At 41.6% G+C, this 56743-nt stretch overlaps 4 protein-coding genes and 1 long non-coding RNA gene across 6 annotated transcripts; 1 reads left to right on the forward strand and 4 right to left on the reverse strand.

The window, feature by feature from the left end:
- Nucleotides 1–8899: 8899 nt before the first annotated feature.
- LOC117851493 (polyadenylate-binding protein-interacting protein 4) lies at nt 8900–17312 on the reverse strand. Of its 2 annotated transcripts, none has more exons than XM_034733319.2 (15): nt 17110–17312; nt 15679–15828; nt 15446–15598; nt 15210–15340; nt 14864–15048; nt 14087–14264; nt 13749–13940; nt 13214–13338; nt 11858–11927; nt 11742–11778; nt 11048–11319; nt 10619–10765; nt 9929–10018; nt 9396–9449; nt 8900–9308 (listed from the first exon to the last, which is right to left on the reverse strand). In XM_034733319.2, the coding sequence occupies exons 2-15, from the start codon at nt 15824–15826 to the stop codon at nt 9276–9278; spliced, it is 1815 nt and encodes a 604-aa protein (XP_034589210.1). In that variant the 5' UTR covers nt 15827–15828; nt 17110–17312; the 3' UTR covers nt 8900–9275. The 2 variants fall into 2 exon arrangements, with proteins under 2 accessions (XP_034589210.1, XP_034589215.1); XM_034733324.2 differs by having other exon boundaries at nt 11742–11775; nt 17110–17311.
- Nucleotides 17313–20757: 3445 nt separating this feature from the next.
- LOC117851515 (uncharacterized) lies at nt 20758–23627 on the reverse strand. Its single transcript, XM_034733344.2, has 3 exons — nt 23150–23627; nt 23004–23046; nt 20758–21141 (listed from the first exon to the last, which is right to left on the reverse strand). The coding sequence occupies exons 1-3, from the start codon at nt 23423–23425 to the stop codon at nt 21017–21019; spliced, it is 444 nt and encodes a 147-aa protein (XP_034589235.1). The 5' UTR covers nt 23426–23627; the 3' UTR covers nt 20758–21016.
- Nucleotides 23628–24710: 1083 nt separating this feature from the next.
- LOC117851508 (uncharacterized) lies at nt 24711–33474 on the reverse strand. The gene is made up of 14 exons (XM_072293016.1): nt 33076–33474; nt 31961–32070; nt 31189–31251; nt 30919–31099; nt 30725–30833; nt 30533–30656; nt 29798–30359; nt 29028–29093; nt 28807–28883; nt 27678–27959; nt 26854–27172; nt 26613–26762; nt 25450–25986; nt 24711–25124 (listed from the first exon to the last, which is right to left on the reverse strand). Exons 1-14 carry the CDS (start codon nt 33364–33366, stop codon nt 24936–24938), a joined length of 3060 nt encoding a protein of 1019 aa, XP_072149117.1. The 5' UTR covers nt 33367–33474; the 3' UTR covers nt 24711–24935.
- A 5014-nt stretch (nt 33475–38488) lies between these two features.
- Nucleotides 38489–39467, forward strand: LOC117844127 (uncharacterized). The gene is made up of 2 exons (XR_004637874.2): nt 38489–39063; nt 39234–39467. It is a non-coding gene; the product is annotated as an uncharacterized lncRNA (long non-coding RNA).
- Nucleotides 39468–43606: 4139 nt separating this feature from the next.
- Nucleotides 43607–49566, reverse strand: LOC117865561 (uncharacterized). The gene has a single exon (XM_072293018.1). The coding sequence runs from the start codon at nt 49444–49446 to the stop codon at nt 48400–48402; it is 1047 nt and encodes a 348-aa protein (XP_072149119.1). The 5' UTR covers nt 49447–49566; the 3' UTR covers nt 43607–48399.
- Nucleotides 49567–56743: the final 7177 nt, after the last annotated feature.

A 56743-nucleotide genomic window follows, 5' to 3' on the forward strand; every position in this document is an offset into this window, starting at 1 on the left:
ATGACCTTCACTGAACCTCTCTTTCAGCATGAGACAAGAAATTAAATAAAAAATTGTAGCGTCTTCCTTCCTAACGAAAAACCTGTTGATTACCTGTATCAGTCTGATATACCTGTTGATTACCTGTATCAGTCTGATATAGTACTCACTACATATTAGTGTCAAAACAATAAAAGACACATAAAATTATAGGAAATAGGGTTTTTACCCTTACCTGGCGGAGAGCGGTGCGGTTACCCATACCACAAGCAGAGTGAAGTTAGGGCACCATAGTCCTTAATCCTGCACAATAAAAGCAAGTCTGAGTACAATTATACATGGTACTCAGCAAATCCTAGCGTCAAAATTATAGGAAATGTAAGGGTGATCAAAGAAAAGGATATGGGTTTTGTTGTACTCAAAAATTCATTTTATGCAAGGTAAGGTGGATATTTGGAAAAAGAAAAGAAAGGAAGCATTTTTACTGTGTTGTTACTTCCCCTACTAGTTCCCAAGTTTTAAAAATCCCCAGAGACCATCAGGGTCCCTCTGGGTCGGCTTATGCCTTATTCCAAAATTACTCTCTTAGGGCCTCAACCCTTCCTCACCATCACACAATTTGAAAACACATGATTTCTAATCGATGGAAACTTTGACTATGTGGGCCCATGATCGTGAGCCTCGGCTATCCAGATAGATTTATAACTCTGCAGAGTTTGCACAATTTACCCATACGTTCGGCCAACCCATACCTTTGCACTAGATGGTACTGACCTACGAGATCCATACCCACCCATGCCTACCCCTAGACAGCCTACCCTAGGTCCATCCACAGATATACTGGGGTCTCAACAGGGGCGACTATCATCCGCTACGCGGATATCCTCTCGGAAAAGTGTGCACAAATAAGCAAATAAGCGGGGCCTTTGCCCCCATGATCTCTGAACCTCTCAATCAACCCGTGCCAACCGGACCTAGGACTTAGGCAAAGGTCCTGCTCCAGCATATCCGTTGCCCACCGTGGCTCCTTAGGATGGACTCCTAGGTTCAGCCAGCGGGGTATGAACCAATATCTCACATAAACAGGTAATCCCAAAGGATGTGCCTTTTCGGCACGTATGGTTGCATGTTACACTAGAAAGATTTGCCCGTGAACCGATCCTTATACGACCGAAGTAAGCTCTTGGAACAGGATCCTCCACCGAGGCCGCCCCCTTATTTCCACGTCTTTATCTTCTAACTCTTTAGTTGGTTTGTTTTAGATTTATCACTAAAACTCACACCATTTTGGATTTTCCATGAAAATCATTGTATGTAAAATATTCCTATGAAATTCTATTCCTAAAATGACGCTCGATCATCGATCTAGTCGTGATCGGGGTCATTTATGGGATTTTGGCTAGAAGTGGCTCCAAGTCAAGGCAAGGAAGAGAATAGATGTGGGTTGCTCCTATGGTTTTATAAATTATGCAAGTCAAATTATTACCTTGGTTTATTTTAATATTTATGAAAAAAAGGGCAAAAATATGATTAAGGGGGGGATGCTAGGACTTGCCTTCATCGAAGATCCTTAATGTTTCCTATGGCGACAAGGTCCTTGGTTTCTTGTCTTTTGGTTCCTTAGTTGTGGACCAGAGCCTCGTCATATATGGGCTGGCAAAACACACAATAGTATAATCAATCTAACAATCAATCAATCAAATACCTAAGGAATTGGAAAAGAAGGTCGAGGGGTATCTTGGGAGTTACCTAGCATTGGGAGATCAATTCCCCAATGGTTGATGAATAATTCATTAATCATTTGGAAATAGGTTCCTTAATAATTAATGAATTTGTGTGGTTGGACTTTAAAGGTGGTTAATTTCCTAGGGGTTTCCGGGGTTTTGGTCGGGTAGCACTAGGGGTTTCTGGGGTTTTGGTCGGGTAGCACAACAGCTAGGTTGGGATGATATTTGGATTTTGGGCGACCGGCATAACGGTCGGGTTAGGGTGCGAGGTTTTAGTCGGGCAGTATCCCGACTAGGTTTATAAGAGATTAGGGTTTTGGGATAGATCCTAAGGGTGATGGAAGGGTGGTGGATCAGAAGTAGTTCCAAGGATGTTACACGGTGAATCTCTCTACAACCTGGGGCTTAGCCCTTTAGCGGGTGGAGATCAGGTTCCTTGGGGTTGGGTTTAGGAAACTCGTACGACGAGAGCTCGGCTTTGACCCGAGGCCCTGCCCTATGGTGGGTGGAGCTCTCACAAGTTCCCATGGGCTTGGGTAACTCTAGGTTTGAGAGCTGGCATGACGAACTCACTTCGACCGCTAGGGTGGAGCTTGGACAAGATCAGGCGACAAAGGGGTTTAGGGTATATCGTTGTCTTCTCAAACTCATCTCCTGGGCTTACACCTACAACGGGAGATGATTGATAGTGACTTGGATGTAACCCGATATGGAAAAGGAGGGTATGGATAGGTTTGGAATATTTCCTAGGATTTTTTATGAATTTCAGGAAATTTTTGGGGTGTGGAAGGACTCTAAGTAGGTGTGTACTCACCGGGTGTATTCAACATTTTCTCAAGGGCTGGCATAGGTGGGTGGGGGCTGCGACCACTGTTTCATGGGCCGGCCCTATGGGTGCGTGGACCACCACCCCACGAGCCTTCGGTCCACAGACCGGGTGCAGGGACACGGCAAAGGGGATAATGGGAGGGGGCGATGACATCGGGGCTGGGCCCGTGTGGCAAGGAGAGGAAGTGGGATGGGAGGGTGACGACATGGCTGGGGAGGTGCCGGGGCCAGGCGACGCCGCCGGGATGCCATAGGTGCCACCACGCGGCTCACCGGGAACTGTTGACGCAAAATGTGGATTTTAGGCTTTTACGTTGAACAACACAGAGGACCTGAGAGATCTGCTTAACTCCAGTGCAGGATCCAAATTGGCTCGCGAGTGGTGCAAGGTGTGCCAGTCAATTTGATCTGAAAATTGACAAGGTTAACATTAAATTCCTGAGCTGATCGGCGACGAAGCCTTTCAAACTCATGGGTAGGCGTTCTTGGAAGATAGGTATTCAATGTAATCATGCACTGTAAATAAATAAAAGCATTAATGGTATGTGCCATGGGCTATATGAGCCGACGGACTAAGATAAAACAATGTAAAACAACAGCCATAAAAAGAGTCCTTGTTCATCATGCACACATTAGATAAACTAGCAGATCTAGTCAATGTCTTGATAAGTATATTGAACTTAGACAAGGTAACACGAATGAGAAGGCATTGATATCAATCTATTAACCTAAGAAATTAGAACACAGCAAACAAGGACCTCTTGCCTACCGCTTACAAGCTAATTAAGCTAACAGATCTAATTAATATCATAATAAGTGTATTGAACTTAGAAAGGTAACACGAATGATAGGATATTAACTTCGACCCATAAACTTAACAGACAAGATTGCGGCAGCAAGGCCTCGTACACACACCTATCGGCTCAATGACGCCATCGCGCTTCTGTGAGATATAGATGATACCTAGCCGATGCATCAGCTTTCAACAGTAGCGTTCTGACGTTAGGGATCCGACCACTAGTAATACGAGGGGCAGGAGTAAAGATCTATCGGACCTAGCATATGTAAAGCAATAAAAGCATGCAAGATCTAACCAGTCGATACGATCAAATCATTGGTGAACGCTTAAATAAGGTCAAGGAGCCGACGAAGATAACCTAACTAGATCTAAGCCATTCAATAATTGTGAGTGCTTGATAAAACTAAGAGATCGATATGATGCAACTTAATAAAACCAAACAACTTGATAATTGTGAGCAACGTCAAAGACAAGCAGAATATTGGATAAAGCCTAGAAAGTTCTACTTGCAATCTGAGATAACTCGATAACTAGCCACACACACAAATATCAAAATATAAGACTTAACTTAGAAAGTTTCGATAAAGCATGTGATGATCGGGTGACAGTACTTACAAGCTCGCCTGAGATCGAAGCCGATGCAGTCGTGCGCGCAGGAAGGAACTCGTCGAATCTACTGTACTCCTAGTCCTAGAGTTTTGGTGGCATGAGCCCAAAGGTTGTATTGATTGATTGGTGATTATTACAAGGTTCATGGGTTTATATTTATACCCTGGAACAAGCTAAAATCCTAGTCGATTATGACATGACTATTATAGCTATTCCAAAAACTACTAAAGATAAATCTCCACGCTTTCCCTTATTTAGTGGAGTCGATTTCGCTTTGGATCGGGCCTCCTCCGGTCTTCCATCGGCTTCTGGAACCTTGGTCTCCCGCGGCTAGTCCTGGTCAATGTGGAGTCATCAACGGTCTTTATCTTTTTCCTTCATCGGCTATCAGAACCTTATCCACAGTAGTTGGCTCTGGTCAAAAACCGGTGTCAACATGAACATGCCGAAAAGGTGCTCCCAGTCGCCATTGGCCTCGCGAATTAGTCTGGGAGGGAGAGGGGAGCAAGGAGAACATGCCTAGCATGTTGGGGAGATGAGGCATGGGTTGGAATGGGGTGGCAAGGGGAAGGCTCGGGCTTGCTTGGCTTAGAGGGGTGTAGAGGAGAGACCAGGGGTGGGGCGCCTTTTATAGGCGGGAAGGGAGCGGCAGTAAGGACACGTCGCTAGGGAGGATGAGGGCGAGCGGGCTGCCGTGGCGGTGAAGGAAAGGTGGGGGGTGCTCTATCGCCAGAGTTAATGGCGGCTACGAAGGGGAAGGGGAGAGGTACGGCGTGCGTGCGTGCATGTGCCTAAGTTGGGCAGAGAGGAGGGAGGGGAGAGGAGAGGAGGAGGGTGAGTCCGGGCGCGGCGGCGCAGTAATTCCGACACGGCGGCGGCGGAGGAATAGCCCGCTAGAGCAACGGTGGCGCTGACCATGGGCCGGTCACGGCTGCTGGTCTGGGCCACAGCGAGACGCGCGGGGAGGAGCAGCCTTGTGGGCTATGCATATGTTGGGCCTGGTGGGCTATGGATATTACAAATATAAGCAAAAGGTAACCAATCTAGAGCAACTTATATTATGCATATGTTGTAATTCTGAGCAAGATAGCAAAGCAACACAGATATGATCTCAATCAAAAGCATCTTTAAATCTACACCTCCGGTCTGGCTCCCAAAAACCCCCACCTTACACAAAGTAGATCCTATCACGATACCCCCTATCAGCATAGGCAGTTTAAGCGAACATAAGAACATGTCATACTCATTGGTAGACTAGGCATGCAAATCTTATCACCATGAACACATAAACATCCTATGCAATCTATCATTGATCATAGATTGAAAACAAAGCAAACCCGGAAAGAGCATAAAACTATAGAAGTAGGCACTTAGATCGCTAAGAATTGGAACCCATCTATTACTTCACCATGAATGATTGTACATCACCAGATCTCCACCGGGATCCTACCTTGATCTATTGATCCTACCTCCAGAAATCCGACGTGGATCTTCCTCACAGGGTTCCCACATCGGCTAGGGCTTAGCTACACTAATCCCTAGACAACTGCATGGCCTTTGGCTCTCCGAAGTGAGTCCCTCAAGCTCCTTCTACTTCTCTGCTACTTACCGTCAAAAATATAGAATGAATCTACGTGGTTGATGGAGAATGGGGGTATTTATTGTCTAGAGGACCCATGACTGAAATGGGAAGTCGAGAGGGTGAAGGAATGGTCTAGGCTGATCGATCTGGCCCTTCCTTGTAGCCTTTCGCACCTCCCTTCGTCTCCAAGTCTCCTCAGGTGTTCTAGAGTTTTTTTTCGCTTGCATGTTGGCTTGGCACGACGATAACCTTGGGATAAGAATGGTTCCTGATAATCTTACAAATCCCTGTTTGATTCACTTTGATCCCGAGATCAACTTGCCATACATTCATAGACTTAGCCCTTAAGTCATCCAGCAGGATTGCTCACCAATAATGAGCACGAATGGGGCTTGAGGACCCTAGGCCGATCGACCTGAGCTCCATAGGCTGATCGGCCTAGGCCCTTTCTGGCCTGTTGGCCTTGGTCTTTCTCTAGGTTATCACTTGTTCAGAGCCTTATCCAATTATACTCCATTATAGTCCAATTACCTGCGAAAGCAGAATGTTCTTCAAAATATAATGCATATGCAAAAACGACCCGATTATTAGGTATGATCAATAGTTTAGGTAATAAATTCATGTCATTATTGAAGATAAATATGGGTAAAAATGTGTCATTAACGAGCGCCAACAGTTGCCTTAGAATAGAATAGGTATTTTAAAAGTAGTAGAAGAAGCTAAAACAAGTGTTGTAAAATGGATGGAGTATAAAACATACTGAGCTTATAGAAAAATATAAGGGATATGAGTTTATATCGAAATATAAGGGATCCTGAGTTTATGAGAAGAGGACTAACATGTGCCACATCAATGACTACATAAATATATATATATATATATTATAATAGTCTAATATGCTCATTTGATATTGTAAATATTACTACTTTTTTCACGAACTTGGAACAATTTAATTAAGGACAAATTCATAATCCCTTATATTCCAAGAGGAATGAAGTCTGTAAGTGTAATACTATATTAAAACTTGTACAAAACTAGGTGATAACATCATTTGTACAAGAACTTAGGAAGGAACTTCTCACCTTGAATCTATTCTTTAATAATGGAATAAAGAAGTACTCCCTCCATCCCAAATTATTAATTGTTTTGGATTTTCTAAATACATAACTTTTGCTATGCACCTAAATATATATTATGTCTAGATACATAGCGAAAAAACTAAAACGAATAGCAATTTGGGACGGAGGGAGTAATATAGACATGCTAAGTTTTGACGGGAAATTCCACAAGGAAAAAAACACCTACTTATTAAGCAGGCCATTTTGCTATATTCTCTTTTTTTCTCGAACACGCAGGAGAGCTGCATATCTTTGATTAAGAGAGAATAAAGATCCAAATTACAGGGCATCACCCCACCTTGGACCAGGATGAGGGATGTAAACCATAGGCACTAATTTTTTGTAACAACAAAAACACACAAGGACCTGACCGGACTAAACCCCTGTTTTAAACTCTAGATCACCACCCTTTCTAGGTGCAGGCCAGCAAGCCCCTTGGCTCCAGCTACCTGCCACAAATGTGCTTCATCTATGAAGGCCTGAAGAGCTCTACGAGATTTGGAGCAGAACCATCAAAGACACAAGCATTGCGATGTTTCCAGAGGGTCCATGATCCCAGGATGACAAGGGAATTAAATCCCTTTCGATACTGTTTATGAAGTTTCTTCCAAGACCTTCTCCACCAATCTGCCAAGGATTTAGCTCTGCGACTAGGCACTAAACTAGACAAGTTCAAGGGATTCATAATATAGAAATAAAATTGTCGTGCGAAAACACAGGTGGTAAGGATGTGTTGGACCGTCTCCTCTTCCTGATCACAAAAGGGGCATTGGTCAGGGTGAGGCAAGCCTCTTTTCTGCAGCCAATCAGATGTCCAACATCGGTTCCTGATTGCCAGCCAAACAAAGGTTTTGCATTTACTAGGCGTCCATGCTTTCCAAAGCCTCTTCCAAGGTTCAAAGGTAACAGACCCAACCAGAAAAGCTCTATAGGCTGATTTTGTAGTGAAATGGCCCGAAGCTTCAAACCTCCATTGGTGTTGATCTTCCATAGTGTTTAGCATAATATTTGACAAAGCATCCCAAAGCTCCAGATAATCATGAAGTCCATGCCAGCTAAGAGCTCCTCTTATGTCTGATACCCAAGATTGCGCTTGTAGCGCTTGTGCCACAGTTCTAGTTTTTCGTTGCTATATTCTCACACACTCATGTTTCATTGGTTTGCGTATCCCTACTAGCCACATTGACCTTCTAGGTGGCACTCTCTGTCAACACGTTTGGTGGTAAACTGAAAATATAAAAAATCAAGGTGTAATGGGTTTTTGCAAATTCCCCCTGGCAGTTAAGGATGAAAACGAGCCGAAACGAAATCACATTATCGGATACAATACTCAGTCGGTAGAAAAATTACCATATTTTTTAAAATCAACTATTAGGTAAGAAATGCATTGTAGAGGTAAAAGTATTAGAAGTACCAAGTTTTATGTTTGAGTAAATCGGAAACAATCGGAAATTAAACTCATTTTATCGAAAACGATACTCGGTCAATCAAGAATTTCCATCATTTTCACCACCGCAGCCAAGCAACACATGTACCCTTACATGGCTACATCACTCTGGCATATTCATTTTTCATTTTTTTGTCGTTTGTACTTTAATTTTTATGAATTATTGCTAAACTAGATTATACTTGTTAGTCTGAGAACATAAAGCTTTGGGAGACGTGAGAATTCAACCAATTCATCGAACAAAAGCGAAAACAATAAGGTGACTCCGTGATAGGTTGTACTACGTATACTTTATGCATATGTTATCAAATTGAGAAAAACATCATGCAATCAATTCAGATATGTAAGCATCACTACTTTCAATGTGCGATGCCAAAACTATGACAGATTTATACACATAGACCAAAGTGTTTGATTTCACAGTACTTAAGAAGCCGACCGTCAAAATAAGAAAAGCTAATAACAATTTGAAACTTGAGTAAAAGCCAAGGGACACAAAAGCACTCTTACACACAAGATCGGCCTTGTTATCAGACAGGAGCTAACCAGGTGAAGCTAAAATATGTAAAGATGCTTCATCTGCACGTGCTAAACTGGTGTCAAATCCTGAATCGTTTTGCAGATTTCAGAATTAAACAAGCCGACCTTTGACAAACCCTAACAGTAAGTTTTCTTGCCCCCAAAAAAGTGAATAGTTAAATAAAAACATGATCATGGTGAGTAATAACATGAACGGCCAGCACGATGATTATGCAAGTATCTGCAAGGCAAGTCCCCTGCAGCAGATCAGAGTCCAAACGGGCAGATATCTAGTCAGCAGTTTAATCCCCTTCAGCTCTGAGAATTCCTTTCAAATCTTACATTAGAACAAGCTGAAGTAAAGGAACGCATAAATATTACAATGGGGCAAACTCACGCATTTATGAATGTCATTTCAGGGTCCAACAGATGACCCGCAATTTAATTTACAACACCAAAAGTCTGACAAAAATAATTATCCTGCTTCGGAGTTGAACACTGGTAAGGAACAATGATGAGCTTGTTGTCAAAGCAATCCGAGCAGCACACAAGTTGGTGTGAGATCATCGCCAGTTCTTTCCATTCTAATAGCGGTTTTTGCCTGGTTATAATCCCATCAGGCGGGATAGCTGCGACTTTCATCCAGCAGCAGTTCAAAATAGTATATTTAGAAGTTTCTTCCTCTGTATTGTTGCATCTCCTGCAAAACATTCAAACACAATGAATTAAGGCAATCGCATATGGTACGTATGTGCAAGCGCATATGGAAGTGTTGTTGTTAGCTTACAGGTGCATAATAATAAACAGGACGATTCTGTCCCATCATCATCTGCTGCCCATACTGCACATGTAAAATTAGTCAACTTAGTCCAGCACTAACTTAAAAACAACACCATCAAGTTGCAATTAGACAGAAGGTGCTCCAGATAAATCAAATATGTGAAACATGAAAAAATTGAGATATAAAGCTGCCTGATCGCAATCATTGAGATATAAAGATTGTAGTATTACCCCATAAATCAGTTTCAATTAAGTTAAGTAATGAACAATAGATGGCAAAAGTTCAAAATAAAACAGTTTGCAGATAGCATATTTTAAATCCCCTTCATTCGGTTAGCCACACATGAGAAACATACCAGCACCATATTAGATAATACACCCAAGAGAATTGAATGGAATATGAAAAAGGTGGATGGGGATTCTAGCTAGGGAGGAAAATAACATCAAGCATGGAAGTTCTTGAGATTTGGCCAGGACATGATATCTAAGGATGTTAACAAACAGAAAACGTGAACTTGATTACAGGTGAAGCTTCCTCACCTGCGGCCCAGCAGGATGCATGTAACCCTGGGGTGGTGTTCCAGGTTGAGTATTATACATGACAGGCTGGCCACCATATGCTGGAGGGAACTGTAATTTAATTTATGCAAATGAAGTGATTATCATATATTACTCATTCTGAAGCAAAGTTAACAAATTAAATACAACCTTCTGAAAAGTACTACTAAAAACAGTTAACACTACATTAACGTTCAAGGACAATAAAACAGGACAAATATATCATCAGTGAGGCCCCTCCAGAAAAAAAACAAGAGATGCAAAGTCAGCATTTCAGGGAATATAATTTGTTTGTAAAACACAATTACAATAATATTACTATTTGTCAAAAATCTTTCTGGTTCTAGATAATATTGTAAGATTGGAGAGAGTTGAAGGGATACAACAATAAGAGATGGTTAATAAGATTTGTTACATAAGAAACTACCTGAGATGGTTAATAAGATTTGTTACATAAGAAACTACCTGACTTGGGTAACTAGTTCCTAATGGCATATTTATTTCTGTCAACAAGTGCCCTCTTCAGTGATGTTACAGAGGAAACAAACCAACCAATGAAATTCATAACTGAGACATCGAAATGACCATTTGCATTTAGTTTGAACTCATGTTCCATCAAGTTCATATAGATCTCAGAAGAACACAAAATAGAAATGGTACTAAAATGCTCACCCCCATGCCCACTGGCAAACCAGGTCCAAGTGGTGCCGCCGGCATGTTGTTAGGATAGTAGTATGATGCATCGGATGCTGGAGGATGTGGTGGCCTCAGAGATGTTGACGGAGTAAAGCTCTTGGCATTAGGGTTTAGCTTGAATTCCTGAATAAAAACAACTATCAATGTTATTGATAAATTGCCAAAACAGCTAAAATGGACAGGATGCACATCAGTGTGCAAGCACAAACAATGACTCAATGCAGTTCATAATTATATACTCTCAGATCATAAATACATATTGCTTTAGATCCTACAGTCAAACTTTTAAACTTCAATATCCAATATTTAACTTCGGTAGATTGGCAACTTTCAGATTGATTGTAGCAGATTCATCACGAAAAGTGACCGGATGGAGTATAAAAAGCAACTTTATGTCAGCCAGACCTTAGCATTTGGGTTCAGAGTTGATTTTTCTGAGGTAAGAGATCCTATTGAAGAGCTTGGCGACAAGCCAGGAGCACTCGCAACTGAGTTTGCAGCAATGCGCTCTGACGTTGATGACGCCGAACTACCAGGTCTTTGAGAGGAAGTCACAGGTTCCATTGTGGAAGGATATTTGACAGATAATGTCGAATCCAGTGTTTCTGGAGATTTGAATCCTTGACCAGAAGACAAGGGTTCGTATGCATGTGAACTTGAAGGTGGCCCATCCAACCCTGCAAATAGTTGAGCATCATATGGTATGCTGTTGAACTTGGTTGCAGTTTAGAAGCAGAATAGAAGAAAAGAACAAAGCAATGTAATCAAATGAATCAAGGTTCAGCTGTAAATAACAGTAACGGCCTAATTAACATCAAAATTACAGAATATAGACTTGGGACACAGCAAGGAAATGATTTGTTTAAATAAATCTCTGATACATATAATAGGGAAATTGGTCGGTGCCCAGGGTAACTGGTCCAGACGTTTCAGAAGTTCCTTATAACACCACATGTGTGATCATGTGATGCATGTAAAGGAAAACTTCAAAAAATAAACTTCGTATTTATACTGGATATCAAGATCAAAAATAAACACCACATTGACTACTCTATGTCTACAAGTATAGAAAGTTTCCAACTGATGCATCACCACTCACCTTCAGAAATAAGCGGTCTGCCACCACCAGATAACTGCTAAAAAGAAAATAGGTTTGAGTTCAGATGTGAGAAGAAAAGTTTCATGCTTATATTTAACACAGTAGCATGAACTTACATTATTCTCAGATTGCAACTTTCTGTTATCCAAGTTTTCATTACTATCTTTGCTCAGCTTCTTGTCCAACCTAAGATGAACAACAATGTCAAATTTGCTGTATGAATCAACTATGTTGTCATCTGTCCTAACATGTTCTTGTTAGGACAGTCCAATGAACATCATTTACCATAGCAACTATTACTTGGAAAACATGTCAAGTCTAGCCAGTTAACACTGGAGTACACCTTCTGTTCATTTTTACAAGGTGCGCTTTAAATTTTATGTTCTAAATTAAGCTTCAATCACAACTTTTTCTTATGATTAATAATTATTTTACTAACAATAAAATTATGGCAATTGGAATGAAGTCTAATTAAACCCATTTACAAGTCTAATTGTTGGTCACAAATTATAAAGCTAAATCATGATACGTGCACACCATCTAATTTTGAACAAAAAAGTAGAATTTTAGGAAACCATGCATACTGATACACGGGACTAGTGCGGGAACATACAATGAGCATAGCGGTGGTATGCCAAACAACATTTACACTTAAGAGAAAGACAATTTGTATTATGGTAAACAGTTCACTATCTGAGACAATGGACGAAGCGATCTTTCAGGGTCATCATACATGATTAAGAGTTAATCATATTCTAGTGTTGTCCAGAGCTCCAAGATTTGTCTTAAGTTAAAAGTTAAAATTTGCAGCAGTCAGCAGCAAGACAACCACCCAACCACCATCAGTTGTGTTTTGTAGCAAGTCAAAATTCTGAGATGGGCAGCAGCATGCAATGAAGATTAAAAAAGTTCTAAGTTGGTGGCATGCATGCCAATTGGTAAGGCCTGAGATTGTTTTCTACCCCCCACCAATATGTAACTTGACCAACCAAATGTTCAGTATATGAACCAGCACACTTCTATTTTTAAGGATACCATGTTCTGTTCTATTTCCTGTTTAATGTTTCTTACTAGTGAAAACATCTGCAGATCTGAGGCAATGAGGCATTTAACACTACTTGAACTACTTACAGTTACAACATAGTGCCTCTTTTCAAAAAAAAAAAAAATTACAACATAGTTGTGGTTCACAGCACACATCTTTGTAGTTTGTGTTCAATATGAGCGTGAGAAGCTTATCAAGCTAATGAATTTATTTTATCAGAACCAAGGGTAGGTGGAGAAGACGAGATAAAACAGAACACCCAAAGATCAACATTTTGTTTTAGACCATAAAAAGAAACCTTATTGTGGGAGTTATGTAAAAGGTAACATGAACTCTTCCTGGAAACATAAGTACTATTATATATAGTTCTCCCATGCAATTTATATGCTCATAAATTGAAGGCCGATATAGATAGAGGATTTTGTACCTGTTTTCATCAACAGAAAAGGGCTTATTCGATGGGTCATCAGATGTTGGCTGGCTAACATTATTGGTTTGGATATTAGAAGATGAATCAGTATCATCAAACATGTAGGAAGGTGATTGTTCATCCTGCATATTATCAAAGATACAAACTAAGAAAATTGTACTTTGTCATGCCTTAAAATATTGCATTAGAATAGCTATTATTGGTGAATATAGTGTGTCGATAGGTCATACTCTGGAAACAAAAATTGTAATTTGGCTTCAAAGATCCTCTAGAATGAAAAAACCAACAATGCAGAAAACCAAAGAATATATATAAAATATTCATGAAAAAGGCAAATATTCCACAAACTTATAACTGCTAAAAGAAACATGGAGAAAGACAGACTCGAATACTCACACCACAGCTTTTTGAGAATGTATGCAGTCAAACTTGCTGTAAAAAATAAATTAACCAGCAAAAGTGTACAGTAGAGACTGCGCCAAACACCTAACAGTACTTAATCAGTGACATTAGTATGAAAGTTATTTTGTACCATTGTTGATGAACATGCCAGTGAATCCTTGGGATCAATGTTGACAGTCCTATTAAATGAATCAACATGACGTGTACTGCTTGGGACATTTGTAAATGGCTTGTATTTGCTGTTATCAGTGTCTCTACGCACTGCTGAATATTTTATCTCTTCATCATGGTCCAAGTCATCACCCAGGAATAAGCCCCTTTCCTGCAGATGCAATCTCAATACTTCAGATGTTTACCAATAAGCATGTGCTTGTATAATATATTTTATGCAGTTCAGCCTTCAGTCTTCACTAATATTAAATACTTTCAAGAATTGGACCAAAAACAGTTATGTGAGCCTAGGCTTACCTCTGCAAGATGAATATCTTTGGTATCTTCTCCCTCTATTTCTCTAGCTATTCTTGAAGCATGCTTTTCTAGCTCTCTCATATGAGGACCTCTCTCAAGCTTTGTGGTATAAATTTCTTCATTGAAAGTACTCTTTACCCCAAACAAAGCTGCATTGGTTTCAAACTGGTCCCAGCTCCTACAAACATGAGTTGCTATAATCAATCATGCAGCCTTGTACAACCAAAGCACATAAGAAAATATATCAACACTGGAATACAGGATTATGTAACATTCCTTCCCTAAAACGTGTTTTTCTTCATTTCTAGTTTTGCACAAGTTACTGTGAAGTCAAGACATGTTCCAGCAATATTTCCATCCAGAACATACAAACTGATGGGAGAACTACGATTTTTTTTTATGAGGAGCACTACGATTAGGGCATTACTATAAAGGAAAAGTGCATACACAATGTCACGATGACGAAGTCACACATTGCTGATCAGTATTATCATATATAGTCTATTTTTTTCATTGTTTAATGTCACAGGGCTGGTTGTCTACTTGCTATTGTGTTATGGATCTAATTAACAATGGCTCAGCATGAAACAATTAACAGAAGCTGATAAGCAATTGAAATGAAAAGACATAAACCCTGATCAGTTAAGCAGACAGGATTGCTCATCTCACGACCATACACATAAGGTTGGTTGTTGCAACTAATGCAAGAAAAGAAAAGAAAAGCTTAAATTTGCTTCAGCAAAGAAAAGCTTAAATTTGCTTCAGCACAACAAATACCTATTTCCCTTTCTGTCATATTTCTCCAGTTCGATACACTCTGAATCTCCTTCATCCGGTGCCCATCGCTCAAGTTCCCTCTCTTCAAGATAATGAGTGCGGGAAATAGCAGAATCAATCAACAAGTCTTTCCTTTTGTCATGGCCAGGACCTTTTGGCAGCTCATCACCGCCAAGTGCTACATCCTGATAATTGATAATAGATAATCACAACATAATTCATGACATCTTGTCAATTCAACCAATAAAGACATCAGAGGTACCCACAGAAAACTAATATTGAGGGAGGGAATAACAAAGTGAATTTGCAAACCATAGAGAACAAAAATGAAAATGGAAAAAGAAACCTTGGCGAAAACTTGCACAAGCTCCCTTGCTGGTATTATCATAGTCTCAGGCTTCTTTACAACATCAGTAGCATATCTTTGTCCTCTGGCAGAACCATCCTTTATGACCTGAGCCATTTTTAAGACAACTCCTGTAGGAGAAGCTGAAGCTAAGCATTGAAGGAATATGACAACACAATTCATAGAAAGCTGAAAAGGATTCTTGAAAGCCGTAAAAGATAAAAAGAGAGGTGTACCAAAGTCTTTGTCAGAGTTTGTTGCGTGGAAAATTCCAGAGATTATAGACCCATTTTTCACATGCACGTCCACATGATGCCCAATAAGTTGTGTTAGAACATAGACTAGCCGATCCCTCGAATGGCTTGCATGCCCTAAGTTGATGCCATTTTCTTAAAAAAGGAAACAATATTAACAATAGCTCTTGAATTTTTGAAGCATTATAACATTTAATATGAGGTATGATGTTCACCTGCACCACCAAGACCACCAGATGATGACCTCACCAAATTTGTTTTATTGTCATGCCTTCCACTACTCTCCCTGTCCAGCTTACGATGGGGGAATCCATTCACAGAACTCCTACTAGGAGGGGCCATTTGCTGCTGATGACTCATCATTCCTGTATAAGAAACTCAGAATTAATGCTGAGTACAAATAAGAAAGCTTTGCATACACCAGACACAAATTGCACTGGTTACTAGTGACAAACTGATTGGAGAACAAGTATTTAGAGGTTGGCCATCATACTATAACATTATGGTTGCATGATTACCTTAAAAATTATCCTATGTAATGACTTTGTAAGATCTATGCATATGATTATCTAATATTGCAGTTACATAGAGATCCCCATGCTCTCTATAAAAGGTCTGACATGCAGGCATCTAGATCAGAAGTTGTATTATCGACCTTACAAAGCTCCTAAGCAGCAAAAACTATGGCAAAAGTGCTAGCTGGAGTCTGGACAATCAGATTGCTCATAGCTCATTTGGCACACAACGAACCTAGGTCTTGCAATGGCAATTGAAGCAAAGGTAGCAATAGAACGAAGAAGTTCTACAAAGAGATGTATGTAAATGATTGTGAATCCAATGTGCTCCATGATGTAAATAAATATACCACTCAGGAATTAAACACTGCAAATTTCAATTATCTTTCCAGAAAAAAGCCTGCTTCATCAATCAAAGAACATACAGAGATGACAACATGAACAAGCGAATTTGCAGGAGTTCCTTTCATGTACTCTAGATCATCATGGTACACTTTCACTGTTCCATTCACAGTGTATGCCATTAGAGATTGTGTAAGATGTTGAAACAAAATGAGTCATATGAGATCACATAAGATGTCATATGCTCGCCATCTGATTACTGGATTGGCCAGATGCAACATCATCTTAAGATAAAAGCAATGGATCACAGTGACAACAAGCCGATTACTATAAAAAAATAATGTGATTGGCTAGATGCAACATCATATATTGAATATTTTGCAACTGATAGTACTACCCACATAATGCTAGCTGGAGCTAAACTGCAGCTGGATTAGCAGGAACGCGTCCACACAGACAAAACTCCTACAAAGCTATATTACAGTTGTTTCCTACCCAGCAAAGCAACAAAACAACTAGCTCAAAGGCATTAGCGCATCACATTTGCACACAAAATCTGGATCCCAGAAGCCGATACAAACAAAATCTGACCCGAGCAACGGTCGTCCCCAAGCTTTCCCGTAGCCCACGCGCCCCCAATCCCACAGATCTAATCCACCGCGCCTAGGTCTACGATCTCGAGCGCACGACCGAGCGCGGGCCCGCGCGCCGCCCGTCACGAATCCTGATCCGACAGAAGGAGCGGGGAGGAGGGGAGAGAGAGGCCCCACGCGAGGGAGGGTCAGCTACCTGCAGCGGCGGAACCCTAGGGTTCCGGGGCCGGCCGGATCGCCGCCGGGGACGGGCGGAGGAGTCGAGGGTGCGACGGGCTCCGGTGGTAGCGCGCGGCCGCGTGGACGGAGGCGGCAGCGCTGAGTGCTCGCGGCCGCCGGGACCCTTGCTCCGTACGGCGAGGGCGCGTGGGGCGGCGGCGACGGCGGTGGCGGCGGGGGGGAGGTGGGGTCGGGTTGGGTCGCCGCAGCAGCCGCGGTAGGGGAGGCGGAAGGGAGGCCGAATGAATCGGGTTGGTCCGTGCGATGCGACGGCGTGAGGTGTTGTTTTCCTTTCTGGGCTCGGGCTCGGGCTCCGCGGGCTGGCGGGTCCGCGGGTACGCCGCGTGGGCGCGCCGCGCCGCTCTGGCTCTGCTTGCTCCACCAGCTCGCGCCGCGCTGCCAAGTCGCGCGGGGTCGTCGCGCGCCAGCCAGCCTAGACCGTAGTAGGCCGTAGCTACGCGACCGGACCGCGGGCCCACGGCTAGGTGGGTACGTCACGTGTCCCAGGGGCCAGGGGGTCACCAGTCACCAATTTCACTTCCTTTCCTTTTCTTGTTTTTCTACGAACCTCCTCCAGCTCCTTTTGGTCGACAACCAAAAGTTCCAGTATCTTACCTATTATTAAAATAACTAACACTTCTATCCTATTTTTTTATCCAACTTAGTTAGATTGACATGTGGACCCAATAATAAAACATGTTCTTCCTGATGCTCAATGTCCATCGAGAACCCAATTTGATGCCCTGAGTTCGTACGGAATCAAGAAATCATTCCCAATCTGACTCATACTCGATTGGAACTCAACCAAATAAAAAAGAACCGGCCTCGAACTGGAACAGGTCAAATAGAATAAAAAAGAAAGAGGGAGAACAACCGAATGTAAACATCCATGGTCGCAAATCAACAGAGGGTGGTGCGGCTCCACCGTCGGCGGCTCACCAACAACCATGACGGCTTGTTGACTTCATTGAACAACAAGGTGCTAAGAGGCTAAGCGGTCGAGGACCATCTTGATGTCGCACCGCCGTGTGCTCCGGATGTCCTAAAGACTTGGTGTTGGTGTTCAGATTCCACTCAAATTACTCACTCGCGAAGCCACAACTGTCCTCGGGCTCGCGTCTTGCCCGCCCCGCTGCCGCTGGCCACTACCACCACCCTGCTCACCAAGCGCCACGCCGTGTAGCCTAACCTGGGAGTTATCTGGGAGACTCGTGTTGTATAGTCGTTTGTATGTGTCTTTTTTTTTACCGAAGTCAGCAGGGGAAGCCCATACCTATTTTTATAATTTTTTTAATTATAGACTCATTTTAATTTGCTCCCTATAGGGAGTCCAACTCGATCCTGCTGGGACCACTAAGTTAGAGGTCTTTTTCGCGTCATTTGTATACGTCACCAAGAGAAATGCTTGATATTACCATCGTGCAAACCCATGATGATTTAATGTTTTCTACATTACAACTTTATTTGAGTATATTTGCATTCAATGGCAGGCTGTTTGAACTTCAAAAATCATTAGCATGTAACTTCATACGGAACTTCGTACGGTTCTTCAAATTTTCCTAAGAAAAGAGAAAAGTTCTAATTATATCATTAAATTTCAGTAGTCATCAACACGGAACTTATTTTCTATAGCTCAGTCCCTTCACCACTATGCAGTGCGTTCAAGCGCGGAATCTGCCTATAGCCTGCCTACAACGCGGGGTGATAGCATGAATGCGTCGACATCAATAGAGGAGGACATGATGTGGGAAAGATGTATGGCGTCGGCACGTTGGAGACTTCACCAATGTTGACAAGATAAGCTAGCATGCATGTAGGAGTGTAGGCATGCTTCGAGGGCGTCATCACCCGTCGCCATCATACTCACAAGTGGCTAAGTAGATGAGAAAAACAAACCCTAACAATCTCCCCTGCTACCTTGTGTTTTTGCACTGGTACTTGCTCAAAAGATTTCAACATGTTTTCCCCGGTGCTATCCTCACATGTTATAGGAGCAGCGTGACCGTGAGTCCATGGAGGGCAAAGAAAAGGTACCACTTGTTAGGTGAATTTTTCAAAAACCCAATTAGATCTGATATTGCAATATCATTTATCATGTTATGCAATGAAATTACTAGGATAGGTTTTAGTCCATGAATTCCAATACATGTTAATTCAATATATGCAAAACAAGTTGGATGTGTCATAAACTAATGTTATTTGTGTATGTGCAAATTGGATTGTCCGCAAGTGTACGAATTACACCTCAATATATGCAAAAGAAATTAAATTCGTACAATGGTCTGAAGCTAGTGATTTAATTCAAACAGGCTTGTTTCTATCAAGGGAAAAATAAAACCAAGTAGGCATGATTTTGTATAGTCGAAGCCATCCTTCCTCACCTCTATGTAGGTCCTGACCTAATAGGTATTTAAGCTCCGTGTGACTATATTAGGGTATGATAAGGAAAACAATTTAATTAGGAGCTAGACCAAGAGGCGAGAAATGACCTTACAAATAGTAGGAGGTTGTTGCTAGCAGTGGTTACCTCACGAAGCCACTGGTGTACTTGTCATGACATTGAGGTGTCATCAGTGATGTCTTCATGTGGATATTGACATGTCCCTAGCATAGTGACAAGCAGGACTCAAGGAGTGATCTCTTATTTGAAGGAGGAAAGTTATATGATATTCGAGTGTTCTGTCTTTTTCACACGTCTGTTTTTTTTCCTTCCTCCTCTTGCCTCCTTCCTCCACTCGCCAACCCAAGGCAGTGCAAGTTTCTTCTCCACCTCCATTGAGTCTTTGACAAGGCTATAATTTAGGGGTTTAGGTTTGGGTTGGGTTTCTCTCCATTACCATGCTTAATAGGGAAGCCCGGGGGGTGATAGGCTGGCCTAGTAGGAGTGTGCGGTAAGGCTGGCATAGGTGGCGCCAACGTCCCGAGCAGTGTAGGAGGTCAGTTGTGTAGGGTAGTGCGAGCGGGGAGGGGGAGATGAATGTTGCCTGAAGGAGCGTGCTATGTTGCCTGAAGGTTGAAAAAATGTCATCCGGATCTAGCGGTAAAAAAGAAACACTAATGTGATATAGACCGTCCCTTAGATATGCGTCATTTCCACCTAAATTGAGTTCTAATTTGGTGTTGCAACCAAATAGAATTGCTGGATCCCAATTCCCATTATTCAATCCTCCCCACCTCACAATTCCCATTCTCTCGAATGCACAGGAGAGCTGCGAATCATTGCATTAATACAGGAGAGAGAAAAAAAGCTAAAGTAGCCATACACCCACACACGCACACCCTTTTCTCTCGTTACAAGCGCGCCCGTGAAACAAAACAAGCGACCAAAGACACACTGCTTAGCAGCTGTTACCCAACAGGTCTAACAGCAACCAGATCCCACTCACAATTCCCATGCTCCAACTCTGGCCCCAGCCCAATTCCAATCCTCCAATTCCCCCAGCCAATCCCACTCCAATTCCAGCCCAAACCCGAGAATTAAACAGAGGCTTTATGTATCTCGTCTCTCAATAAGCGGTGTTCATTCCACAGCAATTTCAACCTTAGCATGAAAAATTCAATACCCTTAGTAATTTCACATGAAAGATTTCAACTTGGTGAACAAGCATTACCGGGGAACAATGACTTGAATGAAACAAAGCTTTGCATTAGAATACAAACTAGATGCTACGATCAACACAGTTCTTCTGTATCAGTACATTATGGGAAAAGTTCCAAGGAAAAAAAATAGACATCAACCACTGCAAGTCTGCAGAGAGTTAAGTCATCATTGACAAACAGGGAACCCTTGTGTATACCAAAAGTGGACCTGTGTTCATCCGGCAACAACCATCTAAAGTTTTGCTATAAGGGAAGAAACACAAGAAGCATCTTACAGGCTGCAACTAGGCACTGACAGGGGCTTCTACTTTGGGGGCATCTTGTAGTTTCTTCTGTGATTCCTTTATGTACTTCCACCCACGTTTGTTAACCCCACTGATCCTAATTGGAGCGTCTGCAGCTTGAACACCTACAAGAGATTTCGGTTAGAAACCAAGCAAACAAATTCTAGAAAATATCATGAAAACTAAAGCAATGTGCATACTACTTTATTGTGTGTTATCCTACCTATACATGTATACATGATTTTATATGAGATAACAGAAGATGCACTCTGAAAGGTTTCAACACTTCTTTTTTAATTTTTACTATCATCCTTCCGGACTATTGATTGATTGCCGAGCAGCAGCCAGCTACCATGACAAACAGAAACAGCAAACAGGAAAAGCTGGAGGGGAAAAGCAGTCAAAGCATCATGGGTTCTATCACAATCTAAATACATATATGGAGAAACACCTAGCACACTAAGAAGAAGCATACCCAAGAATTGTTGAACATGATGCAAAACAAATGAACACACAAATATGTCCATCTGTCTACCGGATACTCTGAATATTGTCTTTATATCCTCATAATAGAAACTATACAGCAATGAACATGTTGTTGAAATGATTATACAACAATGAGTTAATAAGATATTAATATGTTATATGCCCACAAGATACATGAAACATGAGTTGATTTTCAAGATACAACATAATCGATAAAATATTTTAACATAATACAATACATGATACTACAGTTATCTACAAACTATATGCCTCAACAGACCTTAGACACTGCAGATAATTGTATTACTCAAGTTGACTTTAAAAACACTTGGTCAACTGGAGCAATCACCACCTCAATTTATTTTGTTGACATTGAACCTAACAAAGACCAAAAAGATCCATATTCTACATAACGAGAAGCGATTTCTTCAGAGAAATAAGAATGTGCTATAAGAAATAGTAATGGCTTAAACGTGTTATCCTTCTTCTGTTAACCAAACTGCAAGGGAATATATAAATAGTAATGGATATTTGTCTACTAACTTTCCAACCATTCAATTCTGGCAGTTGATAATGTTCATGTGTACAAACATCTAGACTCCTGCTTTTTCATATGTTTTGAAACGTTCTACTCTATCTGTGTACCTTTTGTTTTAATGGGAATCTTCATACAGTTGCAATTTGCTAACCTCCTGTGTTTCTCTACTTGATTGGAAAAACCAAACTGCAAGAGAATATAAATAGTAATGGATATTTGTCTACAAAGTACTAGCAATCCAACCATTCAATTCTGGCAGTTGATAATATTTATGTGCCCAAACATCTAACTAAAGTCTTGATTTTTCACATGTTCTGACACATTCTATGTGTACTTTTTTATGGGAATCTTCATACAGTTGCATTTTTCTGACCTGCATCTCTTTATCTTGATTGGAAAAGATATCACACTGTCCACATGCTCCACCAGCTACGGTTCCATCCTTACAGTTTTGCAAATTGTGTGTCCCAAAATGTCAAAATAGAAACAAATGCTGATCTTCTCTGTATGCTAAACATTTAAATAAATAAGTGGTACGTCCTTTAATTTTGTTGCGTGAGACATTTGATATTGTCAATGAAAGGTTTTCCGTTGCAGAGTCATTAAAAAGTACAGGCACCAGTCCACCATTGTGATAAGGCCATCTTAAAACCAGAATTGTCAGTCACAGACAAATCATTTTGATTAGCCAGGAGGAGAAGAGACACTGAAGGATCATTAGTACAACTGCACAGATTGATGTGTAACTGCAACTATCTTCTGCATATTCCACAATCTAGATTTCACAAGTTCTCTACGAATGTCAACTGAATGAAATCAATGATCTCAATTCATATAAAAACACTCATGGATGTGCTTTTGCAAGAGAGAAACTGAACAAGCAGTTGATGACAACATTTTCAAGCATAGTGCAAATACAGCGTAGGAACAAAGCAAGAGTTCGAGAGAGTGGCAAAGACTGACCTGCCTTGTACCGAATCCCCCACGCCTTCCCATGCCGACCGTCCTGCATTGCAAAAATCATAATAAACCAATCGAAAGGGAACGAGGAAGGAAACGAATCAGCGCAAGTGAGCATGGAGAAGGGGGAACTCGAGCGAGTGGATCACCTTGTAGAGGTTGATCTTGGTGATCTGGTAGGAGACGTCGCGCCAGGTGGTCTTGGCGACCTTGTACCCGACGCCCCACCCCGGCAGGAACTGCACCACGTCGAACAGGTTCTTCTTCTTCCTCTTCTTCGCCTCCTTCGCCACCGCCTCGGCCGCCGCCGCGGCCGCACCCTCCGCCGCCGGCGCGGCGCTGGTACTCAGGGCTCTCTGTGCCGTCGGCGGCGCGAACCCGAGGGACCGCCGGAGCAGGCCCATCGCCCGCTGCGCCATGGCCATCGGGAGCCGGAGGTGGGTCTCGGCGCGATCAGGGCAGGTGGCAGCCGAAAGAGGAGGATGCGGAGCTCCGGCGAGGAGGTGTGAGGGGGCGAGGCGGCGGCCGGGGCTAGGGTTTTGCGTGGATTTTGCGGAGGCGGCCACCGCTCACCGGGGTGGGTTTGGGATAGATCCGGGCCGCTCACAGTCGATCGTTTGGACGGACGGCAGCAACACGTAGTTCACTTTTTTTTTCCCCCATTTCATGATTCATTATCAAGGCAAAATCGTTCACATGACTACTTGTGTTCACGGGCAAAATCGTTGCAGTTGTGTTCACGGGCAATGGCCTAATTGAATGAAGAAGAAACATAACATGGGTGCTCGTATATGCCTTCAATTTATTTTTAGATAGGTGCTAAGACGCATCAATGTGATTATGTGCGCTCATCCGATGTGCATTCGACCTTGCCCATGATCGTTTTCAACCTGCTAGGACTGCGCTTTCTGTCACGTCCTCTTTGCAGTGGTAGTTTGCTCTTCCTCCCGATACTCACCACCGTTCCATTATTCTTCTTCCGTGTAAGCATCACAATTTTCAAGCAACGCCCACTGGCCGTCGGTTAAGATTTAAGAACGCATATTATGGTTTCAAAAAAAAAAGAACGCATATTATGACGGTAGAGTACAATCATTTACTACTTCAACCAGAAGAGCAGTATTACGCGATGTATGTCTCTTCCTGATCGATTTAAAAGCTTCTTTTATCCCCTCTGGTCAGATTAACAATAGATGACAGTGGTAAATTTGGGCTACTGGGCTAGTGAACTTGACGAAGATATAGTAGGATAGAGTTGCAACTTGCAACGAACTGTAGTAAAGAACATGCCCGAGGGCTATACGAAAATAACAGACATACTCAGGATCAGTGAAGGCCTAACATATTCTATCTGGATCTGTCTTCTCTTCAGTCGATTGAAAAAACATTTTGCCGTCAGTCACTATTCCATCCGTTGGATGTGGATCCAACAATCCAAAACCGCCCCTTCCCCGCCGCTTCAACTGCCCACCGAAGGTCCCCACTGCCCGGCTCCGGCACCCTCGCCACCTCTGCCATCTCTTCCACCTCGACCGCCAAGCCACCCCGAAGCTTCCTCTACAGCCAGATACAGAGGTAAACCCCCAAATCCCAAACCTTCGATCCCCCGCCCCCACCAAAAAAAAACCAAAAAAAAATTCCCAAACCCTCCAACCCTAACTCCAATTCATGTCTAGTTCAATTTCTAGTATAATTTTGGATGATTATGGATAAGCAAGAAATCAGTCGATTGATGAGGAGTAAATTTCATTCTATATACAGCCAAATGTGGCACTGCACTATCCGCTACCTATTCCGATCTACTTTCCCCCTATCCTAGTGCCCTTTTTTCCCGAGAGATTCTTCCATACCTGGAAAATGAGTAATTAAACTATATATACAACAGTAATAAAAGAAATTATAAACAACAAATAAATCAAAACAAGACATGAAGAGTCATGGCTTTCGGAGAGCTGACGCTGCTCCCATTATTACGGCCATCACAATCCCCAGTCCCGCACCAAGCGATGCGCCTACAGCTGCAGCTGTAACAGAGCCATCTCTTTTCGGTGGCTTCTGTTTTGCTTGCAGAGACGCCGCCTTCTCTCGTGCCAGGTCCAGCGACAATCTCTCATGAGCAAGCTCCTGTCCAACCATATGCAGTATTTAGGGTCACAGCTAAAAAGTAATACACAAATCATGTTTTAAAATCTTAGCAATGATCAACCCTAGCCTCACAATCTTCTAAATTCACAGCTCATGGAATGACGCCCTTCTATTGGAAAGCTGCCATGCTATTTTGCAGTGATAAGACCATTTAGGCACATTTGAAGCAATATATGTGGCAATGTGGCATACACAGTACTATGAAACCTGGGTTTCTAAAGATTCATATTCATGCAATGGATAGATCATGCTCTCGCCCCATTTTCCCCCCCTAAAACAAACATAGAAGGATAGTAAAACGTACCTCAAATGCTGGTTCTTCATTATTGAGGACTACTTGATGTACAAGTTGGCGAAGGGCAGTAACACCCTCCACATGCATAACAATGTCCTTTCTCTGAAATGGTGATAATACAAAGTTTACAGGAAGATAAGTAGATCTGTTAGCAGGATCCTTGTTCCCCAAATTCCCAGCAGATGAACCAATCGGCATCAAACTATTTCTAGCACTTGGCATTAGAAATGGGGTAGAGTTAACAACTTTTGTCATCTCAGGAGAAGCCTGATATGCTTCCATAGCCAAGCTGATCAACGTGTTCTGCTCATGTGCGCTGACAGAGAATTTGTTGGTTATTGCAAGAATCCAAGGAATGCCAAGAGCCTTGGCTTCATCCAAGAGAAGTGAAAGAGCAGGCTGAGGCCGAGAAGTATTGGACTGTTGATACTGTGGAATTCGATGTGCTAGGTTATGCACGGCAATAACGAGGTCAGTCCTCTTGCTGACATCATGTACTCCTAAGAGCAATTCTTCTTTGAACCGCCTAACCTCCGAAGGTAGCTCCTGATATAAGACGAGTTCACAACAATACTTAGGGTTAGATACTGAGGATATAGACAAAACTTCTGGGGTATCCACTCTTCATCTACCATAAAAGAATTCACCAGACAAGAACAAGGAACAAGTTTCTCTCATGTACCTGCACTTCTATGAACCATGAAATCCAATAACAATACCAACCAATTACATACACATTTCAGAAGTAATAGTTTAACTCCAGTAGACTCAGGATCATACTAGAAAAAAAAAGACTCCAATCCTATGAATAAACGCTCTGGTGATGAAAAGGCAAAAAAAAATTGTAGGCATAGTGTTAAAAAATGGAGCAAAGCATACTTTTCCAGATTGTTTTCTAATTCACACGTCAATTTTCATCACACAACATCACTACATTTTCCGTGGTACACTACTGAGTAGTGAGTAGTACAGTCAAGCACAATGCAGTTGTGTAAAATCTAGAGAGAATAATACATTTTTAGTTGTATCAGCACATACGAACTTCAACTGGAAACTTAAACAAGTGCCACAATTTTAAAATGGTTTAAACCGTGTCACAAGTTAATAGCAATTTCTTAACAGAACACATTTAGAGCTAATAATTTCAAAAGAATAAAAAGTAACAACAGTACCTGCAAGTTCACTGTTGTCGAATCTATGTAGCACAATCCGCTTGATATTCCTTTGCCATGCAAATCTACATGTATGCATTCAAGAACTACGCTGTTTCTTTCTTTAACTTGTCCTAACATTGCTTTAAGCAGGGAAGTTTTACCTGCCCCCTACATCACACAAATATATCCAATATGTAGTATTTCCATGGAGTTTACGTACATGGACATATTATAACAATACCTAAAGATATGGAGGTACCTCTAATCCAAGCAATCGCACCCTCCTTGTCCTGACATAGACCTTTTTACGCACGGTTACAAAATCATTTGTTCCATATATGAGGAATCCACTCAAACCCTTGCAGCAATCTTTATCTTCAAACAATGACTCAAATCCAAAATCCGGGGTTGAATCAGCACCTTTGATCAGAGGAACCAGGAAATCCTCGCTAATGTAATTGGGAGGCTGCTTTAGTGGATGGCCAACAAGGATCCGCATTTTTTGCAATGTAGGTTGCATTTCTTCATTTGGTGAGTACGAAGTGGCTGATGGTAGAGTCTCTACTACCGTGGAATACCTGTATACAAATACTTCAATTAAAGTGTGGAAATACTTATAGACATAACACTGTGAAGAGCAAAACTTGTACATGATAACCAATCAATCAAATGCAACATGCAAACATCAAAAATCTTCAGCAATCAAAGCTGTACTACCTCACACTCCAACACAAACCTCAAGTGTGAAATAACGAATTAGATGACTTGTCTATAGGTTAAAGATAAATGGTTTCAAATTCCACAAAGCATGCAGTTCACTGATAGTTTCAAATTTAATACACATCGCACCACTAGCATGTGCAAAATCTTTTCTGAATGGCAGTTTAAAAAAAAATTCTCAAGCATCATGATCTTAATGTTCTACATCTAAAGAATGGAGTATCACAAGATAGAAGACACCAGTATTTTTAAATTTGCTAACAAAAGCTATGGTGATTACCAATTACATTGCTAATTAAATAAAATAGACTTTGATGAGCTGTATCGCAAAATCTGTAAAATATTTCACAAACTAATGCATACCAGTTTCCATTTATCTGTGCCTGGAAATGAGTGCACAACTGCAGGCCATGCCCAATTATATCAACTTTCAGCGGCTCAGCATTTTTACCACCAGGGAGTCCATCCCATCCAAGAGGAAGAATAGAAGTGGCAGTCCGAATAACAGGAGGGTCCACGATGTGACCAAGTTCAACAGAATCAGCAGCTGCTAGACCAATTAGTTCTTGTATATGTGAAAATTGTGGCAATTGTTCAATGCCCGTGAAAATGGGGGCATTTGCACACATGCACAAATCATATATTCTGCATAAAGAAAACAGCACTAGTCATTTGATTTCAATGAGACTGACTGAAGGATGTACGACAACTAAAGAAAATGCTTAAATACACAAGTCATTAAAACTAAGAAACAAATTGTGAATGATTAAAATGTGGAGAAAATAATTTACCACAAACACGATAACACACAGGATGATATATACTCCCTCCATTCCAAAATGCAAGGCGTTTTAATTTTGTCTAAGTCAATTTCTCTTTCTTTGACCAAGTTTATAGAAAAATGCACCAACATTTACAGCATCAAATTTAGTTTCATATTACAACATTTATCTTTCCATATTCTGTATTTCATTTCAGAAAAGAAAAAAAATCTTATTTCAAAATTTGAATCTGATACAAAATATACCAAAGCATTTTTTTTGTCAAACTAGCAAAGGCTCAGATTTAGCACTTTCAAACAGGAAAATGGAGAACCGGTTGCATCTATTTCCCATAAATTATGAGTTGGCTGCCTTGCAATTAATGTAATCAAAGTAAAGAGTCACATTGACACACACGGACACACCTAATCGCATTTTTCCTATGTTAGATGCAGCATTGTGGATACCTTGTCTAACCATTATGGCAAATGAATGTTTACAGAGAAGACCATTACAAATAATACAAATTTCCTTTATTCTCTTTAGTCACTGTAGCAATTCATTTAGCATCCATGTAAGGTTTAAGATTGAAGAAGGCAATGACTTCATGGTCATATTTGGTATGAATATGAAAGCTCAGGCATAAGATCCAGTGAGATGGAAGATTGGAAGGTGAAAGTTTTGGGTAAGAGCTAGTTCTAGCTGAAGATAACCTGATAGTGAGGTCTTACTTTTGGAACCGTGCCCTGTAGGACTTCATCGAGTGTGATTGCAAACACTCTCTTAACTCTGATATAACAGACTGCACCTGCAAATGCCTTTGCCAAAATATAGCAAGAAAATGAGTAGACCCAATATGGCAAGAAATTGAAAAGTAAAACCTAAGAAAAATGAAACCTGCTTCCTATCTTTTAGTTTTTAAAATAATGGCAGTGAAATAAGAAGTTCATACCGATGTCATCTTGGAGTATTCTGAATCTGATAGTGTATTGACTGAAGAATCTCCCAATAGGTAAAGCTGAAAACAAAAAACATTGACAGAAGTTGAAGCTCTAATCCATTTAAAGATCTAGATGTACCTTGAGAATTTACTTAGGGTCTTTTCAAGAGCATGGATACCGCATTAATAAAATGTAATCTTTTGCTGCATGATTCTCTGAAGATATGATAATGTCTAGAGATTGATGATAAGCAAACCATATTAAATCTGAGCACTAATAGGCATGGCACACTAAGGTGATAAGCAAACCATATAAAATCAGAGCACTAATAGGCATAGCACACTAAGGTTGTTGAATAAATCATATATTTGCATGATCCTCATCATCTAATTTTATGAATGGGCAAGTTTCAGACTTAAAACACATTTTCAAACAGGCAAATGATGACTAGCTTGAGAGAGAATATTATGTGGAATAATGCTGTAGTTAAATTGGAGAAAATGTAGAAACGAAAAAGTTAATATTTTACAACAAAATTCTAGCTGTTTAGCGATATGCCGTGGATGACCTTCAATCATGTGACTGGAAATTGTGTGGCAACATGTTTGTTTACATTCACAGTTGTGCTTCACAGATAATCTGTTTACAAATATGTAAATCTGCCTTACTGAACTGAAAATTCCAATTGGAGGCAAAGGGACAGTGGCTATCATGTTAAACAGGATTTAAAAACAAGAACTCCTTTAGAGTACATAAATTAAGAAGACTGTATGTTACTAACCTCACCAAATGGCACATATGAAGGCAAAGAAGGTACCCTCGTCCAGCGTTTAGATCGCCCCGTTTCAGATGCATTTATTTTCTCAGTCCTGTTAGTATCTTCATTGTGCTCTCCATCTTTATCAGATAAAGGGGTAAGAACAATTCCTTGCGAACCTTCCTGAATCTCTAGAGATTGTGGTTCTTCTTCTGATTCATCAATCTTTGATTGTAAATAACTATCTAATTGTGATGGTGCCTTTCTAAAAACATTTGCTTGTTTTTGAATTACACTTAAGCTTTTACGCACCCCTTCCAAAGGAACAAGTTTTGAAAGTCTCCACAGTGACTTTTGCACTGGACCAACACCTAGAACGAGCTGCTCCCCATTGTTCCCTTTGGCCCTTTCAGCACTTGTCTCCATATTTTCTTCAGATTTCACATCAGTTTTATTTATAAAAGATGCTTCAAGTGTTTGAGCATTGTAGTGGTGAAAGTATGCTGGAGATAGAATGCGTGGCACTAAGTCTTCTAGAATACAGTAGGATTTGAAGTAGTCCTGCCATCCTCTTGTGTGAACATAACTAGCAAAAGGCAAACAAAGGGATAAAGAAGCAATTTTGATAGTATCAACCTTGTTAAACCAACACACCCTCTCCAGACAAATCAAGTAGGATTAGTTAATAGTATTTGTAATAAACTAATAATCTTATGCTCAGTCAAGTGTAGCATTATAGCTATATCTAAAGAAACATACTCTCTCAAAGCGGCATTCCCAACAGGTGGCTGAGAGAAGGTGATACACTTCACATGAAGCCTGTTATCCTCCTTAGATGGAGAGGATGCAATAGCTCTCAAGATTGCAAGTGTAGCCAATGCAGCTACCTGCAGAGATATCAAAGGCGTATGAGAAAATAACGAGCAGGCACTGTATGTTGTCTACAGGTACCTACCGCTCCACCAAGTGAGTGTCCACAAAGAACAAGTTTCCTGTTCCTTTTCTTTGCGAGGTTGTATAACTCCAGTGCTGGAATCCCCTTAGCACGAGCCATGAAACCCTGTATGGTATATTACGTTAAGCAAATCCTAACAATAATGATATGTAATACACAAGATGAATTGATTCCACAAGAAAATGCTTACTCGGTGCACTGCAGGTTTTGATTTTCTCAACTTCTTTGATGTTTCTCGATAAGATTTGCCAAGGTTTTCCTCACCCTTTTGAGCATCATTTTGTGCAGAGTCAACATCAGGAGCGAAACCCTGAGCAGTCTCCTCATGAAACATGGTTCCTTGGAGTATATTCGCATCAGCAATAATATCTCTATAGAAGGAAAACAAACACTTGATGCAATTGTATTACTGCAAACACAACGGACATTAAAGAGTGTGAAGTTCCCAACAAAGTCTTACTTGTAATCTTTTGTGCCAATAAATGTAGCAAACAGGGTGTCACCAGCCTCCGCCAACAGATACCTACATAATTTCACCACTAAGTAGATTCATATAAAAAAAGGCAGACAAACCGTGTGAAGATTGCCATTATTTGGACTACTTAAAATAAGAAATAGATAATCAGAACAAATGTAAATATTGTCTAAAGATACAATGCTGCAAGACTTGGTAATTGAGAAGTAGACCGTTAGTATACGATACTGAAGGGTTCATAAGGAAAATACAGAATGTGCACAACAAAATGTAATGCCAATGGACTATTGAGCCTGGTGATGCTGGAATTAATCCCCATGTGTTAGTCACCATTCATAATTCAAATCAAAGAAGAGATCCATATGTCGACAATTTTTTTTTTGAGGACCATATGTCGACAAATTTCTTTCAAAGGTCCTTGACATAATGCAGATTTTCTACAGGAGGCTCCATGAGAAAAGCAAAATTTTAGAGTGGTTTCCAGCAAGATCACAAATTTAAGACGTCCCATAGCATAATTTGCCTTCTCTTCACAATAAATGCAAAAAGGACTACCTCATCGTGTGCCTTTATTAAGGGAGCTCAGGTGAATCAAGGACTGCAAATGCACTTGATCTACTAGAGATAAGAGTTGCACAAAAAATAACAGTACTGTATTTGATTATAGTGCCTGAGTACAAACTTTTGTGGAGAGCGAAAGCAGAAGCACAAAACACAAATATTTGAAGTAATGAATGGGCTTTAGCGTTTGGCTTACCGATGCGGTACATGATCCAAGGATGGTTGAACACGCTCCAGGGACACAATGGTTCCACCAAAATCAGATTTAAACTTGTTAATATATCTCATCATCTCAGAAACAGGCCTCTGAAAAAAAAGGGTTAATTAAGTGACATGTGGCAAGGAGGGAAATTGAATATTGTGAAATATTCTAACTATTGTTATTATCAACAACAACAAAGCATTTTAGTAAGAACATTCAGGAAGATAGAAAATGGGAAGAGAGATGATGATCAGACATATTATAAAGTGAAGATGAATAAAATAATGTAATGTAACAGTACAATATGCAACCAGACCCAGTGTAAGCATTCAGGCATTTAATGTGACTCATCCATAAAAAACAGTGTTTTAGAAAGCTTAAGATGCTAGTCGGGCAGCATAGTGGGTCCTAGCACAGCGATCAGGTGGGCGAGGTGGAAATTAGACAGTAGGACTTTTTGGAAAAGGGATGAAGAGTTGAAATGTAAATATGAAAAACAATAAATATGAAAAATCTACATGAGACATGACTGTTATAGCAAGATGAGCATAAGTAATCCAAAGATCAACTATATCGAGCAAGCACTTTAAAGATTAGTGATGTTTCTTGGTGGGAAAATCACAAAATGACGAACTCCACATTAATAGTATGAAGTACTTCCTCCGTTCCAAATTGTAGGTTGTTTTGGCATCTCTAGATTCATAGCTTTTACTATGTATTTATACATAATGTATATCTAGATGCATAACAAAAACTATGAACTTAGAAATACCAAAACGACCTACAATTCGTGACAGAGGGAGTATGCAATATCCTGGATTCCCGGTTTTGGTTGGAAAAGTGTCCAAGCTGGTGTGCCGACATTTGGTGGATGGAACATTACATGACAGAAACATACAGACATTTCATTAACCTTCCCCTACCAGAAGAGGCAGGCAACTCCTACTCTCATATATCCAGCAACTAGACAACATTCTACTCCTTTTGCCGCATGCACCATTTGCACCTATCTCCAGCCGAAAATGGCTGCACAGATCTATCTACAATCCGTCCATAGGGATCCGAAAAGGTATATGCAGCGAGCGCGGGGCGAGTGCTACCGGACGGACCTTGTAGACGCACTCGGCGAGGACCATGGCGCAGAGCAGCTCCTGGAGCTCGGCGAAGGTGTCAACGCGGACGGCGCGGCAGAGCTCGCGGAGCTGGCGCCGGCGCCGGTCGATCTCCTCCCGGAACATGCGCTCCCGCTGGCGCATGCGGCCCCCGGGCCACGGCCAGGCGGGCAGCGGCGGGGGCCAGGGCCACCGCGGCGCATGCGGCAGCGCCGCCGCCCAGGGCGGCAGCCGCGACGCCTGGTCCCGCACCCACGACTCGACGCGGCTCGCCAGCGCGGCCACCATTGGCTGGGGGGCGGTCGGGGGCGACGTGCGATGGGGCGATCTGTCGCGGCGAGAGAGGGAAGGGAGAGGAGGAGGAAGGGGAACTGTGCACGGCTCGTATATGCCGCGGTATATCTGCAGCCGAGTATAGATCGGAGGAAGACAGCACGCCTCTCTTCTTCGGGTTTTCTGAATTCTGACGATGGTCTCCACTCTACAGGTTTACTACATTTTACAGGGAGGATTTCAGCAAAAACGGACTCATGTGGCCATGCGTGGTGGCACGGTCGCATGGGACAATCTTTTGAGATAATAAAATTGAAGACTCTCTATTTGAAATAGTTTGAAACTAAACTGGTGTTTCTGTTTCTGTTTTGGAGTAAATGAAAAATTGACGTTGCTAGCTTATATGATATGGGCGAAGGAACATGACGTGTCCACTGCTTGCTTTCTTGAAACCATGCATTTTCCTCACGACTTTTGGATGGCTCAAAGCATCAAACTAAAGTCATTTTGAGCTCTCACTTATACATAGTGATGAAGATAATTAAAAGCTGTCGAAAATGATATTACAAATACGAAAATGGTTCAAACTGTATGGTTGTGTTATTACAATTTTATCATTAAATCAGTTGAACATGACAAGTTTCATGTTTTTGCTGAAACAGAAAACATATTGTACTAAATTTATATGGTAAATAAAAAACGGTTTGCACCATTTTCAACCCCCGCCCCTAATTTGTGTCTCCTTGCTTGGACCCAACTTTGCTTTTGTAATGTTTGCATGGTCACCGCATCACCTTGATGTTTGCATTTCTATGCTACTGCATTTTGTGATAATGAAAAGAGGGGCATATATATGGGCATGTTTGGCTTTTTTTTTTGCAAAGCTAAAATAGATCCGTCCCAATAAACAACGATTTTCTGCCATGAAAGACAGCATTAAGCCACGACAACATAAGCACAAGGCCAGGGGCAGACCCAAGGCCCAGCGACCTTGGCCCGTGCACGAGCTCACCCATCCGCTAAATCCATTACTAACCATAGCTTATTCGATGCTAAGCTATTAGTTAGCAGAATATGTAGAGCTGTAGTAAAGACGCCCCCCCCCCACCCCGGCTCTTGGAAGCTTCTGGGTCCGCCACTGCATAAGGCCACGAAAGCAAGCTTAAATCTCTACTCCTACAAGTCATTTACCACCCATATCTGTCTTCCTCTCCTACGATCATCGGCCTACGCATGATCGATACCGCACTTCCTCTATAATTTTCCATGTATGTATCATTCTTCTCGGTTGAGTTCGTTCCGCATTTCCTCCCACATTCCAATTTAGTTGCTAAAATTGAGCTCCACGTTGTGACCGCTACTCCTGATTATGCACCATCAAATTCTACAGATTCCCAAACACATTGTCCATGCGGCAGCACATCGCTGACTATCTCCCCCTCCGTATGGCCACACCCCATAACTTCAAGAGAAAATTCCTTGTATGTCATTGGAAATTATAACCATCCCTTCTATGCCATCCAGATTTAGATCACCCTTTTATGCCATCAGTGTTAATTTTTCATCCCCTACGTGCCATCGCCGTTACGCACCCATCATATTGCTGTTAAGTATGTGGTGGAAAGACGATTTTACCCCTCTAGAGAAGGTTTGCCAAATCAAGTGTGGCGGACCGCCATGGGCCTCGACATCGAACGCATCCCCACGCAACAGCCCATCGACCATGACCTAGTGCGTGCATCGATCTTATCACCACTGCAGCTTTGTTTCACCCCATACTTTAGCCCTCAATTACACTTTCAACCTCTATCTCTTAAGGTGACAGGTGGGCCCAATCTGCTGCGTCGTCAGTTCTCCCTCTCTCCCGGGGCGCGGAGCTGCGCAAGCTTTCCTCCTTAATACCCGTCTCACCCCTTCCACGACAGTTGCTATGCTCTCCTCTTCACCGACCTCCTATATTGGACCAGCGTCCCATCTATACCGGTGACAGTGTATTAGTGAGTCGAATCATCTTCGGCCATACGTCCCGATGACATTTAGTCACCCGCACTTGTAGTGATGATTGATGGTGTGATGGGGATAACAGGGAGGAAGAACGACCCGAACCATGCTAATATCATATTCCCTCCATCCTAAATTATAAGTCACTTTGGATTTTCTAGATTCACATATTTTACCATGCATCTAGATATAGTTCCTCCGTTCCAAATTGTAGGTCGTTTTGGCTTTTCTAGGAAAAGCTAAAACGACCTACAATTTGGAACGGAGGGAGTAATATATATCAAGGTGCATAGCAAAATCTATGAATCTTAAAAGACAAATACGACTTATAATTTGGGACGGAGGGTGTAGCATTCAGTGTACGCACCGCCATGTCATGAGATTATGAAGCAGCTCAAAGCTTCAGGTTGATTTGTTCAATACTGCTTCAAGCTAACTTGCTCACTATGCATTTGTTAAAATGCTTACATAAATAAATAGTTTATTTACATTGCCCGTATGTGCAGTCTCTACCTGTGATGGGATCACGGAGGCCTCTGAAAATAGCAGAGACTCAGAGAGGGGGTCATCGCCGAGCATGTCCCTCATCTTGCTTCGCTTTTAGGCTTTTAGCTAGCTGCTTGGTTCGCTAGAATAGCTGAACATGCACTCCCTGTCTCCCTTTGATGTCTTTTCTATGCTTCGGTTTGTGAATTTCAACCTGATCATGTATGCAGTAGCTGGGGATCGACGACAAAGAATGTGGCAGAGCCCTCATGAATCGACCAGGGAGACAATGTTGCTGGATGCTAATACTAGTGGCGGAGAGAGTTGTTTCTCTATAAATCACTGGAAATTTAAAAGTGAAGACATGATCTTATCTTGTTTTGAGATGATATTTTAGTGTTCATGTCTATCTGAATGGGGATTTCCGTTTTCTGACAGTGATTGGTATTAGTAGCTGTGCAATTGCAATTGACCTTATATAAATTGCACACATTTAGGTAAATTTCATGCTTCTGCATCTAACCCGGAAGAGGTGAAATGCCTGCCTGGTCGTAAGGCCTGTCTTTTAGAGTTTAAGCAAAATTGGGTTTCTGTAGATGCATTTTGCATTTGTGGTACAAATAAAGAATTTCGTCACTGACAATGTTACTTTTTAATCACAGGAGAAACAATAGATTATGATCGAGAATATTGCCTTTTACAAGCGCAAATGTATTGGCGTAGTGAAGGGACTTGAATTATTTGGTCAGTTGTTTTCTAATAAAATAAATCTTTTTGAGCGAAATGGTCACGGCAAACTATAGTAGAATGGGTTACTAAATCGAACCCTCCTTGAAGTTTCGGATGCATTTGCTTTTCAGTAAAATGATTTTGATTATATGTTTTTTTCCTGAACTTTTAGGTTTAAAGATGTGCGATGCTTCGACGAGGAGGTAGGGAAGAAGGTTGCAACTAGAGCTTTTTCCTGTAAACGTACAATTTTCTCTTTGTTCGTGAATTCCAGTGACCATTTTCCATACTATATGGAAGTTATACCTGTATGGCTTTACGGTATGACAGCTCCCTTCTTTTCATTTCCGGAACAGCTTAGATTTAAGATGTTCTTTGGTGTGACTGCGAATATAACCAATTGAGATGCAGCATTGTGAGGATTATCCTCGTTGATTTTGTTGAGGTCCTAGACACTTCCAAGGCCTTGAATATTGCAATGCAATGTCTTGAATGGAGTTATCAGGGGAGCATTGGAAATAGTTAGTTCTTCTGTTACTGCCATCTCATTTTAGGTTACATCCTTTTACTTATCTTCTGAGTCATAGTATTGAATAAATGTAATGCCCCAGTTTTTAGACCATTTAAGATTCACTAAAATTTTAGCTTTTTTTTATTTTTTTTCATGAATCCAATTTATTTCCATTATTTTAGTAGCTAGCTAGAGTTATTGAAACATTTGTTATTTTGAAAACCTGCATAAAATCTACATGTGTGCTTTATTTATTTTCTCCCTTTCTAAAACCTGGATCCCATGAATCTTTCTCCCCAATTTAAATTTGAACATATTTCAAATTTAAATCCAACCAAAGTCCTCACATAAATTCCTAAATCCTATCTAGAGCCTAACCCCATCCAAATATTCAAACTCCAAATATTAAAACTATTCAAACCTAAAGTTCTTAACCAAATGTTCAAAACTCTTTCCAGGAACCAAAACCTCTAAGTTCTTAAACGCAACCCTATTTAAATTCGAATTTAAATAAAAGCCTCCAAACAAATAACCAAATAACTCCTAGGCCTAATCTCTTGGATTGGGCCGACACCAACCCAAAATCCCAGCCCACCAATCTCCCGTTCTCTTTTTCTTGGCCTGCTTCGCTTCTTGGCACAAATTCGAAGCCGGCCCAGCTCGTCACCACTCAGCATGCTAAACATTTCAGCCCAGCTCCTCAAGCAGCTACTACCGCCTCTCCCTCTCTTCCCTATTACCTCGCTCCTTGGATGCGACGCGGCCGGTAGCAGCAGCCAGCGGCAGCTGCCCAAGCCGCACGCCCACACCCCGCCACCATTATAGTACGGTGCATTAAGGTCACGTACAACGATCGTCCTCAAGCCCGTACAACGATCGTCCTCAAGCTATATAGAAGCCGTATAGAAAGGTGTTTGATACGATGTGCTAAATTTTAATAGGATCATATCGAATGTTCGGATGTTAATTAGGAGGACTAAACATGAGCTAATTATAAAATTAATTGCATAGATGGAGCCTAATTCGTGAGACGAATCTATTAGGACTAATTAATCCATCATTAGCAAATAGTTAATGTAGCATCACATTATCAAATCATGCACTAATTAGGCTTAATAGATCAATCTTGCGAATTAGACTCCATCTGTGCAATTAGTTTTGTAATTAGACTATGTTTAATACTCCTAATTAGTATCAAACATCCGATATGACAGGTGCTAAAGTTTAGCAAGGGGTATTCAAACACTGACCGTATATGTCCATGATGGCAGATACTTCCGACGTGTACATGAATAAATGTGGAGAGAGAGCATGGCCGGCCGTGGCTCGTGCTCCCAAACTTTGGCGACGGCTCCTTCTCCCGTTGTACGCCTCGCTGCGAGAGGTTGCCGGCTCACCCCCGAGGGCGATGGCAGCAAATCTCTCGTGCGCGCACCCAATCTCCCTCGGGGAGGGGAAGGACGGGAGACGGAAGCGGCGGCATCTCGCTCGTATGCGGGCTAGGAGAAGGCTGGGAGGGTTAATTCTTTCTCGTACCTTGCGCTCAAGTCGGGCGAGATGGGAAGCGCCGGCTCCGTAGTCTCTCTCCGACGTGGCCTGTTTTTCTGCTGATGTGGACTTCTCCCAGCCGGCTTATTCACATTATTATACTTGCTCTAAATATCCTCGTCCACACGCTCAAGTCATCCTCAGAATTCATCCCCAATCCGAGCCCTACCTGGCTCCTGGCGGTGCAGAAGGGTGCGGCGGCGCGACCACTCGTAGATGTGCGGGAGTGGAGGGGCGAGGCAGAGGTCGTGCAGCGGAAGGGCGCTGCAGCGGTGGGTGATGGGAATGGTACAGCCACAGCGGCAGCTACGGGTGACAGGAAAGGCGTGGCAGCGGCGGCGGGAGGGAAGCGCACCTGCAAGGCTGCTGCATCATGGATGTGTCTTCCTCTGCTTGACCGATCCCTCATTCCTCCATCGACGGGAGCTGTCCTCAAGGTTTGGATCCGGCTGCCTGGCAATTCCCTGCTTCACCGAGTCCTCCATCAGACCTACTGCTTCAATTTTCTTATGCGCTGTGAACGGGGCATCCATTCTTGCATTTTAGAATCAGGCTTTTAGCATCAAATGCATGCTCTTCTATTAGTGAGTAGCATCCATTCTTGCAGGGACAAAGATTTACAAACTCAAGGATGCTTACCGGTCTGTACTTTGCGATGCTTGAACTTAAAGGGGAAAGAAGTCTTGGCCTTGCAATTTCTTTTCTTGTTGAATTATGTTGCTATTTGTTGCACTGTGAGTTTAATTATGTATCCATGAGTAGATCCATGACATAACATTTTTTTTATTTATGACTAGGTATTATATGTTTATTAATATCCTAATTATATTGTGTTAACGTACATGTTAAAGCCTAGTGGCCTGCAGCCTAGTGGGAAAGGAAGAATGAGCGAGCAGAGCAAGATCTGTTTCGATAATATGTCGATGCTTGCGTTCGGCAATGCCATTCTGCTTTGAGGTGTGTGGACAGGTCACACGATGGTGTATACCAGTACGACTGAAGTAGTGATTCAGACGACGATATTCAACACCCTACCAATACGACTGAAGTAGTGATTCAGACGACGATATTCAACACCCCAATCGGACTGAAAAACACGAACTTTAGTGTTGAATTGTCGTTCAACATAAATCTGAAAGCTGTAGAAAGCGGACTCAACATCAGACTTGCGCTTAAGGAGATAAATCCAAGTGAAGTGGCTATTGTGCGACTCGTGCTCACTATTGCTTTGTCACGAAATTGGAGTGTTGGAGGAGACAACCTACATGTGCCAACTGCCGAGTTTTGATGACCCCGTCATCCTGATCATGTTTGCAAAACTGCACAAGTCAATTTATGGACTTAAATAGTCACCGCGTGCTTGGTATTCGCGTCTCAGTGACAGGCTTCATCAACTCGGTGCAGCAAACCCGACACCTCCTTATTTATCTTCTCTCAGGATGGCACCACAATCTACATGCTGAGTTATGTCAATGACATCATCATTGCAAGCTCCTGCCCCAGGGCATTAACACGTCTCACGTCTCATTCAGCTCCTGCGTGTCCCCTTCCCAATTAAGGATATTGGTCCGCTCCAATTTTTTTGGGAATAGAAGTTGTTTGCGATCTAGGGGGAATGTCACTCTCACAAAGCAAGTATGCTAAGGATCTGCTCTGCCGCACTCACATGGAAAACTGCAAGCCAGTCTCCACTCCGATGTCTGTCCAAGAGAAGCTATGTTCAGATCAGGGCACTCCACTAGGTGATGCTGATGCCTATCTTTATCGCAGTGTTGTTGGAGTTCTCCAGTATTTGATGCTTACAAGACCAGACATATCGTTCGCTGTCAACAAGGTCTGTCAGTACCTCTCGAAGCCAACCACGATGCACTAGGAAGCTGTGAAGGGAATATTGCGATATGTAAAGGGCACAATTAGTACATGGCCGCTCATCAAAAAGTCTCCCTCCATGTTGCTTAGTGTCTTTACTGATGCCGATTGGGCAGGCAGTGCAGACGATCGGCGTTCTACTGCAGGCTATGCTCTTTTCTTTGGTCCTAATTTGATTTCGTGGAGTTCTCAAAAGTAACCCACGGTGTCGCGATCATCAACTGAAGCTGAATATAAGGCACTGGCCAATGGTACAGCCGAAGCAATATGGATACAATCTCTTCTTCATGAACTTGATATTCCTCAGTCATGACCACCAGTGTTGTGGTGTGATAATCTTGGTGCTACATACCTCACGATCAGTTCACCGGGAGGATCGCCCTCCCAATTCGAAGTTTTTCCAATGTAGTTATATGCCAAATATCATGATTGTCCTCCCCGCCCGAGACTCCTCCACCGCGTCCACCGAGCACCACCGGCCAGTTGATGTTTTTTTTCATTTTTTTCCTTTTTGTTCAAGTAGATCTGATTATTTGATTGAAATTCTATCCACATATATATGGTTATTTATATGAATTTTACTTACATTGCAATTACTATAATTTGCTAGTTGTGGTGTAAATCGTTTATATGTATATGTTGTTCAAATAAGTTTTGCATTATTTTTTCTAAATTATTTGCTTCCACTATATATTATTTTTTCATATAGATAGTGTAAATTTTGTTTACATAAGGATTGTGTGAGAAATTAAAAGTTGTTACGTTTTACCATTTTTATTCCATGCAATTGCAAAATGATAATGAATACGTTATGATTAGTTATAATAATGTTCATGAGATCTAAACCAACAATGGTAAATTTCTTCCATTATTTTGGATAATCTTTTATTCTGAACATTTTGTAAATTTTATGTGGATAGTTTGGGCTAACTATGGCAAGTGAAAGTTCTTTCCCCGTGGTGGTAGCGGCCGTGGAGGTGGCCGTCGTGGTGGTGGTGGCCGTGGAGGTGGCAGGGGATATTTCGGGCACGATGACACTCCCGCTAGTCTTCTAGGACTTCAATTCCATGGCTCCATTGACTTGCCATTCGACGATCGAAGTAGAGGAATAATTCCCAACATTGTAATATTCTTTCTTTCTTTTAATTGATTTTGTTACTACACATGAATAAATTCTAAATTTACTTTAATGCAGCTTATCAATTCATTAGATGGCTCAAAAATGTTGTCAAAACTTTAGGTGGTACTTCTCCTGTGGTGCAAACCGAGGATGTAGGTGAACCAAATATGGAAAGAAAATATCTTTCTTTTCAAGTACCTGTTCAACATCAAGATTTCACCTCGTTGTCACCAGGACACCCATGGGTCATCTTTGTAACCTACATTAGCTAGATCTACAAGTGTCAACCCATAATTGTTATCTGTAACGCCATCGGGTGTTTGACCCATTGGCACCGAAAGATGGGTATTCGGATATTCTCTCCATAGTCAAGTTCCCATATTTCCTCTATGAAACCGTAGTAAGTTATGTTCTGTTTGGATGTATCAATCACCTCTATACGAACATCACTGTTTTGGTAAGCCACGCTTTTGTTGTCCTTTGCTGTGGTATAAAATGTGTATCCGTTAATTTCATATGCTTGCCATGAGGTGACATTGCTTGATGGCCCAGACGCCGACCTGGTTAATGTTACATCTTCTGTGAAATTTCCTTGAAATAGCTCCTCATGGTCCCTCAACCATGATGGGAAACGCCGCTTTTGCTCTTTGATGATCCAATCCTCCGAGCGACCATTACTTTGTCCACAGACTTCATTTAGGTGTTGCTCGATGAAGAGCTCCACTATTGCAAGTTGTTGTAGAATGCTTGAATGCGCTTTCTCCACTTGCTGGTTGTCCTTGTCTATGAATCTTTTCATTCCAATGGTACCTCTCCCGGACAATTTGCCCTTGTGTCAAAATTCCGATAAACCAATAGCTCTCTTATCTTTTATGTTATCTATGCAGCAATCAACACTCTCTTCTATATGGTAGCTCTTGATCAAGCTACCATCTGAAAGGCCTTGTTTCTCATGTATCCATTGAGAGTCAACATGAACCGTTCGTATGTCCACATCTGATGGAAGTACATAGACCCTAGTTCAGTTATTTGCTGGACCATGTGGATCATGAGATATTCCATGATATCAAAAAAGGACGGAGAGAAGCACATCTCAAGCTAGGCCTAAGTTTCCAACACAAACAGTTGAAGCCTAGCCAACTCGACACAATCAATCACTTTCTGTGAAATCACGTTGAAAAAGTAACACAGCCGTGTGATAACCATCTTTACGAATACTGGTTTGATAGCCCGAATCGCAATAGAGAGAAAAATTGTGATCATTACATGGCAATCATGAGAGTTATAGCTGGCAAGCATCATGTCCTTCAATGAGACTAGTGACCGGATGTTTGATGAAAATTCGATCTCCACTTTCAACCCGCGCAAGCACTTGCACATAGCCAATCTATCATTTGGTGTTAAGTTGTAGCTAGCCGGGGGAAGGTAATGCTTACCATTATGTAGTTCTTGCGGGTGGAGCTCTGTCCTAATTTGAAGGTCAACCAGATTCTTTCGTGATTTTAGTCCATCCTTTGATTTGCCTGATAAGCCCAAGAATCGGGTGGTGCTATCCAACACATTCTTCTGAAGATGCATCCCATCAATGGCATGGCGCACTGCCAGCTCTCACTAGTATGGCAAATACTTAAAGAAGATAAACATCTTCTTAAACGGCACGTCCGCAATGTCTATAGTTTCAACCTGCTTCCTTCCCCTTTTCGAATTATCAGCACCACCTAATGACTTCTTACCGAGTTTGAACATGATCTTCTCGCACATTTCAAATACTATTTTACCAGTAGCCGGTTTTGGAGCAAAGTCATTCTCATTGGTGACATTGAAAAAGTCCTTCATACTGCGGTATTTATGTGTCTTCAATAAGAAGCGCCTATGCCGCATGAACACTGTCTTCATAGATCTCTTAAGGTACACATATGATGTTCCATCCAGACAAACTACGCATGCTGTCTTACCTTTTACCTGACCTATTAGGGAAAATAGGGCAGGATAATCATTAATGGTAACAAACATAATGGCCCTTAGTGTGAAGTGCTCGTGTCTGTACTCATCCCACATCCAAACCCATCTTCCCAAAACTTCTGCATATCTTCCATGAATTTCTCAAGGAAAACATCTATATCGATGTCAGGCTGCTTCAGACCTTGTATGAGAATGGTTAGCAAAAAAACTTTTTCTTGTGATATAGCCATGGAGGAAGGTTGTATATGGCTCAGCATTGGCCATGTGCTGTGCGTGTTGCTTCTCTCACTAAACGGATTCATACTGTCTGTACTCAATGCAAACCATACATTCCTTTTTTCATCTGAAAACTCTGGATGATTGGCATCGAAGGTCCTCCACTGGCGAGCATTGGAAGGATGTCGAAGCTTTCTGTCATCCTTTACTGGACGATCAGCATGCCAAGTCATCATTTCAACGGTCTTTGGGTTTGTAAACAAACGCTTTAGATGGTCCACCACCAGCAAGTACCAATTCACCAAGGCAGGGACTCTACGCTGAGTCATCGTGTTAGTACCTATACAGGACTCATCCTCCACTTGAGCACCAGCACTTTTCTTTGCAACCTTCTTCCTCTTATTCCCGATGGAGGAACTGGCACGGTCCTCATAGAAATCAGTATAACTTTTGTAACAGCTAGCATCGCAATTTGGACACTTTTCCAATGCCGCGTACTCACCATAGTACAATATGCAATGGTTCCATGTATTCTCTGCACACGCATCTTCAATGGATTGATAATCTTTTTTGCTTTGTATATGTTTTTTTGGCACAAAGTTAGGCTTCAGGAGGAAATTGCCCAGCAAAGTAAGGAGATTATTGAAACTATTGTCTAACCAGCCGAATTTAGCCTTATGGATCAGAAGATAAAGGATAAAACGCAGCACTGTCCACTCCTTAACACATCCCACATACATACGGTCCTTTGCTGCCTTCTTGAGTGTCTCAAAATTTTCTAACCCTTTAGCACTCCCTAGCAACACTTCCGGTTCAATGTGGCACAACATGTCCTCCATATCAACATCACGTTCCTCGTCCACCTATGGTTCCACACGCACATCCGTTTGATCACCATTTTGATCTCCACGATCGTAATCATCATCCATCATAACGTGATCATTGTTGTTTGGATCATCACCACCCACTTCATCACAACCAGTATCAATGTCTGTGTTAGTATCCTCCCATACAATATTGTTGCTGCAGTCAAAACCGGACAGCGTATTTGCTTTGTCTTGCAAATGCGAGCGTGCTTCTTCGCAGCCTCCACAAACTTCGATACCTCTGACATGAAAGTAAGTGAATGTCTCCGTATGCCATACATCCATGCTCTATGATCCATCTTTAACAACCTATGACAAGAATTCTATGTTATATTAACTAATTTAATGAGTTATTCCATAAACTAAATTAAATTATGAATGTAGTAACTAATAAGTAGGAAGAAATTTAATAAAAAATAATTCTATATTACCCTAAATGAAACTTAATTGAACCTTGGATGTAATAATTAATAGGAAGAAGGAAAAAAAATCAAACTCAATTATATATTAAGATAATCAAATTCATTAATTAAAACTATGGATGTAATAATTAATAAAGAGGAAAAAATAATCAAACTCAATTCTATATTAATGATAAAGATAGCATTGGGTTATAATATGACTATAGAATTTTATTTACAAAAATAATCCATTTCTAATTTTTTGCTCTCTCTTCCCTCCTCTCTCTCCTAGTTCTAGATCTAGATCTAGATGACAATTTAATGAAGCTAGAAATGATAGATAGAAGTTGAAAAACAAGGTTGGAATGGCACAAACTCATCTTATATAGCCAGCTCCTCCAAAGAAATCAAGAGCAAAACGTTCCCCGTCAGATTTGGTGTTTTCATAGCTTTTCCCGAGCAGTTAAACCTTGGATGTAATAATTAAAAGAAGAAGGAAAAAAATTAAACTCAATTATATATTAATTCAATCAACTTCATTAATTAAAACTATGGATGTAATCATTAATAAGTAGGAAAAATATAATAAAAACTAATTATATATTATCCTAAATGAGAATCAATTGAACCATGGATGTAATAATTAATAAGAAGAAGGGAAAAAAATCAAACTTAATTGAATATTAAGATAATCAACTTCATTAATTAAACTATGGATGTAATAATTAATAAGTACGAAAATATAATCAAACTCAATTCTATATTATATTAAAATGACAAACATAGCATTGTAATGATTATAATATGATCATAAAATTTTATTTAAAAAATAATTCATTTCTAGTTTTTTCTCTCTCTTCCCTCCTCTCTCTCTCCTAGTTATAGATCTAGATCTAGATGACAAGCTATTGAAGTTAGAAATGATGGATAGAAGCTGTAAAAGAAGGTTGGAATGGCACAAACTCACCTTATATAGCCCCTCCTCCAAAGAAATCAAGAGCAAAACCCTCCCCCTTAGATTTGGTGTTTTTGGAGCTTTTCCCGAGCTTCTCTCGGGCAAGCTCCAAATGGAAGGTTGCCTATGGAAGAAAATGAATAGGAGCATTTCTGGCAAGCTCTGTGCTGGCGGGCGACATAAGCCAACCGCTACCACAGACGGGGTGCATCTGTGCTGGCGGGTGCTTGCGTCGCCGGCCCAAGAAAGCTTTATGCTGGCGGGTGCCAATCATGCCCGCCAACACGCTAATTTAGCTGTGCCAGCACAAATCATTTCTGGTGTAGTATATAAAATAGAAAAAAATCGATAGATGCGAGCATGAAACGTCATGGTTTAGATGCTTAATGTCTAACCTGGTGCAATATGTCCGATTGAACCGTTGGGTCCACATGACATAGAAGAGCTATTATGCAGCATGGATGAGCTTGTATACAGAAATTTTGTCAATCCAAAGTCAGCAACATGAGCTGTCATGTCATAATCCAATAGAATATTGCTTGGCTTCAGATCACAATGAACCAAAGCCTGCACACGGCGGTTATGAAGATAATCTAAAGCATGCGCGACATCCATGGCTACGTTTATCCTTTGCCCAAGACTTAGTGACCTCTCTTCGGATGCATATGTTGTCGGATGGATCCACTTATCCAAACTACCATTTGGCATATATTCGAAGATGAGAGCTTTAAACTCCTTCCCACTGTAATCAATGGTAGAACACAAGGTGATGACATTAATTAGATTCCGATGACGAATTCTCTTCAGGACCTTGCATTCATCACAAAAGCTCTTCACTGCTCCATGTTGCTCAAGATTGAACACTTTAATCGCTACAGGAAAAGTAGCAACATCCAATACAGCCTTATATACTGCTCCGAACCGACCCATACCAACTAAATTATCAGGTGAGAAATTGTTAGTTCCCTTGAAAATGTCAGCATAAGATACTTTCTTCAGCTTCTTGTTACTGATGAAAACCCTTTGAGGTTGTCTTCTCTTAGTGAAAAATAACCGTAATATACATAGCAGTGAAAGCAAGGAAAAAACACCAAGTGGAAGACCAATCTTCAAAATATAAGAAATCCCTTTCCTACTCGAGTTAAATGCCAAGCTGGGTGGCAACCCATGTATCACAGTTAATGCGCACATCATCTTATTTCCTTGAAGAGATACCTCAGCTGTACTATTGAAAGGACTTCCAGTTGGAACTGGCCCGCTAAAATCATTGAAAGACAGGTTCAAGTATTGCAATGAAGTATACGATTCGAAGAAACTTGGAATGGGTCCTGATAACTGATTTTGAGAGAGATCCATTTTCTCAATGCCTTCCAAATTTTTGAAGGAGTCAGGAATACCCCCATCAAGGATATTCCTATCCAATTGCAGGGATTGCAAAAGCACACATTGTCCTAGCGAAAGTGGGATTTTTCCTGACAGTAGGTTTCCCGAAAGATATAACTGCCCAAGATTGATAAGATTCCCAACCTGTGATGGTATGGAACCACTAAAGAGGTTGTGGGATAAGTCCAATCCGCGTGAAAATGATGAGAGTCTAAAGAGTTCTACTGGTATGTTTCCATCAAGGCTGTTAGAGTACAAGTTTAGAATCAGCAAATTTTTGCAGCCTTCTAAAGCTGATGGTATTGTACCCTGTAATTCATTATTGTCGAGGTACAGTTCCTCCACCTGGCCAAGATTACCAATAGAATTCGGAATGACACCGGTAAGCTTATTTCTTGCCATGCTTAGAGAACCCAATTTCCGTAGATTGCCAATGGTTGAAGGAATACTTCCGGTTAACTTATTCTGGTCTGCATAAAGTAATGTCAGGTTCTTAAGGTTCCCTATGCTATAAGGTATGCTTCCTGAAAAATTGTTCTTGCTTAGCCACAGCCAGTTCATATTTATCGTAAAATTGCCAAGTGATTATGGTAGGCTTCCTTTGAAAACTTATTGTCATCTAAGAGCAATTTGACCAGATTGCTGCAATTTGTGAGATAGAAGAGAGAGCTCCAATCTTGTTTTTCGAGGTGATTCACGCCTATGTCCAATTCCTTCAGCATAGTCAAGGTCCCTAATCTAGGAATGAACCTATGGAATGAGTTGAGCCCAAGATCAAGGACTTCAAGACTAGACGCATTAACCAATGAGGCTGGAATTGGACCTTCAAATCTGTTCGCTTGCAGTATCAATGTGCTAATGGAAGGTAGAAGGAGACAATGTTCCATGGAAGTTTTCCAGCCAAGGAGTTATTACCCATGCTTAGAAAAGTTAATGATGACATGTTATAAATGCAGTATGGTACCAAGCCTGACAGCTCATTGATGCTTATATCCAAACTTTCAAGGGATGCTACCAACGAGGTTGTTGTCACTAAGGTACAAATGAGAAAGGGAAGAAAAATTCGCCAGGGATATAGGGATGCTTCCTGAAAGGCTATTATCGCTCAAGGTAAGAGAAAAAAGAGGTGATGACACTGTATTGACAGATGGTATAACCCCGGTGAAATTATTACGTTTAAGATCAAGCACCAAGAGGGATGAGCTGTTGAACAATTCTGGAGGAATCCTGCCGCTAAGACTATTATATGGGAGTACTAGGTATTGCAGATACTGACTGTTTGTTATATTATGTGGAATTCCTCCAGTGAGGTAGTTTTGACCTAGATTAACAAAGGTAAGAGATGGCGTAGTACCTAATGAGTCAGGAATGTTACCGACAAAGTTATTTCCTGACAGATTCAGTACTTGAAGGGCAGGGAGTGTGCCAATCCATGGAGGAATTCTTCCTTGGAGCTTGTTGCTACTAAAATGGATGAACTTGAGATTGGAGCATCGGCTAAGGTTTGAAGGGATCTCACCTGTGAGTAAATTGTTCCAGAGGCTGATCTCCTCAAGGCTAGACAATGATGATAAAGCTGCAGGTATCATGCCATCGAGTGAATTCATACTGAGGTTCAGCTTTCTAAGCCTCTTTAGGCCACCAATTGCATCGGGTATGGCACTGTGGAGATGATTATCGGATAGGTCAATGGTTGTGAGGAAGGAGAGGTTGGATACACTGAGTGCTATCTGACCAACAAGGCCCTTGGAGCGCAAGTCCAGTGCAATAACACGATTAGTGTGCTTCTTGCTGCACGTAATTCCTTGCCAATTGCAGAAATTGGCAGAACCATTGCGCCATGAGGCCAAGGCTCCAAGAGGATCGTTGGAGAGCTGCAACTTAAAAGATAGGAGAGCTTGTCTGTCAACAGAGGATTTTTCGGTGACTGATGGGTTATTTATGTTAGTTGCAGCTATTGTAGGAGATGGCAAGGTGCAGAGCAGGATGAGGGGGACATGAACTATGGTAGAGAAGTGTGGGTGAAGATTTCTGCAAAGACCAGCCATGTTATTTTGTTGTCCTCTTATTGGATGACCAAAGGGAGTAGTGGTTTTTGCATTGGTTACTATGAGTTTCTATCACTATATATAATATTAGTTGGTGCAGGGAGGTACAAGTTCAAATGACCCATTCAGCCCGCTATCTAGTGCTCTACAATTTGACCACATTATTGCTTACAACATTCGAGCTTTGTGGAATGGTCATCAGTCGTTGCTTCATGGCACCTGAAAGTGGACGAAGACCTGGAAGTCGATGCTCAAAAACGTGTTAGGTTAAACTTATTTACCTAATTACCTTGCACCGGGTCCGGGTGTAATCGGCCTATTTGTGTCAAAGCATAAGGAGCAAGGTCAAGCTGTACTAAATAAATGAACTTGAATCACCCCATACATGATACTCCAGACCAGATTTAACATCGAATTTGACATTTATATGAGAACCATTATTTTCCAAAAAATAAAATGAGAGCCAATATATTGCAGTGTACGCAAAGGAGGGTCCAACATTCTGAGACCTGTTTGTTTGAGCTAAAGCTAGAAGTTTAAACAAACATCAAACTTCTTATGCAGCTTCTGAAAAGCTAAAAGTTAATATGTAAAACTGGAAAACTCAATTATCTGAGTTTTTCTTAGCTTTGTGAGCTCAGAAAGTTAAAAACACCATCTAAAAACTATTATTGGCTTTCAGAACAAAAACCAGCCAGAGGTTTTCAGAAAAGTTCCAAAACGTATAGCTCAAACAAACAGGGGTTGAGTGCTTTTAAAGGGACTTACGGCCTGTTGGTAGAGATTTTTGGGCTGTCCTGCAGCCGGACAGCAGCTGCTACAGTAAAACGCACAGCTGCTGCTAGATGCCCAGACTGGAATGGGAAAAAAAGATGCTTGGCTGCAGCTGATCGACTGGCATGCACCAGCTGCTGCAGCCGCAGCTGTCCAAATAGCAGAAGCGAGCAGGAATAGTTGAATGACACGTTCTTACTTTGAATGACCACATCACACAGTGTGAGTGGCTAGCGATTTTGTTAAGTGATTAGTCCCACATGGCCACTGATGTTACTGGCAATCTACCACTAATGTGAATATGTGATTTATGGTTCCATGTAACTATCATGAGTCAAAGTGTCCATCATCCCTAGGTGTTCATCACAATCAGAGGATAACCATGACCGCACAATAGAACACGACGGAAATTTTTTAAATCATTCGCCTGGGAATTTTTGTCATGTCAGTCTTTTTGTCACATTCTAATTAGAAAATGCTATTTATCCCAACATTATCTTATTTATCGCCATCTGAAATTACATGTAATTCAGCCTAAAGTACAGTACTAAAAATACCTCACTTTATGTAATTTTTGAGTTTGCATGTCCAGATACCTGTGTTCACTAGATAATTGGGTGAAATGACTTAGAAATTGTTTCACTCACAAGAAAAGAACGAATGTGAGCCATTAGACAGATAAATGGATGAAATGAAAAATAATACATTTATCCAGATGATAAGTTGCAATACTGGTTTTCTAATGGAGTTTTGATATATGAACATTTATAAGTTGTCTGTTAGTAAATATAATTTCCAGTAATTACTAAATTTAGAAACTGTTGTACGTTTGTCAATTATTCCTCCTAGATTGGATTAATCTCAATCTAAACCTTTTTATCCCCTGCAATGTCACACTCCCAAACAATGGCTGTGTACATACCCAGGATTTACGAGTAAGACTTGAATTAATGTTGTAGTTTCTAAACGTCATAAAACGTTGGAGATAGATTCATTGGACTCGGCAAACAGAAATCTCCCAAGTAATATGGTGGATGCCAGGTGACAATAAAGGTCTGTCGTAGTGCTGAATGATGAAAAGAACACCGTGGCTTACGGCAGAGGTGCGCAGGAGACTGGAGATTACTCAAGACTTTTGACTTGTTTGTGGTCAACTGGTCATCACTCTTCTAATTTGGAAGCGACTGCCCAATGTGCGTGAATCCACTAAGACAAGAGTGGAAGACTAAGACATTGAGTTTGACAAGTGGAGACACGGTGAGTGGAATTATTAGCACACACGAATCTACCTAGTGGGCCACCAAGGAAGAAAGACACCAGGGAGGAACGATTTGTGTCGGGTAATGGTTACAAAGATCTGAAATTTGTAACTTTATAAGGGTGCCCACGGGCTGTTTTTCAGAACCTGAGAGAATGCCTACCCCGCCATGTGCTGGAGCAAGCTTGCGCGTTCTTCGAGCATTAGCGTCTTGCTGGTAGTGCTGGCATTGGCCATGGCGCCGATCGCCCATCAAAGTGATGATCGTATGAGGAACATGAATGATAGGCCTTGTGAGTGATTCCTTGTCCACAATTAAAACTACCATATTTCATAGCATATGATTTTATTAAATTTGGAGCAATCTCGGTTGACTGGCTCTAACCTCATAATAATAATGTCATTTGTTGTAGCTAACTCTAATCAGGATCCGCCGACTGGTAAGGTGTGACAACCTTAGCTGATTTAGCTTTGATTAAGCTTGGATAGGAAGCTTAGGCACTCAATTAGCACATGAAAGGTCCAAATTGCCCTTTTAAAGCTTAATTTGGGCGTAATTCAAAACTTGAGATTTTACATAGAAACATACAATTTTGTCAAACTAAGAGTTGTAGAACTTTTCATTTCCAACAACTTTTATTATTAGCACTTTTGCTAATTTGAAGAGGAAGAGGTCCAAAAACTAGATTTAAATTCAGAGGCAAATCAACTCAATCCAAAAAACTGCCAAGTCCTAAAAACAGGGTTGAGTAGAGTAATTTACTAGCTTTTATTTCAAATTATAAACCACAGATTAGGGTAGACCTTTTACAAAGTTTTAGGGTAAACCTAGAAGAACAAGTTTTACAATTATATCTTGAACTAAATCAATTTAGAATCTGCTCGAATTCTAGGCCAAACTCAGCTTAACTCTCCAACTCAGCAAAAACAGCACTTAAAGTCTAACCAGTGAAAATTTCCTCAACTTGGCAGCTCTATTTATCACAAAATTTATACCAAACTTGACCTAGACCCTTCATAAAAGTTTGATTAATACAAGTCTATTTCAATTTAACGTTTTTGACCCAGGGCAAAATCTCAACAAAAATCCTTCAAAACTTGGGTCAAAGTCGACCAAAGCAGTCAACTCAGCTCAAAACTGCAAAATGGTGCTAAGTCTGAAAACAGTTCAAGTGTGTATCTTGGAATACAATTTACTCACAGAACTTAAGTAAAACCCTTTATAGAAGTCTGAGGTCTAAGTTCATATAACAACTTCATCAAAAAGCCTCTAGTCAAATTTCCAACCTAAGCCCATCAAATTTTAAGCTAAAATTAGTCAAATCCGTGAAATCAGCCTAGACTGCAAATCAGCCTAAGTCTCAAATTCGTGCGTTCTGCCGAATTTTGAGCCTTTATAAATTCAAATTTTGAGCCTTTATAAATTCAAATCTAGCTCGATTTTGGACTTAACCCTTTTATTGAAGTTGAAGCCTGACCTGTGAACAACAAATCATAGAAAGGACAAATTTCAAGATTAGTTGAAAAATTTCAAATAAACCCCGCCCAAACATCACCCCTTCGCCTGAACCACGTCGCACCCCTTTCGCCAGAGCGCACGCCGTGTGCTCCAGCTCGCCGTCGCCACGTGGCTCCCCCCCCCACCGGCGAGCTTGTCGTGCCCAACATGCGGCCGCGACAAGACCCAACGGCACCCCTCCTGACCAGTGAACGCGCGAGCCTATCCTCCCCTGACAAATGATCCCCTCCGTCCTATCCCGCGAGCTCCTCCCTCCGCCATGACGTCGCCGCCTACCGGCCGCCGTTCTCTACCCAACCCTGGCGTTCGACACGACAACTCGTGTGCCAGCTTCGCCAATTCGTCCACCCGGCAAAGCTGCTTCTTTGCGCTTGCAATCGTCCGCACCCAATGGCTGCAAGATCACCCCATGACCCGCATCTCCTTCTGCCACTCAACGCCGCCGGCCACTCACCCGCCACCTAGCTTTCCTCCCCCACTCGCCTCCGGCCACATCGCTCGCTCGCCTTGGCTCTGCCTCACTCCCTCGCACGCACCCACGGCCATAAAAGGCTTCACGCTACCAGAGCTTCCCCTCCCCACACCTTTAGTCCCCCACAAGCTCTGCCGCTGTGAGCCTCACCATTGATGGCCCCCTTCCGCCCAGCACCTCCACTCGCCACCGCCCCCAATTGCCTCCTGTAGGGATACGAGGTAGGCTACGCTAGCGCAAAACAAAATTTTTTTACCGCATAAATCAGGAATAACTGCTGTTATAGATCACGGGATTACCACTCGACGCACGGGTGCGGAAGTTGTAGAAACGCGTCGGGGCAGCGAAGTCGATCACACGTTGATGTCGAGCAACTCCTCAGCAGCTCGTCCACGTGCAGAGACGCCCTCCTCGTGCCGCGGCTCGTCAAGCTCATCGTCGGCTCGTTAGGTTCCTCGTCGGAGCTCTCGTGCGGCGGCTCGTCCAAGTGCTGCAGATGCAACACCTCCAAGGTATCCACACGTGCGGGAGGAAGCGTCGCAAGCCGGACTGATAGGTCCATGAGTTGCAACAAGGTGAGGGCGTGGGGGCGCGGCTGCTGCTGGTGCGAGAAGGGATTAAATCCTAGGGTGCCCCCACCCTTCAATATATAGGGGTTCCTAACGGGTCTCTGGGTCCGAGACCCATTAGTACTCCTAAACCTGGTCCAATTCAGATCACATCCGAATTGGACTTCCAGCCCTTTAAGTGTGTGACCTTATAGGTTCATAAACGTATATACATGGCCCGAGTACTCCTACTCGGCCAATAGTTAATAGCGGCCTCTAGCAAGACATACTAACTCCTATACGCACACGAAGATCATATCAGACGAACCATCACAACATCACCTACATGCTATTCCCTTTGCCTCACAATATTTGGTCTAGCTCCAAGCCGACCACTCTTTCTCGATGCTGTGACTCGGAATTCCTTTCCAGGTTAACTCTTAACCTCACATAGCATGGCCATGCATTTCCGGATCCGATCACTCGAGGGGCCCAGAGATATCTCTCTCAAATAGAAAGGGGCAAATTCCATCTTGACTAACCATGCCTCACAGCATGCTTCTTGACAAACCCAAAAGCTACGTTTATAACTACCCAGTTTCGGTGTAGCGTTTGATAGCTCCTAAGTAAGTCGATCCACATCTTGAGTACATGCGACAATCTCAAGTCTAAGGACAAAGCGTACACGTTGTGTAAAGAGAAAACTATATAACTTGCGTTGGGTTAGTCCTAGCACATGTCTCTACATGTGCCCGCATTATTAGTTTGACATCTCCATATCCATGACTTGTGAAACATAGTCATCAACTAATACATGTGCTAGTCTAATATTCATGTGTATCCTCACATGAACTCCGACTAGGGACAACTTTAGAATAACCATACAAGTAAAGAGTTTCACATACAATTCACATAATTGCAAATTAATTCAAGTAGCTTTTAATGGATATTCAAGGAGCACAATATATAAGTCATGGATACAATGGAATATCATCATCTCTATGATTGCCTCTAGGGCATTCCTCCAACACCTCCGCACAACCACGCGAAGCTTTCACCGCTGCCTGTTGACCATCGGACACCTCACCGGCACTGGAACACCCGAGCACTTCACCACCGCCGCCTGAGTACGCCTCTTCGCCGTTCACCACCGAGAACCCTCCACCGCTGCTTGCACCTTCACCAATCTTGCTCAAGGTGAGCACGCACATGCACCTGAGTACTTGTTCCCCTCGTTTGTGTCATTAATCGCCGGGATTTTGCCAGACTTGTCGCCGCCCGCCGTAAGGGCATAGTTGCATTGATTAGAGTTTTTCTAGGGGCCTTGCCGTGAAGCTTTAACGTGCACAGGGACCTGAGTGTAAGAAACTGAGAGCCCTGCGTAAATGTGCCAGTGACTTTTCTATTTTAATGTTGATTAAATGGCCTGAACTTTGAAAATGCATAAGTAATTGTAGAAAAGTGGTAAAAGTGCCAAACCAACTTTGTTAAAATCCTTGAGATAAGTAGTTTTGCAGAAAAATGGTATTGGCCATGTTACTGTTACAAATTTTTCTCTAGACTTTATTTCTTGTTAAAACTTTTAAATGCATAATAAATCATAGAAAAATGGTAAAATGGTAAAACTACCTCTATTAGCTTTGTTGTAGTAAGCCTGTGCTTAGCAAAATCCTTTGGACCCTGGCATAGATGTTTATGTCACTGTTTTAGTTTTCTCCTTGAAATCTAGTGAAAAATCTTTCTTTTTCATAAGTAATGGAATCTGTCAGAGAAACATATGAAACCACCTGGGTTAGATCACTTATGCAACATTTTTGCTAGGAAGCATAATGGTCACTGTAAGAAACATGTTGGGACATGCCTTTCTTCTTATGCAAGAGTAAATAATAGATAAATATGGAAGATAGATGTCCTTCACCAAAAATTCTGAAAAATTTACCAAAGACTCTGTTGCACCTATGTAACTCACTGTTAACATTTCAGCAAAAAACTTCTTGTGTTAAGCAAGATAAAAATAGTTAAGTGCTTGCTACCTTAGGGTGGTGAAATAAATATAATGATTTCTGTAGTGATCCAATGAACCCAAAATTTTTACAGAAGCCTACTAATGGTATGAAGAAGTCACTGTGAAATTTTCAACCCCATAGCTAATCAAATGCTGCTGAAATGAATTGTGGAAGTTAAAGCTAAGAATAAATAGATAAGATAAATTAAGTAATGATAAGGGTAAAATGGTAATTTTGGAAGAGGTACAGAAAAACATTCAAAAATAGGATAACTTTCAATAAGTGTTAAGCAACCCTAGAGTGACCCCCACCCCTCTTTTGTGAAGTTAAAGTCATTAAAATCTTATATGTGTACACAATCACTGTCAAATACACCCGAGGATTAAAACACGAAATTACTCATCTAGCATATAAACTTAATGTTTATCTAAGTGTTGTGGTCGTTGCACTTAATGCGTCTGTTTAACTTGAAATGCATCTTGCTCGCAAACTCATGAAACTTGAACATTTCATATGCATCTCGTGTAGAAGCAAACCTCGCAGACGGAACGTACGAGCTGACACCTGCTGAGGAGGAAGGGTCTGCCGAGCTGCACCACACTGAGGCCGAGTAGGAGATTCCCGAAGCTTCCAACGACCCGCTAACTAACATGGTTCAAGAAGGCAAGCCCTGGAGCATAACCTAGTTTTCTAAATTCATGCAATATCTATGATACCTAT

The sequence above is a fragment of the Setaria viridis genome, chromosome 1 (assembly GCF_005286985.2).
Source record: "Setaria viridis chromosome 1, Setaria_viridis_v4.0, whole genome shotgun sequence".
Taxonomy (NCBI): Eukaryota; Viridiplantae; Streptophyta; class Magnoliopsida; order Poales; family Poaceae; genus Setaria; species Setaria viridis.

Excerpts from the sequence above, each read along its gene's own strand:
- LOC117851493 (XM_034733319.2), bottom strand. The coding sequence starts at position 15,826 with ATGATGAGTCATCAGCAGCAAATGGCCCCTCCTAGTAGGAGTTCTGTG. Across the intron at positions 13,941-14,086 it reads AAGATATTCATCTTGCAGAG|GAAAGGGGCTTATTCCTGGG; the intron begins GTAAGCCTAGGC and ends TTGCATCTGCAG. Across the intron at positions 13,339-13,748 it reads TGGCATGTTCATCAACAATG|GATGAACAATCACCTTCCTA; the intron begins GTACAAAATAAC and ends GATAATATGCAG.
- LOC117851515 (XM_034733344.2), bottom strand. The coding sequence starts at position 23,425 with ATGGCCATGGCGCAGCGGGCGATGGGCCTGCTCCGGCGGTCCCTCGGG. Across the intron at positions 23,047-23,149 it reads CCAAGATCAACCTCTACAAG|GACGGTCGGCATGGGAAGGC; the intron begins GTGATCCACTCG and ends TTTGCAATGCAG. Across the intron at positions 21,142-23,003 it reads GGGGATTCGGTACAAGGCAG|GTGTTCAAGCTGCAGACGCT; the intron begins GTCAGTCTTTGC and ends AATCTCTTGTAG.
- LOC117851508 (XM_072293016.1), bottom strand. The coding sequence starts at position 33,366 with ATGGTGGCCGCGCTGGCGAGCCGCGTCGAGTCGTGGGTGCGGGACCAG. Across the intron at positions 32,071-33,075 it reads TCGCCGAGTGCGTCTACAAG|AGGCCTGTTTCTGAGATGAT; the intron begins GTCCGTCCGGTA and ends CTTTTTTTTCAG. Across the intron at positions 25,125-25,449 it reads ATGAAGAACCAGCATTTGAG|GAGCTTGCTCATGAGAGATT; the intron begins GTACGTTTTACT and ends ATGGTTGGACAG.
- LOC117865561 (XM_072293018.1), bottom strand. The coding sequence starts at position 49,446 with ATGGCTGGTCTTTGCAGAAATCTTCACCCACACTTCTCTACCATAGTT.